The 72,089-nt window shown below is 32.4% G+C and overlaps 3 protein-coding genes across 4 annotated transcripts in view; 1 reads left to right on the top strand and 2 right to left on the bottom strand.

The window, feature by feature from the left end:
* LOC134694970 (opioid growth factor receptor-like) overlaps positions 1–22,238 on the top strand; it is a 34,836-nt gene extending 12,598 nt beyond the window's left edge. The window contains exons 3-8 of one of the 2 annotated variants that reach the window (XM_063556096.1): positions 6,877–7,030; positions 12,232–12,362; positions 14,175–14,222; positions 18,291–18,455; positions 18,807–18,911; positions 20,252–22,238. In XM_063556096.1, the coding sequence (XP_063412166.1) occupies positions 6,877–7,030; positions 12,232–12,362; positions 14,175–14,222; positions 18,291–18,455; positions 18,807–18,911; positions 20,252–20,481 (833 nt within the window). In that variant the 3' untranslated portion in view covers positions 20,482–22,238. The remainder of the gene's footprint in view (positions 1–6,876; positions 7,031–12,231; positions 12,363–14,174; positions 14,223–18,290; positions 18,456–18,806; positions 18,912–20,251) is intronic. The other variant, XM_063556097.1, reaches the window with a different exon arrangement.
* A 3,721-nt stretch (positions 22,239–25,959) lies between these two features.
* LOC134694971 (uncharacterized) lies at positions 25,960–33,126 on the bottom strand. The gene is made up of 3 exons (XM_063556098.1): positions 32,972–33,126; positions 32,145–32,288; positions 25,960–26,151 (listed from the first exon to the last, which is right to left on the bottom strand). The coding sequence occupies exons 1-3, from the start codon at positions 33,036–33,038 to the stop codon at positions 25,985–25,987; spliced, it is 378 nt and encodes a 125-aa protein (XP_063412168.1). The 5' UTR covers positions 33,039–33,126; the 3' UTR covers positions 25,960–25,984.
* A 12,123-nt stretch (positions 33,127–45,249) lies between these two features.
* Positions 45,250–48,580, bottom strand: LOC134694766 (uncharacterized). The gene is made up of 3 exons (XM_063555819.1): positions 48,427–48,580; positions 46,273–46,419; positions 45,250–45,470 (listed from the first exon to the last, which is right to left on the bottom strand). Exons 1-3 carry the CDS (start codon positions 48,497–48,499, stop codon positions 45,265–45,267), a joined length of 426 nt encoding a protein of 141 aa, XP_063411889.1. The 5' UTR covers positions 48,500–48,580; the 3' UTR covers positions 45,250–45,264.
* Between the last annotated feature and the right edge of the window lie 23,509 nt (positions 48,581–72,089).

Below are 72,089 nucleotides of genomic sequence, written 5' to 3'. Positions count from 1 at the left end.
TTATGATGTATCCTCAATGCTGAGAGTATTATTAAAGTATAGATCATTATGATGTATCCTCAATGCTGAGAGTATTATTATAGTATAGATCTATGATGATGTACCCTCAATGTTGAGAGTATTATTATAGTATAGATCTATGATGAGGTACCCTCAATGCTGAGAGTATTATTATAGTATAGATCTATGATGATGTACCCTCAATGCTGAGAGTATTATTATAGTATAGATCTATGATGATGTACCCTAAATGCTGAGACTATTATTATAGTATAGATCATTATGATGTACCCTCAATGCTGAGAGTATTATTATAGTATAGATCTATGATGATGTACCCTAAATGCTGAGAGTATTATTATAGTATAGATCTATGATGATGTACCCTCAATGCTGAGAGTATTATTATAGTATAGATCTATGATGATGTATCCTCAATGTTGAGAGTATTATTATAGTATAGATCATTATGATGTACACTCAATGCTGAGAGTATTATTATAGTATAGATCTATGATGATGTACCCTCAATGCTGAGAGTTTTATTATAGTATAGATCATAATGATGTACCCTCATTGCTGAGAGTATTATTATAGTATAGATCTATGATGATGTACCCTCAATGCTGAGAGTATTATTATAGTATAGATCTATGAGGATGTACCCTCAATGCTGAAAGTATTATTATAGTATAGATCTATGATGATGTATCCTCAATGCTGAGAGTATTATTATAGTATAGATCTATGATGATGTACCCTCAATGCTGAGAGTATTATTATAGTATAGATCTATGATGATGTATCCTCAATGCTGAGAGTATTATTATAGTATAGATCTATGATGATGTATCCTCAATGCTGAGAGTATTATTATAGTATAGATCTATGATGATGTACCCTCAATGCTGAGAGTATTATTATAGTATAGATCTATGATGATGTATCCTCAATGCTGAGAGTATTATTATAGTATAGATCTATGATGATGTATCCTCAATGCTGAGAGTATTATTATAGTATAGATCTATGATGATGTATCCTCAATGCTGAGAGTATTATTATAGTATAGATCTATGATGATGTACCCTCAATGCTGAGAGTATTATTATAGTATAGATCTATGATGATGTATCCTCAATGCTGAGAGTATTATTATAGTATAGATCTATGATGATGTACCCTCAATGCTGAGAGTATTATTATAGTATAGATCATAATGATGTACCCTCATTGCTGAGAGTATTATTATAGTATAGATCTATGATGATGTACCCTCAATGCTGAGAGTATTATTATAGTATAGATCTATGATGATGTACCCTCAATGCTGAGAGTATTATTATAGTATAGATCTATGATGATGTACCCTCAATGCTGAGAGTTTTATTATAGTATAGATCATAATGATGTACCCTCATTGCTGAGAGTATTATTATAGTATAGATCTATGATGATGTACCCTCAATGCTGAGAGTATTATTATAGTATAGATCTATGAGGATGTACCCTCAATGCTGAAAGTATTATTATAGTATAGATCTATGATGATGTATCCTCAATGCTGAGAGTATTATTATAGTATAGATCTATGATGATGTACCCTCAATGCTGAGAGTATTATTATAGTATAGATCTATGATGATGTATCCTCAATGCTGAGAGTATTATTATAGTATAGATCTATGATGATGTATCCTCAATGCTGAGAGTATTATTATAGTATAGATCTATGATGATGTACCCTCAATGCTGAGAGTATTATTATAGTATAGATCTATGATGATGTATCCTCAATGCTGAGAGTATTATTATAGTATAGATCTATGATGATGTATCCTCAATGCTGAGAGTATTATTATAGTATAGATCTATGATGATGTATCCTCAATGCTGAGAGTATTATTATAGTATAGATCTATGATGATGTACCCTCAATGCTGAGAGTATTATTATAGTATAGATCTATGATGATGTATCCTCAATGCTGAGAGTATTATTATAGTATAGATCTATGATGATGTACCCTCAATGCTGAGAGTATTATTATAGTATAGATCATAATGATGTACCCTCATTGCTGAGAGTATTATTATAGTATAGATCTATGATGATGTACCCTCAATGCTGAGAGTATTATTATAGTATAGATCTATGATGATGTACCCTCAATGCTGAGAGTATTATTATAGTATAGATCTATGATGATGTACCCTCAATGCTGAGAGTATTATTATAGTAAAGATCATTATGATGTATCCTCAATGTCGAGAGTATTATTATAGTATAGATCTATGATGATGTACCCTCAATGTTGAGAGTATTATTATAGTATAGATCATAATGATGTACCCTCAATGCATAGAGTATTATTATAGTAAAGATCATTATGATGTATCCTCAATGCCGAGAGTATTATTATAGTATAGATCTATGATGATGTACCCTCAATGCTGAGAGTATTATTATAGTATAGATCATAATGATGTACCCTCAATGCTGAGAGTATTATTATAGTATAGATCTATGATGATGTACCCTCAATGTTGAGAGTATTATTATAGTATAGATCTATGATGATGTATCCTCAATGCTGAGAGTATTATTATAGTATAGATCTATGATGATGTACCCTCAATGCTGAGAGTATTATTATAGTATATATCATAATGATGTACCCTCATTGCTGAGAGTATTATTATAGTATAGATCTATGATGATGTATCCTCAATGCTGAGAGTATTATTATAGTATAGATCTATGATGATGTACCCTCAATGCTGAGAGTATTATTATAGTATAGATCTATGATGATGTACCCTCAATGCTGAGAGTATTATTATAGTATAGATCTATGATGATGTACCCTCAATGCTGAGAGTATTATTATAGTATAGATCATTATGATGTATCCTCAATGCTGAGAGTATTATTATAGTATAGATCTATGATGATGTACCCTCAATGCTGAGAGTATTATTATAGTATAGATCTATGATGATGTACCCTCATTGCTGAGAGTATTATTATAGTATAGATCATTATGATGTACCCTCAATGCTGAGAGTATTATTATAGTATAGATCTATGATGATGTACCCTCAATGCTGAGAGTATTATTATAGTATAGATCTAGGATGATGTACCCTCAATGCTGAGAGTATTATTATAGTATAGATCTAGGATGATGTACCCTCAATGCTGAGAGTATTATTATAGTATAGATCTATGATGATGTACCCTCAATGCTGAGAGTATTATTATAGTATAGATCATAATGATGTACCCTCATTGCTGAGAGTATTATTATAGTATAGATCTATGATGATGTACCCTCAATGCTGAGAGTATTATTATAGTATAGATCTATGATGATGTACCCTCAATGCTGAGAGTATTATTATAGTATAGATCTATGATGATGTACCCTCAATGCTGAGAGTATTATTATAGTATAGATCTATGATGATGTACCCTCAATGCTGAGAGTATTATTATAGTATAGATCTATGATGATGTACCCTCAATGCTGAGAGTATTATTATAGTATAGATCTATGATGATGTACCCTCAATGCTGAGAGTATTATTATAGTATAGATCATTATGATGTATCCTCAATGCTGAGAGTATTATTATAGTATAGATCTATGATGATGTACCCTCAATGCTGAGAGTATTATTATAGTATAGATCTATGATGATGTATCCTCAATGCTGAGAGTATTATTATAGTATAGATCTATGATGTATCCTCAATGCTGAGAGTATTATTATAGTATAGATCATTATGATGTATCCTCAATGCTGAGAGTATTATTATAGTATAGATCTATGATGATGTATCCTCAATGCTGAGAGTATTATTATAGTATAGATCTATGATGATGTATCCTCAATGCTGAGAGTATTATTATAGTATAGATCTATGATGATGTACCCTCAATGCTGAGAGTATTATTATAGTATAGATCATTATGATGTATCCTCAATGCTGAGAGTATTATTATAGTATAGATCTATGATGATGTATCCTCAATGCTGAGAGTATTATTATAGTATAGATCTATGATGATGTACCCTCAATGCTGAGAGTATTATTATAGTATAGATCATGATGATGTACCCTCAATGCTGAGAGTATTATTATAGTATAGATCTATGATGATGTACCCTCAATGCTGAGAGGATTTAGAAAATTTTGACTCCTAAAAAAAGCTTATTTTGTGATTGGTGTCATTCCAACACATTTTATAGTTATTGTACAGAACTTGAGACTAATATTTCAACACATCTAGTTATTGTATAGAACTTGAGACTAATATTTCAACACATCTAGTTATTGTACAGAGCTTGAGACTAATATTTCAACACATCTAGTTATTGTACAGAACTTGAGACTAATATTTCAACACATCTAGTTATTGTACAGAATTTGAGACTTATATTTCAACAAATTTGAGACTTATATTTCAACACATCTAGTTATTGTACAGAACTTGAGACTAATATTTCAACACATCTAGTTATTGTACAGAACTTGAGGATAATATTTCAACACATCTAGTTATTGTACAGAACTTGAGACTTATATTTCAACACATCTAGTTAATGTACAGAACTTGAGACTAATATTTCGACACATCTAGTTGTTGTACAGAACTTGAGACTAATATTCCGACACATCTAGTTGTTGTACAGAACTTGAGACTAATATTTCAGCACATCTAGTTGTTGTACAGAACATGAGACTAATATTTCAGCACATCTAGTTGTTGTACAGAACTAGAGACTAATATTTCAACACATCTAGTTGTTGTACAGAACTTGAGACTAATATTTCAGCACATCTAGTTGTTGTACAGAACTTGAGACTAATATTTCAGCACATCTAGTTGTTGTACAGAACTTGAGACTAATATTTCAGCACATCTACTATGATCTAGTTGTTGTACAGAACTTGAGACTAATATTTCAGCACATCTAGTTGTTGTACAGAACTGGAGACTAATATTTCAGCAAAACTATCATTTGTGTCCTCAGACACATTATTTTATTGTTTAAAAATTATAGCTAACAGAGTTGGCAAAGTATAACTACAAAATGTAGGATTTTCTTGGGTTGGGCAATATCAAGAATTTAATATAACAGTACCAATTTGATTTCTGGGGGTATTGCCCAGTCCATGAGAAGTTGATGATATTTGGTATGAAGTATGTATTACCATGGCCAGTATGATCACAAAGACTATTAAGCCTTTTACAATCAACTCTGCGAAACAAGTAGTGTCTATAGTGATATATTTATTTATGTTATATGTAAAAACAAATTTTTATTCTATCTTGTACGGGAAAGGTTTCAGATAAGCTAGGCCTAATTTTTATCCCCTTTGCTTAAACATAATTATTTTAAGCAATAGAATCTATGAAATGAAGATGTTTAGTATAGTTTGCATAGTATTGCCATTTCAATGTTAAGATTCGCATTTCATTATCTAAACTATATACATCTACAGAATAAGCATATATCTGTGTCTACAGTTCATTAGACTTATTTTAGGGATAAAGAATTCAATTTCTTTCTTTTCTATAATAATTCAATATCAGTAGATTAAAAGGTTTGCAATACTGAGTTTATTTCTCAGCTTATATTGAACCAATCCAAAGTTTAAAAATTTGAAGTGTATTTGTAAATTTTAGAATTTAAATCCTTTTCAATCATACATGTATTGGTTAAATAAACACTGTAGGAGGAAATATCACCTTTGTTTGTAGAGATAAAGGCTAATTATTATAATACAAACAAATTGTGTTATAAACTGAATTATTACTTATCATTTAGTGATGTTCATATTAGTATGTGTCAGTTATTTATGTTAACTTCCCTTAAGCAGTGAACTTTTTAAAAGTAATATGAATTATTATTTCCTCTAAATATTAGTTACAGATTTGTATATAAAAAAAATCCTAATTGAATTCTTTTGACTGAGTGTTAACAGTTCATACAGAATTACAATTTAATAAAATCCATAAATCTTACTCTAATAAACTGTTGACTGCCTTATGTTATTTTGATTGTATAATGCAAAATCAAAGTCAATGAATCACGACTGAAGGTGCAGGACCAAAAATTATCTCCATGAGACTTGCAAATTCCAATACAACTGCATACAAAAAATTATTGACTAAACATTTGAGGTTTATCTTAGAATGATCCTATTCAAATTTTAACATGTAAAAATGCAAAACCCTCTAGGTCAATAAATGAGGATAGGGGGGTGGGAGCAAATAATCTCCTTGGAAATGAGATGTGCCAATGCTACATCTATAGAACTTCATACCAAATATAATTGACCTACCAATTACATGTATATGATGATGATCTACAAAAATAAAATTTTATAGTATCTTCTATTTAGAACAAGTACTAGGCCACGTCCACTTGTATTTTTGTCCATCTGATGAGTTAAGCCTTTTTTAACTGATTTTTATAGTTCGTTTTCATGTTGTACTGTCATACTACTGTCCCAGGTTAGGGGGAGAGTTGGGATCCGGCTAACATGTTTAATCCCGCCACATTATGTATGTATGTGCCTTTCCCAAGTCAGTGGTTGTTGTTTGTTTATGTGTTACATATTTGTTTTTCGTTCATTTTTTGTACATAAATAAGGCCATTAGTTTTCTCGTTTGAATTGTTTTACATTGTCATTTACATCGGGCCTTTTATAGCTGACTATGCGGTATGGGCATTGCTCATTGTTGAAGGCCCTACTGTGACCTATAGTTGTAAATTGCTGTGTCATTTTGGTCTTTTGTGGAGAGTTGTCTCATTGGCAATCATACCACATCTTTTTTTTAATATTTATTTGTTATTTCAGATCCTGAGGTTTGTTACAATGATGTGTATGAAGGTAATACTACCCAGCGTTACTACGGTAGATTTGTCTGTCCTGCATACGGAGATCCTGATGACTTTGCTTATTGCTGTGGAGATATTGGGATACAGACCTGTTGTAAATTCTTTGACACAAGGTTTGTGAATGAGCTTTTTGCTGTGGAGATATTGGGGTACAGATCTATTGTAAATTCTTTGACACAAGGTTTGTGATTTAGCTTATTGCTGTGGAGATATTGGGGTACAGATCTATTGTAAATTCTTTGACACAAGGTTTGTGATTGAGCTTATTGCTGTGGAGATATTGGGGTACAGATCTATTGTAAATTCTTTGACACAAGGTTTGTGATTTAGCTTATTGATGTGGAGATATTGGGGTACAGATCTATTGTAAATTCTTTGACACAAGGTTTGTGATTTAGCTTATTGCTGTGAAGATATTGGGGTACAGATCTATTGTAAATTCTTTGACACAAGGTTAATGATTTAGCTTATTGCTGTGGAGATATTGGGGTACAGATCTATTGTAAATTCTTTGACACAAGGTTTGTGATTTAGCTTATTGCTGTGGAGATATTGGGGTACAGATCTATTGTAAATTCTTTGACACAAGGTTTGTGATTTAGCTTATTGCTGTGGAGATATTGGGGTACAGATCTATTGTAAATTCTTTGACACAAGGTTTGTGATTTAGCTTATTGCTGTGGAGATATTGGGGTACAGATCTATTGTAAATTCTTTGACACAAGGTTTGTGATTTAGCTTATTGCTGTGGAGATATTGGGGTACAGATCTATTGTAAATTCTTTGACACAAGGTTTGTGATTTAGCTTATTGCTGTGGAGATATTGGGGTACAGATCTATTGTAAATTCTTTGACACAAGGTTTGTGATTTAGCTTATTGCTGTGGAGATATTGTGGTAAAGATCGATTGTAAATTCTTTGACACAAGGTTTGTGATTTAGCTTATTGCTGTGGAGATATTGGGGTACAGATCTATTGTAAATTCTTTGACGCAAGGTTTGTGATTTAGCTTATTGCTGTGGAGATATTGGGGTACAGATCGATTGTAAATTCTTTGACACAAGGTTTGTGATTTAGCTTATTGCTGTGGAAATATTGGGGTACAGATCTATTGTAAATTCTTTGACACAAGGTTTGTGATTTAGCTTATTGCTGTGGAGATATTGGGGTACAGATCTATTGTAAATTCTTTGACACAAGGTTTATGATTTAGCTTATTGCTGTGGAGATATTGGGGTACAGATCTATTGTAAATTCTTTGACACAAGGTTTGTGTTTAGCTTATTGCTGTGGAGATATTGGGGTACAGACCTATTGTAAATTCTTTGACACAAGGTTTGTGATTTAGCTTATTGCTGTGGAGAAATTGGGGTACAGACCTGTTGTAAATTCTTTGACACAAGGTTTGTGATTTAGCTTATTGCTGTGGAGATATTGGGGTACAGACCTATTGTAAATTCTTTGACACAAGGTTTGTGATTTAGCTTATTGCTGTGGAGATATTGGGGTACAGATCTATTGTAAATTCTTTGACACAAGGTTTGTGATTTAGATTATTGCTGTGGAGATATTGGGGTACAGATCTATTGTAAATTCTTTGACACAAGGTTTGTGATTTAGCTTATTGCTGTGGAGATATTGGGGTACAGATCTATTGTAAATTCTTTGTCACAAGGTTTGTGATTTAGCTTATTGCTGTGGAGATATTGGGGTACAGACCTATTGTAAATTCTTTGACACAAGGTTTGTGATTTAGCTTATTGCTGTTTAGATATTGGGGTACAGATCTATTGTAAATTCTTTGACACAAGGTTTGTGATTTAGCTTATTGCTGTGGAGATATTGGGGTACAGATCTATTGTAAATTCTTTGACACAAGGTTTGTGATTTAGCTTATTGCTGTGGAGATATTGGGGTACAGATCTATTGTAAATTCTTTGACACAAGGTATGTGATTTAGCTTATTGCTGTGGAGATATTGGGGTACAGACCTGTTGTAAATTCTTTGACACAAGGTTTGTGATTTAGCTTATTGCTGTGGAGATATTGGGGTACAGATCTATTGTGAATTCTTTGACACAAGGTTTGTGATTAAGCTTATTGCTGTGGAGATATTGGGGTACAGATCTATTGTAAATTCTTTGACACAAGGTTTGTGATTTAGCTTATTGCTGTGGAGATATTGGGGTACAGATCTATTGTAAATTCTTTGACACAAGGTTTGTGATTTAGCTTATTGCTGTGAAGATATTGGGGTACAGACCTATTGTAAATTCTTTGACACAAGGTTTGTGATTTAGCTTATTGCTGTGGAGATATTGGGGTACAGACCTATTGTAAATTCTTTGACACAAGGTTTGTGATTTAGCTTATTGCTGTGGAGATATTGGGGTACAGACCTATTGTAAATTCTTTGACACAAGGTTTGTGATTTAGCTTATTGCTGTGGAGATATTGGGGTACAGATCTATTGTAAATTCTTTGACACAAGGTTTGTGATTTAGCTTATTGCTGTGGAGATATTGGGGTACAGATCTATTGTAAATTCTTTGACACAAGGTTTGTGATTTAGCTTATTGCTGTGGAGATATTGGGGTACAGACCTATTGTAAATTCTTTGATACAAGGTTTGTGATTTAGCTTATTGCTGTGGAGATATTGGGGTACAGATCTATTGTAAAGTCTTTGACACAAGGTTTGCTATTTAGCTTATTGCTGTGGATATTATTAGTTACATAACGTACTAGTGACCCCATATATATCGTATTAGGTCACTAGCACACTGTGTTACAAATTTATCTTGACTATCTTGACATTTGGTATTTAGGTCTTTCAAAGTGATCAACATCTAGTCTTCAATGTTAAGAACCTACTTCATTGATCTATATGAATATATAAAAATAAATGCCAACAACAACAACTTGTTAGCTTTTGATACATTTCAGGAACTTTTTCAATCGTTCATTATTAATTTCTTTGTCTGTTGAAACCTTTAAGATTTATTCAAAAAGTGAGACATAGGTCGGCGTCAGCAATGTATTAGTTTGTGATTAGGTCTAGTTTATGGTGAACCACTAGTGGTAAGTCAAAGATACTTGGTATGCAGTTTTATAAGTATTGGCACATCTCATTACCATGGAGATTATTTGGCCCCACCCCCTCACTATGAGAAACCACTAGTGGTAAGTTAATAATGATAATTGGTATGCAGTTGTATAAGCATTGGCATATCTCATTTCCATGAAAATTATTTGGCCCCACCCCCTCAGTCATGGTCTATTGACTTTGAAACATCTACTTCCTGTTGTTAGGCACCTCAACAGTGACGGGCTGTAACATGTGTGCATGTTTGGGATATGTCACACAACTACTTCCTTTCTTTTGGTTTTGATATTTGCCAATTTAAAGATCGTAAGTATATATATATTAGACCTACATACTTAAAAGACTGTCACTAGTCTACTCATTGGTGTAATTACCAGGGTGAATGAGTTGTCTAATTGAAGTTATAGGTGCACACTGTATTAAGTTACTAATTGTAATATTATTTATGTACAGGACAGCTGGTGTAGTCATTGGTGTATTATTATAATTATGTTGTCCATTTGTAGTAGTCCACAAGGAGCTGGCAGGACAGCTGGTGTAGTCATTGGTGTATTATTATAATTATGTTGTCCATTTGTAGTAGTCCACAAGGAGCTGGCAGGACAGCTGGTGTAGTCATTGGTGTATTATTATAATTATGTTGTCCATTTGTAGTAGTCCACAAGGAGCTGGCAGGACAGCTGGTGTAGTTATTGGTGTATTATTATAATTATGTAGTCCATTTGTAGTAGTCCACAAGGAGCTGGCAGGACAGCTGGTGTAGTCATTGGTGTATTATTATAATTATGTTGTACATTTGTAGTAGTCCACAAGGAGCTGGCAGGACAGCTGGTGTAGTCATTGGTGTATTATTATAATTATGTTGTCTATTTGTAGTAGTCCACAAGGAGCTGGCAGGACAGCTGGTGTAGTCATTGGTGTATCATTATAATTATGTTGTCTATTTGTAGTAGTCCACAAGGAGCTGGCAGGACAGCTGGTGTAGTCATTGGTGTATTATTATAATTATGTTGTCTATTTGTAGTAGTCCACAAGGAGCTGGCAGGACAGCTGGTGTAGTCATTGGTGTATCATTATAATTATGTTGTCCATTTGTAGTAGTCCACAAGGAGCTGGCAGGACGGCTGGTGTAGTCATTGGTGTATCATTATAATTATGTTGTCTATTTGTAGTAGTCCACAAGGAGCTGGCAGGACGGCCGGTGTAGTCATTGGTGTATCATTATAATTGTATTGTCCATTTGTAGTAGTCCACAAGGAGCTGGCAGGACGGCTGGTGTAGTCATTGGTGTATCATTATAATTAGGTTGTCCATTTGTAGTAGTCCACAAGGAGCTGGCAGGACAGCTGGTGTAGTCATTGGTGTATTATTATAATTATGTTTTCCATTTGTAGTAGTCCACAAGGAGCTGGCAGGACAGCTGGTGTAGTCATTAGTGTATTATTATAATTATGTTGTCTATTTGTAGTAGTCCACAAGGAGCTGGCAGGACAGCTGGTGTAGTCATTGGTGTATCATTATAATTATGTTGTCCATTTGTAGTAGTCCACAAGGAGCTGGCAGGACGGCTGGTGTAGTCATTGTTGTATCATTATAATTATGTTGTCTATTTGTAGTAGTCCACAAGGAGCTGGCAGGACAGCCGGTGTAGTCATTGGTGTATCATTATAATTGTATTGTCCATTTGTAGTAGTCCACAAGGAGCTGGCAGGACGGCTGGTGTAGTCATTGGTGTATCATTATAATTATGTTGTCTATTTGTAGTAGTCCACAAGGAGCTGGCAGGACGGCTGGTGTAGTCATTGGTGTATCATTATAATTATGTTGTCTATTTGTAGTAGTCCACAAGGAGCTGGCAGGACGGCCGGTGTAGTCATTGGTGTATCATTATAATTGTATTGTCCATTTGTAGTAGTCCACAAGGAGCTGGCAGGATGGCCGGTGTAGTCATTGGTGTATCATTATAATTATGTTGTCCATTTGTAGTAGTCCACAAGGAGCTGGCAGGACGGCTGGTGTAGTCATTGGTGTATCATTATAATTGTATTGTCTATTTGTAGTAGTCCACAAGGAGCTGGCAGGACGGCCGGTGTAGTCATTGGTGTATCATTATGATTATGTTGTCTATTTGTAGTAGTCCACAAGGAGCTGGCAGGACGGCCGGTGTAGTCATTGGTGTATCATTATAATTATGTTGTCTATTTGTAGTAGTCCACAAGGAGCTGGCAGGACGGCCGGTGTAGTCATTGGTGTATTGATTGCAGTAGGTATTGTTGGTGTTCTGGCATACTGCTGTTTCAAGAGAAGGAAGTCTTCCCAGGGAGCAATACTCTCTACAAGTAAGTATTTCTTTATACACAGGCACTATATACCTTAATTTGAGATTAATGGTAAAGTATGCATGGCATATATATAAGTTATCCAACACAATTTTAGGTTTGAATTGTGTTTTCAATTTAGACTTTATAAACCTTCGGCAGCAGCCTAAACTATAGATGTATTTGTATTAAGCTTTATATTTTAGAAGTAGAATACTTGATTGCTTCATACCTTTTATGCAAATGCCTTATATTACAAAATTTCCTTCTGCCATTTGTCCATTGTCCATGACCTGATTTTCATCGGTCTGCACTTTTGAGGGTCGTAGGATACCTATATTTGATATATAGAGCATTGCACAGTCTATATGTATGTCAGACAGGATTTACCTGACATCAACCTTTTCTTTTATGGTCAGTGAAAACAGGTTTGCTGCTTGAAGATCATTAAGCGATATGAAGTACACTCTTCAAAACAATAAATATTATCAAAGTTTGTAAAACAATCTTTTAGTTAACCTCATGTTATCATTAAACAATAGCATTTAAAACACCTTTATCCATTGCTGCTGATTGAGTTCAAGCTGAATTGAAGAATGATTTAATAGAAGGTGTTCATTGCTGTCTAGCAGGTTTCATCTAACCTTGACCTCATTTTTACGGTTCTTTGAACAATGTTAATTTGTGCAATTTAGTTTGTTTCTAAGGTACTGTAAAAGAAATTATTGTGAGGTTTTATAATAGGAGTAATTGAACTTGATGAGTATTTGGATAAGAACTCACATTCTGATATCTGATGCATATATCTGTAGCTTTAACCAGAAATTGAAATTTTTAATCTTGCATGTCTAGTCTTCACAAAGGGAAATGATAAATGCACACAGGCCTACGAGACATATAAAGTTTGTTTAAAATTCCTGTAGTAGAAATCAGATGACCTTAAGTGCATGATATTTGTAACAAACTAAAATGCTTGTGTAAAGGAGTGTTGTTTCAACTGTATATTACTTAGATCATCATTTTATTTGTATTTGTATCAGACATTTAAATGCACCTTTAATGCATTTGTAATTATGTTTTTAGTAATGACATATATTTTGTAAAGAATGTGTGTTTTGTCCTGTAGGGCATGTTGTGTCAAGGCCAGATCTTTGTTAAATTTGTTTACAACTTCTCTAGACTAGGTGAACATAATGTATAACCACTTGGAATTCAATGTTTGTCATCGTCCCCTGAAACTAAGCCAAATTAAACTGAACTTGGTAACAATTTTAACTGGGTTATTTATTTTAAAAAAATGTGTATGATTACCATACCAACATGGATAAATAAGACCATAGGGCTTATTTTTTTACAGATAACTATTTTTTTTTTTTTTTTTCAAGTTTATAAATTTGACATTTATGAGAACACATTTATGAAAACAACAAAAGTAAAAAGTAAAAAAAAATGGAACAAGAAGTTAAAAGTTTTAAATAAAAATTTTACACAACCTTGAAGACATAAGTATAAAAAATGATGAATGATGATCTAAGTAAAAAACTTTGCAAATGTTGCTTTAAATATTACTAAATATTTCAGAAATTAATGCGAGGTTTTTATTATTGCGTAAAATGCGACTGAGTTGTAAACACAATAATTTAAACTCACATTTTGAAATAGGTAAGATGAATTTAACAGAATTTATCTCTAAATCGTAAAAATTAAAATCGCATTTAAGTCTAAAATGACAAAATCGCAATAATAAATGAACGCAATTATTTCTGAATTTACAGTATATTATTCTATAATTGTCCAGCATGTGCATATTTATATATAATGTACTTGTTTTAGGAACTCCAAAAAAGCAGGAATATGCACTACATGGCATCAGTGCAACAGGTAAAACAGTCCCAATCATACTGGTGTCTTAATTTTTGTCGAGCCTTCGACTTAAGTCGAAAAAGCGAGACATAGCGATCCTACATTCCGTCGGCGTCGTTGTCGGCGGCGGCGTCCACAAATATTCACTCTGTGGTTAAAGTTTTTGAAATTTTAATAACTTTCTTAAACTATCCTTGAATTGTCCAAAACTTGGACAGAAGCTTGTTTATGTTCATAAGATAGTATCCAGAAGTAAATTTTGTAAAAATAAAATTCCATCTTTTCCGTATTTTACTTATAAATGGACTTAGTTTTTTCTGCCAGGAAACATTACATTCACTCTGTGGTTAAAGTTTTTAAAATTTTAATAACTTTCTTAAACTATCCTGGAAATGTACAAAACTTGGCCAGAAGCTTGTTTATGATCAGGAGATAGTATCCAGAAGTAAATTTTGGAAAAAATTAAATTCCATCTTTTCCGTATTTTACTTATAAATGGACTTAGTTTTTTCTGCCAGGAAACATAACATTCACTCTGTGGTTGAAGTTTTTAAAATTTTATTAACTTTTTTAAACTAGCCTGGAATTGTAAAAAACTTGGCCAGAAGCTTGTTTATGATCAGAAGATAGTATCTAGAAGTAAATTTTGTAAAAATAAAATTCCATTTTTCCCATATTTTACTTATAAATGGACTTAGTTTTTCTTCCAGTTAACATTACATACAGTCTGCAGTTAAAGTATTTAAAACATTTTTAAGATTCTTAAACTAACTGGATTTTTACCAAACTTGGACAGAAGCTTCTGACAATCAAAAGATAGTATCGAGAGGAATAATTTTATTGATTTTTTTCATCATTTTTGATGAGTATGTGATAAACAGCAAAAGTAGGCGAGACACTGGGTTCCGCGGAACCCTTACAAATTTTTAAATAAATTATCCATTTTAAGTTTTATAACCTTTTCATCATCATCAAGCTTTCATGTTGCTAAATGGGTTGTCCTTATCATTTAATCCATCATTACCGTCTGCTTTTGAGTTCAGTGCCATAATCACTAGCTGCTTTTGAGTTCAGTTTCATCATCACAGTCGGCTTTTGAGTTAAGTTTCATAATATACTGTGGATTCATTTATTTTTGTGGTTACCAATTTTCGTGGATAAAGGAAAATGTGTGTGTTTGTGGATATTAAATTTCGTGTTTTTTCTAAGGTCTGTATACAAGCCTATAGAAAATTTGTTCTTTGTTGAACATTTAATTTCGTGGTTTACCTGTACCAACCAAAGCCAGGAAAATTTGTATCTAACGAATCTTCTATACTATTAAACGAGAAGACCTCATTTTGGGTGTCGCTTCTCTTCTTTCCACAATAAATCAATCGTCATGCCTCTGTGTCCTATATGTAACATGCATAGTTGCATTTGTCATCCATTCTTATGATTATTCAGATTGAGTTATTTTGGGAGAAAAACAACAAAAAAGGAGTCCGGATATGATTTCATCATCGGACTGACTTTTAGTCATATATAAGACATCCAGGTTGAAAGGTGAACAAATACAACCAATCGAATATGATAGATAACAAAAATGAAAAATAAATAAGCCAATCAGAGCGTTCTCCATATCATGGTGTTTAGATCGCAAGAAGCACAAATATTAATATAAACTTCCTTATAGAGGACAATTATTTTTCGCGTTTATTTACATGTTAACTACGATTATACTACTTTCATATATAGAGACTCTCTGTATTCTGTCTACTGTTTTCTTTGAAATGTTTACTATTTAAGGGGTCATACCAGTTGTATATATATGTTAAAATAAGTAAATTATTTGACACGAGTACCACCAATCGTATGATGGATTACAAACATGGAGGAAAAAAATAAGCCATTCAGAGCGTTCTCCATATCATGATGTTTAGATTGCAAGAATCACAACTATTATACCTCCTTAGGGAGGACAATTATTTTTTGCGTTTCATATCATGGTGTTTAGATCGCAAGAACCACAACTATCATATCTCCTTAGAGAAGACAATTATTTTTTGCGTTTATCTACATGTAAACTACGATTATACTACTTTAATTTATAGAGACTCTTTGTATTCTGTCAGGGACTTTCTATGTTAGTATGTTAGTATAGAAAGTCGGCCCTTATTCTGTCTACTGTTTTCTTTGAAATGTTTACTTAAGGGGTCATACCACTTGCATATTTATTAAAATAAGTAAAACATGCTCAACTTACTCTAAAACTACCTCGACAAAAACTTTAACCTGAAGCGGGACAGGCACGGACGAACGGTATTACAGACCAGTGGCGGATCCAGAAATTTTCTTAAGCGGGGGCCCACTGAGTCTGACCTTAGAGGGGGCCACTCTAGTCACGCCTAAATGATTCCCTATATAAGCAACCAAATTTTCCTGCCCCCCCCCCCCCTAAATCCGCCTTTGCAGACTAGAAAACATAATGCCCATAAATGGGGCATTAACACTTTTTGTTGAAAGGAAAAATAGGGATTTGGCAAAATTGAAAGTAAGGTAAAGATAAGAAGTAGGCAGGACCTTTTTCAGGGCGTCGGGATCAGGTGTTTTTAAGCTAAGAACTTGGGGAATGATCATTACGGGATCCGGGGATATATTTTTCGATTTCGGGATATGTATTTCTTTAAATTCTGCATCTAGGGATTTCATGGTTTTAATACCGTTATTTCGGGATCAGGACCCCTCCGACCACTCCCAAATTAGCTTTTATTTCACTATACATTGTATTTGCATATATATATAAGTTAATTGCTTTGGAAAAGTGCTAAAACAAATTATGCAATAACAATAAAAGCACTTTTTAGGGAAGCAGTTTTATGATTTTACTATACATTTAGTAGCTTATACAATATACCTTTTAAAATCATTTGTACTGATATTTATGGCTTCAGAAACAATTACTAGTAAAAGTGTTTCTTTTTTAAATGTATTATTTTGCTAAATATTTTCTTGGCGATATTTACTTTTGGATGTAACACTGGTTTTAATATTTGCAGGAACTAGTATTTATGGAAATTTCATACCTTGTTTACATATGTCTTAAAGCTTATGATCAGAAGTTCCTGTTCTTGTAACCTCCTTTGCAACCCCTTGGTGATGATGATATCAGATATATCATGGGACTTTTTACTTCCAATCCTCATCCACTCTCTTTTCCAACTTAATTGTATTCCACGTCCTGTATATTACTGGACTTTTTTTTGGAAATTATGTATCAGGGATTTGTGAGATTTAGATATTTATATCAAGTTGGACCTTGTGTTATTCCAATTTTGTTAACTATTTTTTGGATCAAGTGAATGGTGAAGAAAAAAATTAGGAGATAACTGTATTGTATTTTAAGCTTGGCCTTTGTAAAACGTCGCTTTTACTGTCGCAAATTGAGCTTACCTAGCAACGCGGAGCGGAGATAGGTAAACAGATATTTGTGACAGTAAAATCAAGTTTTACAAAGGCCAAGCTTAAAATACAATACAGTTATCTCCATTCTAATGCCACATATTAACATAAATTTCATTTAATACATATTTTGGCTTGAAAATGCCATAAATGAAAAAGTCTGCGAAACTGTTGCATCGTCTTTAGCATTTAAACAATGTGACGTCATATGTATACTCTGGTTGTCAAACATGAATACTAAGCGTATTTCTACCTTTCGTACGCTTCAGAATAGTTTCAATATAGACAAAAGAAGATTTTGAGGCTCAGAATGCGACTATCTTGTTTATTTTTTGAGTAATTACATACCCAAAAAATATCGGAATTAAAAATGGGGGCTTTCTTAGTTACGGACTGGTAGAACGTGGAATCTAACCCTTCAAAATATTTGTCAACGTCCAATGAAAATTGTCGTTACAAACTTATTGCATTAGAATGATAGTTTATATGTTTGTAAGCATGAAAATATGAACTATAATCTATTTCTTATAGATATTACAATTTTGTGCCACAAGGGTATTTAGTACTAACAAACAATCAATTAATCATAATTGTCAGTATATACAAATTTCCAGTTATTATAAGATAAACTTTTATATTTTCCAGATGAGTCAGCCAAGCCCCTACAACCAATGCCAGATTATTCATCTCCTCCAATGCCGACTACTATGCCATATGGAGTTCAACCATCAGCCAATGGTGGTCCACCACCTCATCCACCAAGTTATGGAGATGCCATGAACAACCCCTATCCGGCTGAACCTTGTTCTGGTATTTACTTAATAATTAATATCTTATGAGGAACAGTAAATAACAACTTTAATGGACTAAACATTTTGTTCAGATTACAATTATTTTATGCCCTGATGTACAGATTGCAATATAGATGAGAAACAAAAGGTTAATTTATAAAGACAGGTTCAGTATAGGGAGGTTATAATTGGTTCATTATAGGCATGTTAACAAAAGTATCACTATAGATAGGTTAACAAAGTGTTCAGTATAGACAGGATTACAAGAAATACATTATAGACTTGTTAAAACAGGTTCAGTAAAGATGAGTTTCATTGTTGAAATATCATTTAAAGATGTATGTGCTAATTTAGACTTTTGTCATTATAGATCCATGGTACAAACCCCCCATGCCAACTGATGATGTGAACACTGGAGGTAACGTGCCGTATGGTATTAACCCAGAACCTGCTCCAGGATATGGACCAGACAGCAGTAAGTCTTAACTCTGATGATATAGTCTGATGATATAAACAGAACCTTCATAAGGATTTTAACCTCCAGAAAGCAGTGCTTAACTATGGGAGCTAATATAGAAATTCATCCAGATGGGTCAATGTTAGCAATTGTTTCTCCATAGGCGGTAATGGTAACAGTTTCTTCTGTTGCAGCCCATATCATTAACTTGGATATGGATGATGGCTCGTTTTGAAGCCAAGACATTTTCACATATGTGGTTAAATTTTCGGGGTACAAAGTGAGATTACTTTTTCCGTAAATTAGCAAACCCTGAGTATCTTTTCGTTATGTGGCTCCTTATGGGAAAAAATCCTTTTTTTAACACAACAAGTTCTTTGAAAATTTAATACTGAACACATTTAATAGCATCATAGTCTTTACACAATTATTCTATGTACTGTAACTCGAATAATTCAAGCCCTTTCTGTGTCTTATTTTCTCCCACATGAGGGCTTGACCTCCTTATGATCATTGGCCGCATCGCCTGCACTCTGTGAATGAGAGCAAATAGACGGCGATCAGGATAAGAGACATATTTACACTTGTGCAACTGTCTTGTAATTGTCTTACCAAACATGTGTGTTCAATTAACACAAATCCCATAATAATTAATTAACATCAATTAACATCAGTTAACAACATTTAACATTAATTAAGATCCGGAACCCCTCCCTCTTTAGCTGCCAACTTAAATCTAAATTCCCACATTGCATAGCGGTGTGAATTTTCAGGTTGAAGTCTTTATCGAAGAAGATGTTCAGGCATTTACGTAGCCTTCCTAGATCAGCGGAATATAGCGACTGAATTATTCGGGTTATATGTACCCCTTCTTTCTAAATCAACACAAATAGTTAAGCTCAGTCACTAGTTTATCATAAAAATGTATCAAATATCAGTACACAAAGAGTTTTTATTTACAAACAACTTTTGAGTTCCTCATTTCAAGGCGCATTAGGGATATTGTCCCAGATATGGATATCTGTGATGCAGTTTATAAACTTTACTTGGGAAGTAACTAAGAGTCTCCAGCAGAAAATAAATATTCAAGCAGGGAGGAAATTAAAAAATCATCTGTTGATAGTTATATTGAACATATTTACTGATTCAAAGGGTTTGTTGAGCCTGAGCTAATAAATTTTTTAAGTTAAAATTAATTCCCTCTCTTTGACTTACTATTGTTTGACTATAGATATTACAGAGTTTTAGATCCCAGTATACTTTGTTTGTGCTATTGTTGAAATGAAATTTTAATGTTTAAAAGTAACATGCTGAACTTGATAATGTTATATTGTTAACTAAGTTGTTTTGATTTGCAGACATGCCCTACAGCTATCCACCAGCACCTGAAGGAGAGACACCATACCCAGGTCCAACAGGTGGCGCTGCACCTTATCCATCTCCTACTCCAGCAGGGGGCTTTGTAGCACCCTATCCATCAGCACCAGCCGATGCAGCCTATCCATCAGCACCAGCCGATGCAGCCTATCCACCGCCAGCAGGAGCAGCCTATCCACCGCCAGCAGGAGGAAATAATTATCCACAGTAATAACCGTAGGCTGTTTAGATAGTGCTGAATGTTTAAAAAAGCTTTTTGTGTAAATTTAAAAGCTTCACATTGAAGTATTTAGCTAATGCCTTATGTATATTGAAATCACTTGGCAAAGTCCTTATTTTGCATGCTTTTATCATGAAAGGTTCTTTTATATTACTGGTAATCATATAGTTTTGTGACTGATATTTTCCTTATTTTATGAGTACAATGTAATAGAAAAAGACTAAAAGATTTATGATGCTTAGTAAAGAATTCAAACTACCTTTAATGAAAAGAGTAAGGGTTGGAGTTATTACCTCCACTTAATTGTTGACTATACATTTTTATTTAAAAAATTAAATAATCATAAGCTGTCTTGAAATGCAAATCCTATTTGTGTGATGCTTAGAAAGAGATAGAAATGTTGGTTTTCCACCATTTCTGTCTGGTTTGGTTATTTTTTGTAGAAATGATTTGTATATCCACAACAAGGTATGATTATTCTCTCATGATAATACAAAGCTTTATTATTTGAAAAATAAGATTTTTTAATTTATTGATATAAAGTTTTAAATTATAGATATGGTCTATATATTCTATGACCCTGACCTCATTTTATTACATGATAAATGCTTAAAGAGAACACATTGTAAATGTCACAAATAAACTTCAAATAAACTTCAAACAGTCACAAATAACATACAGTATGCGTGATGTTCTTTTTATGCATAAAGAGGTTCATTGTTTTTTTCAAAATCATGTTGATTTTAAGGGTATGTTGAGTATGACTAACACATTATATAAGTCAGATACTGTTGTCAAAGTTTTCTACCTAAAATATACTTAATTTTATGTTGTGTCTCGAGATACAGTTGTGCCATAAAATGATGCGCAAACATATTGGTCATTTAACAGTATGTGATTAATGAGAAAAATCTTATATTTATTTCGTTATTTTCTTAGTTATTGAATAAAAAATGGATCCCACATTAACGCAAACCCACATCCATTATTTGTACTTAATATATCATTATGCAATGCGCAAAGTTTTCTGTTTAGTACATGTATAGTTATTAGTGTAGTATCTAGTTATTTATAACTATTCCATTTTTCATACACAGAATATTTTATTCTTAAAATTGTTTTTTTTAAGGTTTTTGGAGAATTGTTATTGTTTTTACATGTTTTTATCAGGTAGCATTGGCCTCCTGTATTTTGTTTCAATGGTTGTTTCAACAAGGAGATGTTTATTTTCATTGGTTGGTTCACTTTTTAAATAAAAATGTGTGTCTATTTGCTTGCTAAAGGATCAACTCATATGTCAGCTTTTTCAAAAAATAATGTGAAAATATAATTGGTTGGTTGTTCGAGGAAAAACTTGGAATTATTGAGTTTTAGAATTCTAAATAAATGGAGTTTATGTATAATTTTCTATTTCCAAAATATTCAATTTTTTTACAAAATTAAAAATTAAATTATTAGGAATGAGTAATTATATACTCTACAGAACAGGCCTTATTTGGGCCATACATAAGTGTTTAACTTTATTGTGCAATTAAAGTGAAATGTGTTTGTGTTTTGCATGTTATTTTATCTGAGTATAAAGTAAACAGCTATCAATAAATGAATCTGAATACCATAGATATTGTTGTATTTATGTTATATATATATAAATATTTACTTATTGTCCATTCTCTAAAATTGGTTTGAAATGAATAGAGTTGAAATATGATGTTACCTTTTAAAATTGCAGTTGTTAAAATTAAACAAAACCATGAAAAATGTGGCATTATTGTATGTTGTTCACTTTTATGATACTATTTTAAGAGTAACAAAGTAATGCATTTAATACATATCCACAATATATCTTTTTTTAAGTTTCTATGATTTGTTACTAGACATGCTGTGCAGATAAAAGTCTACCACTGTTGTATACTACTGCATTTTTTTAAAAATCTACTGTAAAAATTCTTAATAGTCACTTTCCTTTCACAACAATATCTTAAATTTTATGTATGAATAAGTGAAGAAATAACATGCATTGTATGTTTTATAACTTTAAAAGTGATGTATTGGGAAGTATACCATTAATTGTTATTTGTACTAGGCATATGATATATATATATAAACTTATCGATATAACTAAGAACACCTTATACCAGGAAACTGCTGTAAAATTCATATTAAACGTTGAAAACACCTTTATATAGTAAGAGACCTAGCTCAGACATGACGTGAAACAATCAATTATAACATTGTAGTGCTATCTGTGAAACTATTGAAACTATTTGGAAATAATGTGAAATTCACTGAAACAAATTGGACAGTATTCGAAACACGTTGAATGGTTTTTGAATGTTTATGTGATGCACCTTGAAGTCACTGCTGAGTTAGAATTGTTTTCTTAGCATGATCAGTTGAGGGCTGTTCCAGAAAATACTATGTCCCCCCCCCCCCAGGGAAGGCAACTTTTTTTAATATTATGTGGGTGGTTGTATTTGAAATACCATAATGCAAAGGAAGTGTTGTTCTAATTTATTTTTATTTCTGTGGGTGGTGGGGGTTAAAAAAAAGTGCCGTCCCTGGGGGGGACATAGTATTTTCTGGAACAGTCCTGAGAGACTAGGGGGCATTTTCCCAATATTTACTTAACCCTTTCAAGACCCCCTTTTATGTGAAATTTATGTTATTGGGAAAATATTTGTTTTTGTTAATTGCATATTTACAAAGCTTCTGTTATTGTGATTTTGTGTATTTTTTTTCTGGTAAAAAGTGTATTTTTTTAACAAATTTTAATTATATTTATATACATGTATTATTAAATTTATATTAAGCTTTTAAAGTATATACTGCATTTGATAGCAAAGCATGTTGAAATATTCAGATATATTTTATTCTTTTTTTTTATACTTTTTTTCCATTAGAAGAAATTTTTGTTTAACCATTTGCCATGACATGATTCTATCACTTGAAATTATATTGGCACATTAGATAAGAGAATGAAGTGTATTTTAGGCTAGAAAAACTCAGTAACCTAGACTCCAGTGCCTATTAAATGTCAACATTGATGTTTTTTGTATGGCATTTTTTTTAATTTTGAAGAATTCTGGAAGGAGAAAGTTGTATTTCTCTTTTATTATTTTTTTTTATAATGTTTTACATCTCATTAGATTCTCAATAAATGTTTAATTCAGATTTCTTTAATTCAGCTACGAAATGGTATTTATACTATAAACATTGATATTACTGGAAATTTAGTATCGAAATAAGTATTAGATAGGCAAATAAATATATAGGAAGTGTCAACCTTTCTTATTCAAAGCAAAATTACTGATGTTGACCTGTCTTTAGAAATGTTCAATAACATAAACTGAAAACCTCAAAACATGCATTCAATGGGCAAAATTGATAGGCATTGACTATATTTCGTTCAAAATTTATATTTGATATTACTAGAACAGTGATAAAAAGTGTAAATATTGATAGAAAATAGATCAGCTGATTAAATATCACAATAGAGCAGCTCTATTGTCTTTCAATCAACTTATGAACAAAAACTCAAGTTTTTATCAAGGAAAGAAGGGTGTATTAATTTTCTGACTTAAAATACAAAACAAAACCTTAGCAAAGCAGCATTGTGTGTTATAATCATTGACTTTATATGGCCATGCTGTAATTCAAGACTGACCAATGTTTAGACTGTATTTCAATTGAATTAGTTCTTATAACCTTTAGTGACCTATAGTTGCTAACTCTACCTCATTTGGTCTTTTGTGTAAAGTTGTCTCATTGGCAATCATATCACATTCTTTAATTTATTTTCTTACCAAAGCTATGATAGACATGAGATAGTTTCTTTGGTATCAATCAACAAATTACAAAAGAGAAAGAAAATCTTCTTCATAGTCATGTTACATTTTATATTTGTGATTTTGTAGTCAGATGAAAGAGCAGTGAAGTGTTTATACTGATTTTAGTTATTGGATGTTTTGAACTTTTTTGTAGACAAAGTTACCATTTTTAAGATAATATATTGAATCAGATTGTATTTTTTTTAGAATTGAATGTTGTGCAATTTTACAATTAGAAATTAATGATATTGTTACTGTTTATATTTATCCCTCTGTTGTATGTTAATCATTCTGTATAAACTATTCATTTGTATTTTGAATTGTTCTTTTAATTTTACAATAAATATTTATCCTTATTTCAATCAGTTTTTTGGTTCCTTTAAAAGTTGTATCACTTTTTGCTATGCAAGTGCCTCACCATACACTTTGGGTTGAGGATATCATTGGAAGTTATATGGAGAATTGAAATTGACTTATCTTTCTTTATTGTTCTGATTTAAGGAAAGTTTTTTTGTTGGCAATTATACCACATTTCCTTATTTCAATTAATGAGACCAAGCTAGTTCCTATGGAATCGTAGCTTTTATGTTCCATATGTTATTTTAGACAATTTGCAGACTACCAGTTGTCAATAAATACTATAAAGATTATAAGATCTCAGATCAGCAGCTAGGTCTCAATAAGATATGATAGATACAAATGAGCTGTGTCTGTTAGAATTATTTTCCTTAATTGAACGTTTAAAAGGTTATGTGGGATATTGGTGAATGATGCATTAACCCAAAGACATCTTGGAGTCAATGTATGTTATGGCCTTCGACAATTACTTTTAATAGGAAGGGTCAATATCCCATTCATTCATTTCATACAAGGGCCATTTTCAAAAATCTTCCTATCTATACTAAAATATTATGACAAAATTGTGCTGTTATGGTGGACCTCTATCCGATTTTAAATGCATAAAAATTGCAATTCTGGCAAATGTTGTAGCTTTTGCTTGAATAATGAGACTATAATTAACCAAAAATTCTGTAGGAAGTGAATAACTTTTGGATTTTGCCCTAGTGAGTGAAAAAGGTAAAATGAGTATTAGCTGCCTAACGCCATTGTGCAGTCGTTATACCCTGTTCTTCCATAATTATATATCGTTAAAGAGCATATGAATAAAAGTGACTGCAATAAATGTACATGTTCCACCACATCAGCATTACTGTACAAAGCTTTCTCACTATTCGCTTAAATTGTATGTAGGATAAATACTCATACAAAAGAGAAACATTCAGTCCTAATAAATACATGGTGCTATAACCAGGAGATGATAGATAGATGGAATTTTTTCATGTGCTTTATCTTATTATTCCCCATTGTTAAGTAGTCTGTTATGGAGTGCATGTGTAGTCTTGGATACTGTGTTGTATTGGGACATGACTAATCACTACTAGGCACTTTGTCTTGGTTATCAATAAAAGTTATTCTTATAACTGTATGTATAATGTTGCTATATATGTTTGTTCACCCTTCCATCAACATAAATCTCAACAAAAATCACAGAGTGACAAAATGTTTTAAATAATATTTCAATACCAAAGCTGTATAAACATGATGGAATTATACATGTAAAATCAATCAGACATATAATATATAGGTCTCTGAATAAAATTTTTATTCTATCTTAAAATAAAAAATAACATTGTATTAATAATAACTGTTGCTATAGTTACAGTCATGTTAGATGATTTGTTACAAAGATCTGTTTGACAGAAGCATTGTTCCTCTTGTGGTGATACTGTATTACAGCCATCGACAGTGGCTCCAGAACATTCTCTTGAATACACTGAAATATATAAAGTGTTGATAATTATATAAGATGGAGGAAATACAAACTTACTATAAGACGTGTCACGGTACTTGTCTATCCCAAATTCATGTGTTTGGTTTGATGTTATATTTGTTATTCTGATAGGATTTTGTCTAACTCTTAGTCCGTTTCTGTGTGTGTTACATTTTAATGTTGTGTCGTTGTTCTCCTCTTATTTTTAATGCGTTTCCCTCGGTTTTGGTTTGTTACCCCGATTTTGTTTTTTGTTCATGGATTGATGAGTTATACTACTGTTGTCTTTATTTGTAGCCATTAAAGATCTGCTACTTCATATCGATGATACGGAAATTCACAATCTTTCACTAGTAAGTGTCAGTTATTTACGTGGACTTATACAATGATCTGCCCTGAATATGCATTGTCCTACACTTATGTCTAAATTCAAAATGCTAAATAAAGACAATAGTAGTATACCGATGTTCAAAACTCATAAATCGATAGAAAAAAACAAATCCGGGTCATAAACCAAAACCGAGGGAAACGCTTAAAATACAAGAGAATAACGACACAACATTTAAATGTTACACACACAGAAAAGAACTAAGCATTAGACAAAATCCGATGAGAATAACAAATGTAACATCAAAACTAAATACATGAATTTGGGATAGAAGAGTTCCGTGACACATTTTATAATAATGTGAATTCACACTCAAATATAAGAGGAAACAAATGACACAAAAGAAACACAACGTTAAAATGTAACACACACAGAAACGAACTATAATATAGCAATGACCATATGTCCGACTTGGTTGGTTGAACTTGGTTTTGCAAACCTCCCTCTTTTATGGCCATGTTAAATATAACATTTAAATGACAACAGTTACACAACATGACCTGATGACACTATGCAGTGGGATTTCAAGTGACACCAGAACAATAGAAAAGTCACTCTTCTTATGAAAGAGATAGAAAAGGTCTAAAAACAGGAGAGACAATTTACGCATAAAACCCAATATGCATAGGGATGAATATCTCTTAAAACACAAAACCATTATATAACTTTTATACAACCACTATAAATAAAGTATATGTTAAAGCTAAGTTTGTTACTATATGATTTTTTAATTGCCAAACATGCTGTTAATTGAACAACCTACTGTTCAACATAGGGGTGTGTAAAAAACTGCCACATTTGACTGCATATTTTTCTTTTTTTTTTGAAAAAATATATATCAAACCTTTATAATGTAGCTCTCTGGGTATCCAATTTTTAACGTGTTCCGAAATGTAGTTTCGTCACAAGAATTTTTCAAAGTTGTGTCATTTTGTCCATATGAATGTCGGTAAATTCGTATGATCGAGCACACCGACAAGTATATCGTTGGGACAACTCGATATAATGTAATCAATATACGATTACCTAATGTGAAGTTTATCAAAATCATAACATAATTGATCAACACATTATGTTTGAACAACATAAGATTTTAAAGGTGCATATCATTTACATTCAAATTTTTTTATTGGATTTTTTTTTACTACAATGTAACCTCGAGGTTCAACGTTGATAGTAAAAAAAAATCCCAGAAAATTTTGAATGATATTGTAAATGACATCAACCTTCAAATTCTTATAATATCGGAATAGAAAATATGTAATCCGAATTAACCATGCACGTGTGTTACAGAAGATTATGAACTTTTATGATGAACAGGGGGTAAGGGTTTTTCTTAAACAATATTATTATCCCAAATTTAATGAATTTTGTTTGGCAATATTTTAATATAAACACTACATATAGCAAAGTATATATTAAATCTCAATGTATTATCATTAGGAAAAATGTTTGACTCGGTAAAACAAAATCTCCCCCTCCCCCTGTATTGCATGTAAAGGTTGAAACCTAAAGAATTCGCACTAACTGCCTAAAAGGGGTCCGCTCCAGTCTTGACTCATTAATTTTGTTTGTCATAAACAAAATATTGTCTCACACTGAAAGGGGCAGCCGGGCAACCTTTACAGCCCAGCTTGTCAAAACAACTAAGATTTACAAAACATTACAAACAAAAACCATCAGTTGGACAATCTTACTGGAATCTGATTATCTCTACTGATAAATAATGCAACTCTTATGACACATTTAAGTTTTGGAATGATTTTTTTCACAAAGAATGTTTCTCATTGGTATACATTTATATGCTCTTGTCTTTTCGGAGTTTATATGGGAAATTAAAAATTGCTGCTTGAAAGACACTAGCTTCACATTCCTATGCATATGATTGTCATATGTACGAGAATCATTCCATAAAATATCTGTTTGATATCCTTTCAATGCATGACACTGTCTAGTGGTTTTTCTGCTACAATTACAAGGAAAACCTGGCTAAACTTGTGCTAAATCAAACACTTGAAAGCATCGCTATTGATGTTAAGCAATTATTTAAAGGGCCTTCCAGAAGTGTTGGGTTTTATGACAGTCTTCCTTCCATACAGACCGTCGCTACAAAATAATTTGAACATTCAATTAGATGATTATAATATTATTTGGCAATCCAAAGAGAACCTGAAAATATCAGACCACAATTAACAGACCCCCTCCCCCCCAAAAAAAAAAGCCAATTTTACTTTACAATGAAATTGAAAAAGTAGTTAGTTGCATGTCAAATCATCTTTTGGCTATCGACAACAAATAAATAAAATCTAAATTTCGTAGCATTTAACCCCCCCCTTTTTTTTACTGAATTTGTTCAAGGTATGATGGTTTTACCCATTTTCAAATTTCAGTATGTCATGTTGTATATCTTTTATACATTAGATGAATTTCTAGCAAGTTTTTACGATATTCTTTATCATTTGACAAAATACTATGCATCTGAATAAAATTGTTTACTATTTGAAAAAGCCCGCCTTCTTTTACTTTAATTTACTTCCCTTTATTTCACATAGCAACAAAAAATAAAAACTGCCACATTTGACTGCATATCAATTTTTTTCCCAAAAAAAAATATATGTCAAGCAGCATAATTAACTTAACAAATTGGGAGAAAATCAAGATGTTCCGACTATAGGTTAGTATTAAAAAAAATAATGAAAGGATGGCAAGATTACAGGTTTGAGCCCTGCATGACGACACTTAAAATCGAAAATTCACTTATTTACCTATCATATGAAAATATGATGATGTGATAAACTTAACAATTAATAATTTACCTGGTGCATTATCATATTCACATTACGTTGACACGTCTTAGTTCGTCTGTGTTAGCTCATTTCAAGCTCGTAAACAATGTACAACATTTTCCGCTGATCTTTACCGATTACCTCTAGTCATAAGAGCGCACTGTTTACAGGGGAGGTAATATTTTGTCACCGGTTCATGCACTGTATGTCTAACAGAGAAGTACAGCTACACTCTATAAGTCAAACTCGCCTTTCTTCTAGACATGACCTGATAACACTATGTCTAACAGAGAAGTACAGCTACACGCTATACGTCAAACTCGCCTATCTTCGAGACACGACCTGATACCACTATGTCTAACAGAAAAGTTCAGCTACACTCTATATGTCAAACTCGCCTTTCTTCGAGACATGGCCTGATACCACTTTGTCTAACAGAGAAGTACAGCTACACTCTTTACGTCAAACTCGCCTTTCTTCGAGACATGGCCTGATAACACTATGTCTAACAGAGAAGTAAAGCTACACTCTATACGTCAAACTCTCCTTTCTTCGAGACATGGCCTGATACCACTTTGTCTAACAGAGAAGTACAGCTACACTCTATACGTCAAACTCGCCTTTCTTCGAGACATGGCCTGATAACACTATGTCTAACAGAGAAGTAAAGCTACACTCTATACGTCAAACTCTCCTTTCTTCGAGACATGGCCTGATACCACTTTGTCTAACAGAGAAGTACAGCTACACTCTATACGCAAATAGTTTTGTATTCATAGTACAGGGTATAGGTACCACAATACAAAATCAGTGTTCTTATTGACCATGTGCTAATTTCAATATGTAGTTTATTTACAACTTTGTTTTACTTTCTATTTAAATTGATTGATTCACGTAAGAATTACAGCGAAACTACATGAGGACTTTGCTACACGTAGCATCAGACATAAAGCAACTAAACCTCCAATCCACCATCTATAAAAAGATCAGGTTGATCTGTTTGTGTATTACTCACAGAGTTACATTACGTTTAGTTATTTTATTCAACTGAGGCATTTGTTAAACTGATCTGTGATTACAAATCTGTCATACTAGTTTTGGATTCTTGATATCTCATTGAGACATCTGTTACACTTGTCTGTGATTACTAACCTGTTATGTAAGTTTGGTTCTTGTTATTTTATTGAGGCATCTGTTACACCTGTCTGTGATTACTTACCTGTTATGTAAGTTTGGTTCTTGTTATCTGATTGATTCATATATTACACTGATATGTGATTACTAGCCTGTTATATTAGGTTGAATTGTTATCTTATTGAGTCATCTGTTACACTGATATGTGATTACTTACCTGTTATTTCAGATTGAATTGTTATCTTCTTGAGGCATCTGCTACACTAATTTGTGATTACTAATAAAATTAACGGTACCAATTTTCTTGTACCAGATGCGCATTTCGACAATACATTTCTCTTCAGTGATGCTCGTGACCAAAATATTTGAAATCCAAAGCTTGTATAAAAGATGAAGAGCTATAATCCAAAAGGTCCAAAAAGTATAGCCAAATCCTTGAAAGCAATCAAAGCTTTGCATGAGGGAGATACATCCCTTTATTCATAATAATTTCTAATAATTTGTAACAGCAAATTTTAATAACACAAAAAATCAGTGTTATATAAGATTGAATTGTTATCTTATTGAGGCATCTGTTACACTGATATGTAATTACTAACCTATTATATTAGATTAAATTGTTATCTTATTGAGGCATCTGTTACACAAATACTTGATTACTAACCTGTTATGTAAGTTTGGTTCTTGTTATCTGATTGATGCATATGTTACACTGATATGTGATTACTAACCTGTTATATTAGGTTGCTAACCTGTTATATTAGGTTGAATCGTTATCTTTTTGAGGCATCTGTTACACTGATATGTGATTACTAACCTATTACATGTATATTGCATTGAATTGTTATCTTGATGAGGCATCTGTTACACATATATGTGATTACTAGCCTGTTATATTAGATTGAATTGATATCTTATTATATCTTATTGAGGCATCTGTTACACAGATACGTGATTACTAGCCTGTTATATTAGATTGAATTGTTATCTTATTGAGGCATCTGTTACACTGATACGTGATTACTAACCTGTTATATTAGGTTGAATTGTTATCTTGATGAGGCATCTGTTACACATATATGTGATTACTAGCCTGTTATATTAGATTGAATTGATATCTTATTATATCTTATTGAGGCATCTGTTACACAGATACGTGATTACTAGCCTGTTATATTAGATTGAATTGTTATCTTATTGAGGCATCTGTTACACTGATATGTGATTACTAACCTGTTATATTAGTTTGAATTGTTATGTTATTGAGGCATCTGTTACACTGATATGTGATTACTAACCTGTTATATTAGTTTGAATTGTTATGTTATTGAGGCATCTGTTACACTGATATGTGATTACTAACCTATTATATTAGTTTTAATTGTTATTTTATTGAGGCATCTGTTACACTGATATGTGATTACTAACCTATTATATTAGTTTGAATTGTTATCTTATTGAGGCATCTGTTACACTGATATGTGATTACTAACCTGTTATATTAGATTGAATTGTTATCTTATTGGGTCATCTGTTACACTGATATGTGATTACTTACCTGTTATATTAGTTTGAATTGTTATCTTGATGAGGCATCTGTTACACTGATATGTGATTACTAACCTATCATATTAGATTGAATTGTTATCTTATTGAGTCATCTGTTACACAGATACGTGATTACTAACCTGTTATATTAGGTTGAATTGTTATCCTTTTCAAGCATCTTTTACACTGGTCGTTCGTGATATAATTTGTGTCCGACGATTTAAGTTTGAAGTCCTTTCCACAGGAAGATGTAAATTGAGAAGTACATTCGTAGCATCTGATACCTACATAAAATTATTATATACTAGTATAAGTTTATGATCAAATTGGTCAAGAACAATATGCGATTAGATATTCTATTCTTTATGCTGATTAAGTAAGTAAGTAACAGTTGTATAACCCTGGTATGAAAAACATTCATGAAGAATTTCATTCTCCTTTGGAAATTTAAACTGAGTGCTTTTCTGATGGGATAAATTCATCTGGACCCATCGCGAATGCTCTAAATTGAAAAAAAAAACCAGAACATAAATCTTTAAATTTACATCATGAATATGAAATATAACGGAATTAGTTTGAAATAGCGTTGTACGTCCGGAAGACTTATCCGATGAATTCTGAATAAAACAAGAATTCAACTTTATTAATGACTAATATAGGACAATGCTGTTGATTAAGAAATATTCCATTCAAGGATTCATTTCAGGACCTTTTGTTTTCCAAATAATTAATATTACCAATAATTGATGAATTCCAGGTCGACGGGTTCAAACAAAAAGATTTTGAGGGCTGTGTATCTTATAATCAGCATGACTTTTTAGATGACAATACCAATTCTAAATTAAGGCTTACGCATAGTTATATACTTAAAATCAGTCACAGACCCGCGATATCATGGGTGTGTTCTAGTAACATAATAAAGTTGAACCCGTGCAGGTATTTCTAATTATTTTTAGCTTCAACTTACTTTCAATTTCAACCACAGTTGTTAAGAATAAGAAACAGTAAATGCATAACATAGAAATAATATCCATTGTAATATGTATGCAACATACAAACTAGATGTTTATCAATATTGATGTTAAGGAAACGGATATGTGAACTTATAACTTGTGAATCAATCGTCTATGCTTGTATTTCCGTATTTACAGGATGGTTATAGTATCTTAAGTACAGGATTAAATATTGTAAGGTCTTTCCTCTACGCGATGAACAGATGAAAGACCTTATAGTTTTTCTTACTTCAATTTCTTTTAAAATTTTGTTACATGCTCTCCACCTATTCTCTTGGAGTTATCAAGACCAAATATGGGACATCGACAAAATGTGTTCTACTTGCCGACTTGTTTCTTTATTAATATGAGGCTGACTTCATGCATAACTTCTTATGGAGAAAGATAAACAGTTAGCAGTATCCTTCAACTCTACTTTCCGCTATATAGATGTTGTTCTTTCACTAAATAATTCAAAATTTGGTGACTATGTGAAACGCATCCATCCCATCGAACTAGAGATAAAGGATACTACAGATACAGTTAAGCATGTCCCATATCTAAACTTACATATATAAATTGGCATTGAGGGTCGGTTGAAAACAAAACTTTTCAAATTACAAAAAGAACCATTCAATTTTTATTATTAAATTTTGATATTAAAAGCAGGAAATGATGACATAAGTCACTCATTCTCAAGTTACGGTGGCTAAGGCATATGCTTAAATACATTGTAATAAAGGTTACAAAAATACATTAAAACCTTTCATACATTATACCTAAATAAACCTGTTAACCAAAACTGCAATTCTTTTCTACTCACAAACATGGATAAAAAAATTACCAGTTCTTAGTTTTGAAGCCTTTTATGTCCAATTTTTGACAAAATATTTACGTGATCTGCAACTGACTGTTTTAAACATATTAAATAAAGCTAATGCTCATCAATATACTTCAAAATATTGAGTTATCTAAATAGACCAACAGTTTTGACTTTCAAATTCACTTCTGGTTACCATGGTCCGAAATTCATATGACCGAATCAGCCTAATCAAAACTGGGTCCGTTTTTAAACTGTAGCTGTTCCTTTTACTCTATAAAATCACTTTCTTTGATTTTTTTTTTCTGTTCAATGCATTGTTAGTAAACAACTTATGGCTGATACCTTTTTTTGAATAATTGCAATGAAATATGATAAAGGTTTCCCCAAAGAAATGTTTACATGGTAGATATTTTAAACTTTTCATAGACCTGTGTAAATGTAACGTAAATATCAATAATCTGACTTATAAAACTTTAAACCGAAATTCTGACTTTAAACATTGAAAGTGTTTTATATTGAATGTACAACGAATTTATCAACTCAGACATTTGTCTACCATCAAATAAGAGACAAAAATTTCAAATTTTTAATTGGTAACGTAAATATCAAAATGCAACATTTTAAACGATTCAACAAATATGTTTCATTTATTTGTGTTCATTTCATGAGCTTCAAAGTTGTTCTCAATTCTAGTTCTGTCCTCTGGGCTTATTTTCCAAAAGCGTTTACTCTTGCCCGAAGGCTCTAGATGATCAAGCTTATAGAAGACGTCTGATTTTTTGCACCATATCGTGTCAGGTGAAGTTGGCCACCTAAACATAGCTTTCGCTCTTTCGAGAAAGGTAACCTGTACATCTTCGTCGTCCATATCTAAAATGTTCCCAATGTACCACTGACCTTCATAAACACATGCAATAAAGTCATCCACTGACACTTCTACTATTATTATTTCATGAAAATCTTCATTTTGGATCTCATTACTTTCTTGCAATTCGTTTTGATTGACTGTTTCTTTTGTGTGACTGGTATCATTTGAGTGACCAACATATGTCTGTCGACTCCATGATTCACAAAATTTCCCCTTCAAGCATATGCCACAATAGCATGAAGTTTCTCTCGTGCAAAGTTCGGCCGTCTGTAAGTCATAGGCTACAGCATGAAACTTCATTGTTCCTTTAATTGGCCTCAGCTTTATTTTATTCAGTTGGTCGAGCTTCTTTTTGCATTCTTCTTTTTTTACAAACAAAAAATTTACTTCTTTCATGTTTGAAGTTGTTGACCAATCGAAAAATTCTTTTGGATCTTGAATAACAACTGCTCCTCTCTTCACTGCTTCGTCAGCCATTCTTTTAATTGTTCCACCAAGACCGTCGCAAGGTCCCTTGCCATGCCCAGCCTCAAAATAATTCCAACGGGCCTGAATTCCATAAACTGATGAATGATTTGCTATGAGGTCAAAAATGGTTTTATTGCGGTATTGGCTCGATGGACTATCCGTCCAGTAGTGAACAAACTCGACATTTGGACAGATTTCCTTCAAGACTGGAACTAAAGAATCAAGAAATGTGCACACTGTACTGGTACAATGAGAAAGTTCATCAGAAATTATTGCGATGCTTTTGTGTTCTAATTTTGATTGGCCTCGGAAATATACAACTACTGGGTGTATGGTGACTGGGGTCTGGTTCCAATAGGCACTCTGTACCTCTGCAAGGGACTTACACGAATAGTTCTCTGCAAAGTCCATTTGGACTAAAACTTCTTTCTCTTTAAGGCTATCTTTAAGTGTGGTTTGATTTCTCTATATTGACACCGTACTCTGTCAACGTGACTTGCAAACTGATTCATTTCAACTTTCATCATCTCTATAAATTCATTTTTCTCTACTGTATTTTCTATAATCTTCATTTTCTTTTTATCTTCCAAAACGACTTGTTTCCATACTCGATAAGCCACTCGATTTTCTAGCAGCTGGTCCATAGAACGCTCTATTTCAAGACTTTGACCAATTAAGTGTTCTGGATTTTCTCTTACGAAAATGTTGTATTTCTTAAGTGTCTGACACTTGAGGGCCATATTCTGATGTTTTATACATAGACAGGATGTTCGGGATATGAACTTTGCTGTTAAGATATGGCGTGGACGTAAACGACAAAAGGTTGCCAACGAAATTTTCACTTGAGGGTTTTCTGCAGAAAATTTCTTATGTAGATCAGCAAGATAATTTGTTAGAATAATTGTTTGCTTCTTTTCTCCTTTCGAAATCTTAATTGCATCCCCTTTTCCTGGTTGCATGCGACTATTATCTTCTCTGCTCATGAAATCTTCGACATCTAGAGCAAGCTGTTTGACTGCACAAATACGTCTGTCTGGTCTAACCCGCTTTGTGGAAACTTTTGTCAAAGTCTTTCTACATATACCAGTTCCTTTACTTATAGCAAGATTGAGTCTGTATTTCTTAGACAACTTTCCAGAAACTAGTCTAGCTATGGACTGTCTCTCATACATGGACGAAGTTGACGCTCTTGCTTCTGAAATTTCGTGTAACACCACATTCTTCAACATTAACTTTCGCTTTACCCTCTCCCTTCTTTTGGGTGTCAAATTTAATTCTCTCAGTTCTAATTCAGTTTTGCTGTTAGGTGTACAAGGTTCCGATGGCCTTCTAGTTCCGGTATTAATCTTAGTGCTGAGCCTTTTCAGTTGTCTGGACTTTGCTTTTAATTTTTTCAGAAGCTTTTCCTTTTCTACTTTCAAACGCTTCATTGCACCATGGGCTCTAGCTAAAGCTCTTGTATTTTTCTTTTTTCCTCCTTTCCTCCTTCCAACAAGTGGCAACTTTACCACCAATGGACTACCTATACTTTCATAACCACTGCTTTCTGTAACAGATTCATTCAAAACCAACGCTGCTGCATTTCTTTTGCGTCTATGTGTTTGGTTGTGGACCTTTGCTCTTGCGTTTCTTTTTTTTCTTTCCTTAGTTGGCAATTCAGCTGCTGGAACATAGTATTTAATCACCCTGGCTGATTCTTTCTTTAAATAATTCTTTCCATCTTTCAATTTCTTTCTTTCTCTGTACTCTTTTTGGATTTGACTTCATGACTTGGCCATGTATACCTGAAAAAGGAGTACATGCTGCATCAAATTGAACTATAATGTTCTAGTTTTATGTTAATTTAGTGAAATCAAAATATGAACAATATTAGCAAACACTTTGTTTTGAACGAAGATATGAATAATAAGAAGGTCTAGTTAGGTAAACATAATGTATGTTATAATTATGTAATAAAAAATTTACCTTTAAGCAATAATAAAATTTTGATATTTACGTTACAATTAGACCCAAAAGCAGATTAGGTGTAGTAATTGGTAAACTTGTATGTAATGTTTTTTGTTCATTTTGTTATCTTGATATAGCATATTATAAATGTTGAGATGCATTTTTAGCACGTTTTATTGATTTGACTGCTTAACTAATGGTGAAATTCCACGACAATTCTAGCATTACTACGCATCTTTTTAATGAAGCTACAGTAGAAAAACATTCATTTCTATTAAGTTTAACTACTGAAACTAGCATCATATATCTATAAACCAACTTTAAAATCACAATGACAACTTGTTTTTTATTGTATTCACTTTATAATTCAGTTATAATTTGTAAAATATTTACGTTACCCAATCGTAACGTAAATACTTTCCTCATTCAATTCCAGTTTCTAATCTTCCATTTATATCGAAGGTCCTTGAGAAGGTTGTAGAATGTCGACTAGAGAACCATCTTCAATCGAACGATCTTTTTGATAGTGTTCAATCTGCTTACCGAGCTTACCATTCCACCGAGACGGCATTGCTACGGGTTCATCACGACGTAGCTGTTGCACTTGATAACAACTGTTGTGTAGTTTTATTAATGCTAGACCTGTCGGCAGCGTTCGATGTCCTCGACCATTCCATTTTACGACAGCGACTTGAATACTCATTCGGAATATCTGGAGCCGCGCTAAATTGGTTGTTATCATATCTTACTGATAGAACTCAACGTATCGCAATCGGCTCTGTTCAGTCGGACGATGTTCATCTCAAGTATGGTGTTCCTCAAGGATCCGTTCTCGGACCGAAACTTTACTGCATCTTTTCGAAACCCATAGGTGAAATATGTAAACGTCATAATATGTGTTACCACTGCTATGCGGATGATACTCAAGTTTATCTCGTTATTAAACCCCTTGACAATTGGAACAATATATCTGCTCGACTTGAAACCTGTATGGCGGACATAAGCTCTTGGATGTGTTCAAATAAGCTAAAATTGAATGAAGATAAAACTGAGCTGATAATTTTCTCACCGAAACACCGATTAAAAGAGTTTTCAGACTGCCATCTTACTTTTGGTAAAAACATCGTTAGCAATTCAGCATGCGTCAAGAACCTTGGTGTTTACTTTGACAAAACATTGGCGATGGACAAACAGATTAGTGCAACCTCAAAATCTTGTTTCTATCAGATCAGAAATATCGGTCGGATTCGTCCATTCATTACAGAGAATGCAGCAAAGACACTTGTTTGCTCTTTAGTAACGTCTCGATTGGACTATGGAAATGCGTTATTATATGGACTTCCCGCAAATGCAATCCAACGATTACAGCGTGTCCAAAACACTGCCGCAAAATTAATAACAAGAAAGAAGAAAAACGAACACGTAAGTCCAATTTTAAAATCTCTTCATTGGCTGCCGGTAGCATATCGATGCAAATACAAAGTGTTGCTTTATGTGTTTAAAGCTCTGAAACAAGAAGCACCCGTGTACCTTCAAGATCTAGTTATCATTTACAAGCCAACAAGAACTCTTCGGTCAGAAAACAACATGATTTTAGTCAAACCAATAGTAAGAACAAAAACATACGGAGAGAGACGGTTTGATAGAGCGGCCGCCGTTTTATGGAATGACTTGCCGAAAGAATTGCGAAACACTGAATCTGTGAATGCTTTCAAGAAAAACATAAAAACTTATTTATTCAGACAGGCTTTTCCACATAATTAATACTCGGACAGTTGTAGACTTTTATTTGATCTCAGATTATATTTTTATGTATCATATTAACTTTTTATTGCATTTTTATTACCTTTACATTTTTTAATTTATTTATTTTTTAAGATATTTCTCATACCTACGTATTTTTCCTTTTTATTTCCTTTACTCTTTTTATTTTTAGACATAAAGCTATTTGTCTTTTTTTTTTTTTAAACTGAAGCACTCCTGTTGATTTGCTTTTAATACTTTTTTTTTCAAAATTAGCTTTCATTTTTTTTAAATCGTTTTTGATGAATAAGTTTTAATTTTCATATATTTAGTCGTATATTTTTATTTTTTATGGTTTCTATTTGTATTTGATTTTTAAATATGTTTATATGTACTTGTTTCATTGTTTTTTATGCATTGTAAAGCGCTTAGAGTAAATGTTTATTTAGATAAGCGCTATATAAGCACTGTAAATAATAATAATAATAACTTGTGTAAATGATCAGTACAAAAAGTGTATTTGAAAATGACAAGAACTAAGCATGGAACACAATTAAACTTCTACTTCATCAGTTTATATCAAAACGTAAGAAAAAATAAATATCAAACATTGTCATAGTTACCTTGCTCTTCTATTTGCTTTTATCTCTCTACTGTCATGTATGGATATGTATGAAAGGCCGTTCATGTCAAAAACCCGATAAATTAACGCGTTAACATTTAACGCGATAAAATCACATTTAACGCGATAAATGTAGTTTAAACGCGTTAAAATTATTTTTAACGCGTTAATTGATAATTTAACGCGTTAGGCAATACACTACAAAAAATGACAGAAAAACTTTCTACTTCCGCTTTAACTAAGCTTTAAGACGTCCGGTTTTACTCGAAACCTAATAAATGAAATGGCCGGATGTGTCATATCTTCGTCAATTAACGCGATAATGTTGAGATTAGCAGAACATTACGTAAAAGCTTCTTCAACGCGTTAAATGCAATTTTAACGCATTAAAAGCAACTTAAACGCGTTTAAAGCAATTTTAACGCGTTAATAGCATCTTTAACGCGTTAAATGCAACTTTAACGCGTTAAATGCAACTTTAACGCGTTATAAGCAACTTTAACGTGTTAAAAGCAACTTTAACGCGTTAGATGTTAATGTTATGCGTTAAAAGCAAGTTTAACGCGTTAAAAGCAACTTTAATGCGTAAAATGCAGTTTTTACGCGTTAAATGTTATTTTAACGCGTTAAATGCATCTTTAACGCGTAAAATGCAGCTTTAACGCGTTAGATGTAACTGTAACGTGTTAAAGCAACTTTCACTCTTTTAATGCAACTTCAACGCGTCAAAAGCAACTTTAACGCGTTGAAAGCAACTTTAACGCGTTAAAAGCAACTTTAACGCGTTAAAAGCAACTTTAACGCGTTAATAGCATCTTTAACGCGTTAAATGCAACTAACGCGTTAAATGCAGCTTTAACGCGTTAAATGCAGCTTTAACGCGTTAAATGCAGCTTTAACGCGTTAAATGTAACTGTAACGCGTTAAAGCAACTTTCACTCGTTTAATGCAACTTTACTTTACTTCGTCTTTTTGCATCATGTGATGTCTGTATCTAACATTATGGTTTACCATAAACTGGTAGTTTGACGTATACTTACATAAGTCTCTACAGGTGAATTTTGTAAAATAAATTTTAAAACAAGAGGCCTTTAATAACGTACATCGAGCATCTAGTAAACCCTGCCCAATAATGTAACGAATCTGTGCCAAAAGAAAGAGGATGATCATTTGATATCCATTGGGGAAGGAGGATGTCATTCTTTGTTTTTACTACTTACTAAGTCGGGTTTTTATTTTCGCCGCGAAATCATTCATTTTCGACATTTTGAACTCTGAATACTGCGTTGTTTTGTAATATGGCATGTACGGAGAACAGATTATTTACACCCCCCCCCCCCCTCTCTCTCTCTAAAATGGGCGCTATTATCAATGCCCTACCTGTAAAGCTGAAAGACACTGTCTCTCCGAATTTTGTTCAAGGTTATGATTTTCTTTCTGATATTGTTTGACTCTAACCCCATTGTCTTATTTTTTATTTACATTGAGTCATAGATCACATTTATTCGGTCAGTGTTTTATCATTAGTTTTTTTAATACTAGTATGTCATTTGATTGAGTAAAACCATTTCAGTTGATATTTCAAAGTGTGTCTTTCTCTGTTGTGATTTTACATTATTGTTTCAAGTTTGATAGGTGTTAGTGTCTATCTATACGTTTAAATCCACTGCATTTGTTTGCACCTGTCCTAAGTCGGGTACCTGGTACCGTATCTAAATGTCGTTTTTTGATGTGCTTCATAAGTGTTTCAATTTGTTTTTATAGATTATACCGTTGGCTTTCCTGTTTTTACACTAGTCTTTTTTATAGGCCCTTTGTACCATGCTGTTCAGTGTGAGCCAAGACTAAACAAACTTTGCGCACGATGTTCCTACGTTACACCGCCACGACGTCAAAGAGAGTTTTCTGATACGTTTGACGTACATTTATTCAATTTGCAAGTTTCATTTGCTTTTTTTATGTAGTTGGTTGATTCTAAATCTGTCTCTATTAATTTTGTGATGTCTATTTACCATGAATTTATTTACCCCAAGTTGTGGAAATCGATTAAATAATTTTTACCCTTAATTCACATTTAAAATGTTGTACTGTCGTAAGTAATGAACTTGATGGAAGGAAAAATGGGACAGAAGTATACGGTTTTCTATAAATGCATTACGACAAAATTTTAATCGCAGGCTTCTAAAATTGCATGGATGCATATCATCTGTCATTGTAAATTTTTCATATCTCGATTCAACCCTAATACGAATATATCCGACACTCTGCAAGTAAATAAAAACATATTTACCCTTGATTAATTTGAATTGAATTGTATTAAAAATTTACTTGACACATAATCATTGAATGAAATTATTATAACCCGATCTTGAAAATTATTTTCCCAGTCATTTGAAGTTTCTTGCTTTTAAAATGTACTAATCTTCTCCTGAATCGTCCGTATAATACTGGGATGCATTAATTCAATGAAACTGTTTTTGTCGCCGTTTCCGATAAGTCTTTCAGTTACCTCCGTTTCATGCACAAGATGCACCGTGGGTTTTTTTTTTACAACCAGTAACTTTTTTTTTTAAATTTTAAGTATTGGGAACAAATTTTGCACATGTAAGTAACGTCGAAAAAAAGCGTTTGTTTGGATTTTTCGACGTTTGGACAAAATGGCTACCGTTTTGTAATGTTTCGTAGCATTTTACTTATTTAAGACCCAAACATGCAGTAAATAAAAAAGAATCTAGACTTTATGTACTTTCGTGTATCTAACTTTTGTTTTGGTAAATTATAAATTAATTATTGAAATATCTGGTAAAAAAACCGCATTAATTGCTTGGACAAATGAAATATCAACTTGGACAAAATGGCGCTACCGCTTGAAAAACGACTGTGTAGAGATGGTTTTATAGAATCTACAATTTTTAAACTCACGAACAATGAGGCAAATGTTTGTTCTTTCGGTAGATGTTATAATTATCTCACATCTTTTAGGCATTTTTAGCTATGTCTACTTATAAAACTACCTTTCAGCCGTTAAGTCAACAAAAAACGTCTTTGGACATTTTTCTTATTCCAGCTTAATATGCAGCCACCAAATCAAACGAAATTCGACAAAATAACGGCTTTAATTTACCCGACAACTGACACACTTCGTTGCTTCCGCCAAGTTTCGGGAAGATCAGAGAATTAGAAATAGGATCACTATACATAAGAGATAAAACAGTTGTTTAAAAATGTAACGTTGGACATCCGTTTTTTTCACAAAGTTTTGTTGTATTAATCCTCAAATATACTAAATATTACTAAGCATATGACCAAGAGCTATAAGAAAATAAAGGAAAACATATACATACTGAATTAGTTTTTATAATGGTTAGTGTTTGTTAACATTTTATTTATATTTTTTGCGGAGGAAATTTCGAAGATTCTGTTTTATAACATAGGGGTTGTAGGAACAGCGTGCATGCCGTTACAGTGAAGGCTGTAATTCATTCCCGAGTGTGCTAAAATGTTATCGTCTTCATTGGTGTCATCTTCTTGTGTTTGTGGTGGTATGTTTTAATTTGCAGCACTTGTTTTTGGTTGTATGTTGTTCAAGATACCTGTTACAAATAGGACATTAGAACTTGTATGGTTTTTAGTTAACAAACCGAGTTTCCTATTTTGAAATCTGGTTTGTTAAGGAGAATGGTTAAATCGTGAGAGGAAGACGAAATGTAATATCTTCATTATCCTCCTCGTCTGAAATGTCCTGGGGTTGAAGTCATAAAACTTTGCTCAGTGCTCGGAGCACAAAAATCGTGCTCAAAACATGAAATCCAGCATTTTCATTTGTTGATTTACGAGTACGAGTACACAAACTGACTCGCAAGGCCAGACCTCACGGTCATTAAACTTTTGAGCATGATTTTTGTACTCAGACTCGAAAATCAAATGGCTGGATTTCATGTTTCGAGCATGATTTATGTGCTTGGAGCACTGAGCAAAGTTTTATGCCTTCACAACACGCTACTCCAAAAAATTTGAACAGATCATAGTATTCGTTAGCAACATTATTCCATAACTCCAACCAACGATGTTTTATCGCGTTAAATGAAGTTTTTTAACGCGTTAAATGAAGTTTTAACGCGTTAAATGATGTTTTAACGCGTTAAAATAATGTATCGTAGCAACGTTTTTGTGTTGAATTTAACGCGTTAATGTGATTTATTTTGACACATGTGGCCAGTGCGACGGATATTTTATCGCGATAAACGTCAGTTTTCACCTACGGGATAAATCCTAAACTTGATAATTGCAAAGTTTAACGCGTTAAATATATTGATTTCTTTTCGCGTTAAAGTCTTGTTTTAACGCGTTAAAACTGTATTTATCGCGTTAAATGTGATTTTATCGCGTTAAATTTTAACGCGTTACTTTATCGGGTTTTTGACATGATCGGCCTCTCATAGATATGTAACGCCATAAAATCTTGTAAACAACGTGTTAAACAATGACGTCATAGACGCTGTTTTTGAAAAGTGCTAAAATGATGATCAGTACCTGGGTCCGTTCCAAAGGTATATTTTGTATCGTTAATATCGGTAACGTAAATATTTTTGGCTGGATAGTCATTCGTTGTTAATACTTACTGTTTATGTAGAAGACAGTACAGATGTAAAAATTGTACATATACTTCCACCTTTCTAATAACTAAGAGCTGTTGACATTTGGGATGTGTGTTATTATTGTGTCGTGCAACACGTAAATATCTCCTGTTTTTATAACCATGATCCTTGGCATGGAAAAAAATGCAAAATCAAAGTGAACTGAACAATTTTGTTATATTTGATATTTGTCAGCTTAAACAATATGTCTAAGGAATAAAACAAATAAGTTTTGTTTACTATAACTACATTTAATGCAGTGCTAACTTCGTTTAAGAAACACAATATTCAAATAGTTTGGTCTTGGTGACACATGAAATTTAGAGTTCGTTTCAATGTAATTTTTAAAATGTGTTATATGTATGCATTATACAAGTATCAGTTGAAAAGTATGATCATTCTTCAAATAACTGCAGAGTTTTTTTTGTGCACAAATAACTCAAATAACACGAGACTGAGATTTTAATAATTTGATACCTTGCCGTGGACAGTAACGTAAATACTGTTTTTGACGTTCATAAAGCTGAATTTTGTTTAAATTGTGAGAGTTACATGTGGAAAACAATTATTTCTCTCTCCGCACCGGTATTCCCTATCCAACTATATATAGAAATATACAAATCTCTGGTTGAATATGTCTTTTACACTGCGGTACATAGAATTGCGACCCTAAATTGAGAATGAGTGAAGTAGAAGGTTCATATGCTTTATCTTATAATTTCTTCCCATTAATAAATGAATTGACACGGAGATCATCTTGGATACAGTGTTGCCTTGAGATGTGGAATATCACTATAAAGGACTATTTCATTGTTGTCTGCTAATCAAAATGAAATCCCTAAAACAAGTATGTAATTTTGCAGCATTTGTGTGTATACCAAAACATCAACTAATCTCAACACAACGCATCATACGACAAAATTACCTATAATATAAAGATAAATACCAAATATAGGCAGTAGTATACTATGTATACCGCTGTTTGAAAGTCATTAAACGATTGAGAGAAATCAAATCCGGGTTACAAACTAAAACCGAGGAAAACACAAAAACTTAAACAGCGAAACAACAAAAACACTGAAGTGAACAAAAAAACCAACAAGAAAATGATACAATTAACCAGAGACATATATGTTTGAATGACTATGTGATATTGTATTTTATTTCAAAGTAAAAAGTAACAATGTATTTATAATAACTGTCGCTATAGCAGCAGTCATGGAAGACGATTTGTTATAAAGATCAGCAGGTGCCGTCAAGGGAGACCATCTGTTGCAAAGATCTGTTTGGCAGAAGCATTGTTCCTCTTGTGGTGATGTTGTAATACAGCCATCAACAGTTGCTGTAGAACACTCTCTTGAATACTCTATAATATGATTTTTGTAATTAAAATGATAGGAGAATACAATCTTTAGAGCAATATTTGTATGTCTACTATTTCATATTGTTGTTATAGCAAGATATTGCAGTCGTTCACTCCCACCATACAACACCTTTTGAAATATTATCGTATATTTGCCACTAAATGTTATATTTGACAGTAAAATAAATTAGCGATGCATAGAGAAGCTAGGTAAGCGGATATTTGCGACAGTAAAATCAAGTTTTAAGACGACCAAACTTAAGATACAATACAGTTATCTCCATTATAATGGAGCTTATTCAAATAAATATCATTTAACAAATATGTTGGCGTTATATGACATAAATGAAAAAGTCCGCAAAATGTTGCATTGTCTTTAGCAACTAAACGATGTGACGTCATTTGTATTATACTCACGATGTCAAACATAAAACTGTAGACGTATGTATATCTTTCGTACGCTTCAAAAAGGTTTCAACGTTGGCAAATAGAATGTTGAGGCTCAAAATGTGACTTTCATGTTTATTTGTGAGAAATTACATACCAAAAATAAAATGATTTCAAAATGATGGCTTTGTTAATTACGGACTGATAGAACTTGGAATTTAACCCTGGGAAATATTTGTCAACGTCCAATGGAAACTATCGTTGCAAACTAATTGCATTAGAATATGCCTTATATTTGATACCACATAATGTCTGATGGCGCCGTTCAGCTACTTGTCCTTTTTACTTACCTGCTTTATTATTGTAGATTCTTTTCATTTTACTGAAACGTTTGTTACAGTGATTTGTGATTACTAACCTGTTACATTACGTTCATTTCTTGTTATCCTATAGAGACATCTGTCACACTGGTCTATGATATAATTGGTATCCGACGATTTAAGTTTGAAGTCTTGCCCACAGGAAGATGGATTGATTTGAGAGCTACATTCGTAACATCTGATACCTACATTATATAAACAGTATATTGTCAAAGTTGACAAAATTATAACGAAAATTGTACCTGATTGAGGTATGAGGAGATGGAACATAGCTGATCCATTGAGAACACTTGGATAATGGTAGTAACACAAACAAAATAAATTGAGGAACAAATCATAAACTTACAAATCATTTTCAAATCATTTCATATGCTATTCAAAGTTACATATCATAACGAAATCACACCATCCTAGCTAACAAAGTTAACCTATCTCTTTCAAATCATTTCATACGATATTCTAAGTAAAAAGATCATAAAGAAATCACACAAAAACAGAAACAAATTACTTACACATCATACAATAGAAAGAAAACACAGAGAAATCAGTTTTAGGGAATTGGGAAATTCTGATTTGGTTCTGATTTGTTTAATGAATTGCAAGCAAAATGGTACTAACAAATCGCAGAATCACGATTTGAAAGAGATTTCAATACGATTTTAAAGCAATTTGTACATTTATTTTTCTGTTTTGGAAGTCAATTTTGTTTTCGTCGGATTTTCTAATGTCTTTAGGCTGTTTATTGTTTGCACCCAATTATAAAAAAAACTAGCTCTTTTAAGATATGCTTAATCGTTGGCTCAATCGAAGGTATATTACAAGTATCTGCGTATCTCTTTTTTTAAATCTGGTTACGTGATATGTTTTTAATATTATAATATCAGTTAAAAAATACCATGATAAAGTTCATCGCCTCTTACAATTTGCGTTGAAATATAATGCCTTCATTTGTAAAATTTTTCTCGCACAATCACTGATGTATGAGTTTGCGATCCGTGTGAAAGGCCTAATGGTGACTTTGAAATAAAGAACACACCACAACAAAAGTGCTGCTAGCCTTGCAATCAGTTTTTTTGCTTTGATTATGTGTGAGTTAAAGTGGCAATATCAACTAGCCAATCAACAAATCAACAAATCAAAATGTGTGTTTTTTTTTGTTGTTCTATCATTAATGAAAGTAAGTCATAAATCAAATGAGATTTTGAGTCAAATCGGTGAAGATAAATTTAAAAGCTAATAGCACCTTTAATACACCATATCCCTTGTCTCGTTCATTCGTGAAAATTGGAAATACTTGTTATAAACCGAAAATCTTCTGCATCTAATGCAAAGTCTATCTAGTAGCTTATTGTCGAGAGTCATTTGCTATAATTTGTATTTTGACTTTGTATAATAAGTGCATGTACAAATTACAATTTGCACAAAATTTGACTTAAATTCACTTATAACTTGTAAAATAATTTCTAGTATGGATTCTGTTATAAAAGAAAAGCGTTAAAACAAACTATAGATTTTGTATTCAATAGACTACACAATAAACCTTTTTTTTTTTTTTACAAAATACAAAAATACTGTATCAATTGTTTAAACAAAAGAGTGAAATATGGCATGGGGAATTTGCACAGCATCTTTATGAAAAATCCATTTTACAGATGATAACGGATATGTTCCTAATATCGTATCGATTATCGACTTAGACTTATTACCGTTGGTTTGTAACAACATGAGCAACATGATGTCTGGTAAGCTGTTGACCATGGCGTTGTTTTATAGTAGCCATCAACCGTTGGTTTACTATCAACAAGGATTTGTAGTGAGTCTCACCTCCAGGTTTTTTGGTGGGCCTAATCTTGCTCATTATTTTGTTTTTTATGTTGTGTTCTGGATGTTGTTGTTGCCTGCTGGTCTTTTTTCGATTGTCGGTTCATTTTTTATTTGTTTTTTACCTACATCCCTTTTGATATCTTTCGCCTGCCCTTTTGTTTTACTATTGTCCTTGACTTGTTGAAGATAAAAGCTTAAATTCGACGACATGGACACGTGCTTTCAAGTGCTATGACAAAGCCGTATGTTGTATGGATGCAATCCAATGAAATTATATGCCTATAACCTCCAATAACATCCGTATTGTAAAACATGATTAATTTTATCCCGAATGGATATATAAAAATATATTTATAAATTCAACTTACTTTGAACTCCAACAATAGTTCTTGAAAGTAAAAAGCAGTAAATACATAAAACAGAAAAAATATCCATTCTCATATATAGACAAGATATAATTTTGATAGAAGATGGGTTGTTTCCCCAATCTTTTCACATGGAACAATTAAGGGAAACGGATGTGAACTTATGACATTTTATTTCCGTATAATTCCCAGAAGGTTTATAATGGCGTCGCATATCTGAGTACGTGATCAAAATCGTTTTCTCATTGTCTTAAGTGGAAATAAACTTTTTTTCAAAATAACTTATATGTTGTGTTTGTTTCAAAATTAGATATTGATTGATTGTCGGTTGTTTATAATTAACACCCAGTGACAAGTATTTCATGCACGTTCCTGCTGAGACAAAATAAATTACCAATTGCATATACAGTAGGTATGTTTTGTAATAAGGTTCCTCGGGATGAAGGAATACAAATTTAGACTGTCAATTGGAAACGAGGGGGATTTTGAAAAGGGCCAGTTTATCCTTTCAACAGACCACCTGAGGATCCAAATACGAATTGTTGCAATGATTCTTGTAGAGACCGTGCTACACTATCTCTAAACAAGACATCCGATGTACCGTTCACGTTCAAAGTCAATTTTCCGATGAATTAAAGTTAATTAAATGTCCTGCCTTTCAGTGCAAAAATATTTGAAAAGCATTGTGTCCCCGGAAATTTATCGGACATGTTCCAAATTAATTCCCAGGTCTTATTATTAAACTATAAAGAATTTTAAAAAAAGGTAGTCAAATTTGACACACATTTCCTTGGTACAATTTCATACCTCTGGTATCCATTATACAATAATCAGATTTGTATTAAACATATATATATATTCAAATGTATGTTGAAGGATTTCCTTTCCTCGGTCTATAAATCAGAGACATGCGATGTATAGTATATGTCACTAATCTCTGATCTTTAAAGACATTGAACTTAAATAATTTGTTTGCATCCTGTTTTCGGTATATATCTATCAGATTTATTGATGTCCATAACTGTAAATAAAGGCAACAGTAGTATACCGCTGTTCAAAACTCATAACTCCATGGATAAAAAACGAAATCGGGGTAACAAACTAAAACCGAAGGAAACGCATTAAATATAAGAGGAGAACAACGACATAACACTTAAATGTACACATAGAAACGGACCGAGCATCAGACGACCTGACAGACGACCTGACAGGACAAACATAATTATCTTACCGTTTTCTTACTAACAGAAATTACTGTAACAAACAAAAGATTTTTATTTCTATTCTAAGACCCGTACAGGCTAGTCGTTTGAACTAGGTTTCGGTAACTTCGAGTACCCTGAGAGCTGTACATTTGTTTGTTGAGTTTTTTGCTTTGAGCTTTGTATAGATTTTTAATAAGTTATGCCCTTTTCTACTGATTTTATGCTTAAAATGCGGTATTATTACAAATGTCCCCAAAATTTCAAATATAATAAGGTGGATATATACAAGTTTAAGCAACTATATGATTGAATATGAACACTTTGTTTTATTTTGTTTCACCACTGACCTAGGTGTCAGACTTTGTTGGATTCCCTATTGTTCCCCCTTTTTAAAATTGAGATTTCTGATTGTCCCAGATGAAACGTAGATAAACAAGGTAACTGCTGTTTGTTTTGCTAAATAAACAAGAGCTAATTATTTCACATTGAAAATTAATTTTATAAAAGTATAAAATATTAAGTTTATAGAAGTATATAATATTATTGTATTATACGAAATTGTTGAAGGAGAAATGTTTCCACTAGTACCTTTTGCAATTTTACTAGGGAAGTCCGAGGACATTTTTACATCATTCTATGTGCTATTGAAGAGTGCTTACACCCAATGTTAGATTCACCTGAACCAAAAACTTTCTGTATTGATAACAAAGCTGTTGTTACCAGATTTGTCTTTCAAATGATCACTATCAGAGATTGTTTTGCCAATATTCGAGGCTATTGTCTTTGCCATAAAGAGCAGCCAACAAGACTCGCCACCAACTATATAAAGAAGAACCAAACTTCAATAAAAGATAAGAAGATGTGATATGATTGCCAATGAGACAACTCTCCTCCCGAAACCAAATGTAACAGAAATTAACAATTATAGGTCACCATACAGCCTTCAATAATGAGCAAAGCCCATACCGCATTGTAAACTTTAATAGGCACTAATATGAAAAATGTAATACAATACTAACGAGAAAAACTATCGACCTTATGCATGTACCAAATAATAAACGAAAAACAAATATTTTACACCGCAACAAACTACAACCACTCAATAACTGTCAGGCACCTGAGTCAGGTCTGGCAAATACAGAACGTAGAAGAGTTAAACTTATTTGAAGGCCACCCAACCCTCCCAGTAAACCGACACAGTGTTAAAACAGTACAACATTAGAATTAACTATAAAACTCAAATGAAAAGGGCATATCTCATCAGACGCCGGGGTACACACAGTAATGCATGTAAGTACTAACCAAATATTATGGAACGCCATGACTGCCTTCTGTTAATGATCAGTATTATACGCAGTGCTCACTACATTATATGCAGTGCTCACAACATTATATGCAGTGCTCACAACATTATATGCAGTGCTCACAACATTATATGAAGTGGTCACATTATACGCAGTGGTCCAGAAATTATCATACCTGCCAACTGTCTCTATTTGTGGGGGATTTCCCCCATGGAGGCTCCCAAATTGAAATATTGAAAGAGCAATTTTGTCCACAATTTTAAACAAAACAGTAAATTTACATTTACTCTAGGCTTAAAAAAAGCAAGAAGAAGCCAAAAAAACAACCTTAAAATGTATTTGAAGGCCCCCTTGAAGGTTTTTTAGGACTATGGCAGCCATCTTGCATGCAAAACCCCCATGGGCATTTTCAAAAGTTGGCAGCTATGAATTATATGCAGTGGTCACATCATCATATGAAGTGCTCACGACATTATATAAAGTGCTCACAACATTATATGAAGTGCTCACACCATTATACGTTTTTTGTTGATGATCGGTGATGGCAGAGACATATAATACAACATATAATACAAGAGATTGGCAACTCGGCGAAATCCCGTGATTTCACTCGGCCAGATTTAAATCTCGCGAGATTTCTGTGGTTAATAGAGTCTTTATCAAAGTATTAAAGGTACTCGAAGAAATGGTGAAGTTGAAGCTTGAATTAACTGTTTCAGTGCTAAATTTAACATAATTAATTGAATAATTTTAGTTCATACGTAATTATGTATTTCAAAGTCATTTTAATTTTGAGTATTTGTATTATTGAAAAAGAGACATTATTTGATATTGTATTAAAAATACGACATTAAATAATTAAAAAGTAATAAATTTTATGTCTTGTATCAGAGTTAATTTTATTTGATTGTTTCATAATGGGTTTCTATTAAATATACACCTGTCTCGGCGACATTATGTCACAGTGTGACATGTATATTCGGCTTGAATTATCCGATGGTCAGGTAAATCACAACCTGTTAAAATGAGTTTTATTTGACACCTGGTACACACGAAGTAGTTACACCACAGGTGTACACACTGCTGCCGAAAATATTATTTACAAATTATAAAATTAAATAATGTGTAGAAAAAAAAACTTAATTTGTTTGATAAATATCGTTTATCATGATCGACTTTGTCTTATATTTATAATTTGTATAGATCATTAAAAAATGATAACTTTCTGGGTTCATTATTAATTTGGCTTGTATTGGTTTTTTATGATTGTCTGTAAATTGTTTTCTAATTGTGTTTTTCGAAATATTATGAGCTTGCATTCAGTTGTTTTTATGATTGTCGGTAAATTTATGGTTTCTCCTTTTCACGGATTGTGTATTTAGTTAGGACTTACATTTAATGATCATTTAATAGAAAATTGCAATATAAATCTCACTTTTGACCTCAAATATAAAGGGATTAATCATATTGTAAGCGTAATGTACATGTTTCCCTTCTTTTTTTTTACTTTTAGACTAGTTAAAATCTCCTTTTAATTTTGAAACAGACATGGACATGTGTGAATAGTTAAACAACATTTTGACTTGATTGTTAGTTAAAACCCTTTTTTTTTTAACTTTATACAAACTGCACGAAAATGTGTTTTTCTTTGTTGTTGATCAGGCTGGTTTTCTTGATGCTTGCTTAACGTCCAGTGGCAAATATTTCATTTTTGTTGTTGTTGATCAGGTTGATTTAATTGATGGTTGCTTAACGTCCAGTGGCAAATATTTCATTTTTTTTTTACATATTGATGTGCGAGTGTATGACATTCATTTTTTTCTGTACAGCATATGCAATATAATGTCTAACTCCCCACAAGAAACCAAATGATACAGACATCAACATTTTAAGGTGACCAAAAGGCTCTTTGCATAAAATTCATATAGCACTGTTAACTATACAAGGTCTATTTAAGAAAAAGGTTTAACACATCAAACAAGAAATCTCACTGTCTAATTTATGTACAAAATAATAAGAAAACAAATCCAAATATGATATATACAGCAACACACCAGTGAATTACAGGCTCCTTACTTTGGGAAAGCACATACATGATAAAGGCATGATAATAGATGTAACCATAATCACAAGCCGTACAATTTTATGTTCTTGTTTGTTGTTTTTCCCCACAGTAATCATATTAATAAAACCTATAAACCAATTAATGAGGTGTGGCGTTTGAATAAATCAATTTACATCTGTAAAAAAATACCTACATACATCCCAGTATTCTGAAATGAAGAGACCCAGTCAGACTGAGAATCAGACCATGTACATGTATTTATGTATACAATATATCTAGAATATCACTACACATTATTCCATCCTTTTTCAATAACTAAACCAAAATGTGAGAGAACAAAAACAATTCCAGGTATAAATAATATATATTTTATTATCAATCATGTATCAGCGATGGTAACTTGTAATAAATTGCATACAGTGAAAGGGAGATGGCAAGATTCTTCATCTTTATTGTGTGTCTCATTCACTGCAAATATCTCAATTTCTTGTGCAATCAGTTGCTTTGAGCCTTTTACTGGTGCTAGAAAAAGAAACAGCATGACAATCAAATTTAAGCGTTCATATTTTTGTCATTCTCTTTCCATCTTCAGTGTGGATTGAAACTGGAACAGATGTCTCCTTCATACTGGTACCAACAGCTGTTCATGGTCGAGGATTACTCTCTTTTTAACTCCATTTGTTAATTTCTACATCTTTTCCTCTTTGGCATTCTAAATTAAAAAAAAAAAAGATAAGAGTTGAATAGACTATTTGTCTTACTTGTAAACTTTACTTCCTACATGTATGTCATACAACATTCTGCCGTTTTTTTTATTATGCTAAATCAGAGACATATATTGTATTATATGTCTCTGGCTAAATCTATTGTAAATTTCATTTTGTCATGTATAGACCTTTCAAGCTTGCTTTAGGTACACATTTTTGATATTTTTGTCAATTGTTTAATAAACGTGGTACCGTGAACATACAATGTAAGTTGCTGACATCCATGTTAACTTTATTTAGTCTCTGCTTCTACATATTTTGTAGGTATTATGAGGGTCTAGAAGGGGTTTACAAAAGCATAACGGACTGAAAGTCACAGGACATAAAGTCACAAATTTAGTAGAACATAAAGTCACAAGACAAAAAAATCCCAAATAATCTTTTGATAATTGTTTGTATATATAAGAGAAATATCTTTAAAACATATATTCATATTAAAGTTACGAAATGTGTTATTATATTTGAAAAATGAAGATTTATCAAATTTTGATAATACAAAAGAAAGACTTATTGGCACCATGAAGCCATTTAAGTGCCAAACCAGTTTGACATTTTGTTTTTTGTAACAATTATTTGATCATATTTGATATGTTGTGATAATTTTTTTATACAAAGTTGGTTTGTATACAATTGTTCAAGAATAGAAACAAGTGTTTTTTGTTCAAGGAAATAATCAGAAAAAATGAATTGTGACTTTTTGTCTTGTGACTTCCTGGCACTGTCCTTCATTCATACAAAAGAGTATCGGAATAACTGCATATTTGAAATCAGAGAAGTAAGGACAAGAGGAAACATCTTATCAAAATATCAAGATTGTAGAATGATGGGGTGCTAGAATAAATAAAGAATAGAGAATGATGGGGAAATTTTACAAAGAAAAGAGAAATAAATTGGGAATGTCTATATGTCCATGGTAATACAAATATATGCCCCGCTGATCTTATTTTAACAAGAAAACATTTGGAATAAATACAGGCTCATTAAAATGCATATTTATTCTATAATTTGTAAGCTTTATGAAAAAAGGTAAGTCCCGCATAGCCGGGTTTGGGTATCAAAATAAATCACATTTGATTGGTATTTTATGAAAACACTATTTAATCAAAGTATACGAAAAAAGTATCATTTTAACAAGATAACAATCGGGAGAAGAATAACACTACAAAATTGCATATATAATCGTAAATTTCTAAGTTTTATGAAAAAAGGTAGTTCTCGCATTACTGGATTTGGGTATCAATGTGAAAAAAATAAATCACGTTTGATTGTATTTTATGAAAACACTATTTGATCAAAATATACGAAAATAGTATCATTTTAACGGGATAACAATCGGGAGTAGAATAACTCTATACAATTGCATATAAAATCGTAAATTTCTAAGTTTTATGAAAAAAATGGTGGCCCACACCGGTTCTACAGCAATAAAAAGGGGAAGCTGAATGGACCGAATTTAAATTTGTCTGCATTGAATTATTATCATCATTTCAGCACAATAATGTATAAACAAATTGGTAGAACTAGTTAGATATATCTTTTGAATATACTTACATGCTTCAGCTGTGAAAACTATCGACATAAACGAGAAAATTAATCTTTAAGCGTATCGTCTCTCTTAACAACAATGGCGGAATTTTCTCATCTTCATCCCAGGTAACAACATAATCCCAATCACGTCCCGTCTCACGAGATTTCATTTATCGTTACTTGGATTGTGCTAGAGTTGCGAATCTCTTGTATTATATGTCTCTGCTGTATGTCTCTGGTGATGGTGATGATGATGTTTGATGAATGGTAAGATGATTCATAATCGGTGAACTTCGGTTTTTTTTAGCGGAAATTACCGAAAACAGTCATAATTGATTGTGCCCCGCAAACAAATTGAAACAGTTGTTAAAGTCATGTTATCAAGGCAATTTGATTAATACTATACCAGAAAAATTTAACGCCTGCTATTGTCTGCAATTGGACAGATATAATTTTATCAATTTATTGGAACTAAGAGGTGAATGAATGAACTAACTAGTTATGTTTCTTCTTAAGAAATACGCATGGCATAATGTAAGTTGAATAATGAACATTTTAGTTAATGAAATATCGAACTTCAAAGAAAACTTGTATGATATATGCCTCGAGTTCATTTTCTACTGAAGAACTTTAGCAAGGTGCAACTTTATAGTCAGTACTCAGTTTTAAAAAGCATAATTACCTTTTAAATAAAATAGTCAGCTTTTCTATAACAACTAAGTGCCGGCTTACGCTAGCTTATATACGTCATGATAGAGTCATTTTTGGCATAGATTTTCAAAATTTGGCATTTTTACATGAATAAGTATCTAACAGATTTGGAAAATGCAGTTTAAAGCATTTCATTGTAGGTGTTTAACATATAGGTGAGTTAACTCATCAGATGGATACAAATATAAATACATCTTACAAAAACAGAGTGAACGTGGCTGGGTACTTGTATATCCCAACAACAAAAAGACACTAAGTACTGATCTGAGAGTACTCGCAGTTACTGACAGCTTGTTCAAATAACTAATAAAATCAAAGTACTGAAGTACTGAACATCAGAGGACCTCAAGTTGTGTTGAATTATTGATAAATGACAGGTGTTTATATTATACTTGCCGGACAGATATGTTCACCTTACAATATAGTACAAATAATATAATTTGCTATGCTATATATATATATCATATCTGAGATACTGACTTGGACTAGGATACTTAACTTTGTGAATTATCAATGATTATGTGGTTAAATGAGAACTGTTAGATTGGCATTATGACCATATAGTTGCACACATACAAAAATAGTTAGCATATAACTTATAATAGAGAATCAACATAGCAAACAATTCTTCGAGTAGCTATATAGTCACTCACCAATTCTCACTGAACTATGATAAAGAGGTTTAAGACAATCATATTAAAACAGCTGCAGACAAATTGTAATATTGGAGCTTAAGATACCACATGAATAACAAACTCATAAACCGAAAATAAACTTACAATTCCATGACTAAAACTAAAAAAGACATGCAGACAAATAAAAGTACACTAAAAACAACATAGAAAACTAAAGACTGAGCAACAAGAACCCCACCAAAACTTGGGGGTGAGGTCATGTGCTCTGGATGGGTAATTATAAGCAGATCCTGCTCTACAAATGACATTTATTAACAATGTTTGTTCATGTACAAAAAATGTAGTATCCATGGCCAGGTCTTCTACTTTCTGGAACATTTAGCTTTTGGATCAATCACTAATGGAGTGGATGTTTACACAGCAATATTACTATCCCTTATTCTAGATTTTTGTTGCAGTCAACAACAACTTTTTTAATGTTCATAAATAGCTTCACTGAGTTATCTTGGTTTTATTGCAACACAGTCAATCATTTATCCATTATATTTAAAAAAAATAATAAGAATCTGCAGCTATACATGTACATTGTAGGTTCTGTTTTCTAATTATTAAATGATTAATTGTAAATATTACAATGTATAATTATATGTAGATAGACATCGCTAATTTTGGTTTTTATGTTAATTGAATTTCACAACATCAGTTTTTTTACTTTGTTCTGGATTTTATACTTTGAATACCACTGGTTTAAGCAATGAGAAAATTTTGCACCGCACATATAGAACACAACTACCATATGAATGTGTTGGTCCTTAGTAAGAAGCATGTAAAACAGGGCTTGTAAACTAATTTTTTGGTGCATATTTTAATTTTCCATTTGAACATTGATGTGGCCATTAGTTTTCTTGTATGTATTGTTTAACATTTGTCATTTCATGGCTATTTCTTACTGATGTATGTACATGTACAATTTTTTTCTGATTGTAAAAGTTTTGTATGGTAAGCTTTATTTCTTTTTTGTCATTTTGTATAGGGCTGGTGTCTGATTACCAGATTACCAATCATACCACCCTTTTCATTTCTTTTTTTTTATGAATTATGACAACGGTTTGGAGTTAATTTTCATTTATGTATGTACTGTACATGTAACAATATAAAACAGTATAATATACATGTATAATCTCATTCCATCATTAATATTGGTCATTGTTGGTATAAATTTATCTTTAAGTTTAACAATGTACTGTGAAAGAGCTGTCTTCTAACAGATACTTACATGTAGTATATAGTATGGTTATTAGTGTGAAACCACTGATTCAAAGGACAAGTTTCACTTCTTGTCCAAAATGGCCTAAAATATAAAATTTAACATAAAGCTCCAAAAAGTTCACAATCTGGTTTCTCAAATGGGTATATTTCTAATGTCTTAACGCTCAATAAATCAGTTCTTTTCAAAAAAGTACATTTAATGATCCAAATTTTGTCAAAATATGATGATTTTTGGCAATTTCCAGACCCCAAAGCTTTAAGCCCTTATAAGAATAAAGATTTGGCCACCTCCTACCATCCAAAATGTTTTGTGACCAAAAGAATTCAAATCTGATATATAATTCATCAATATAAAAACTTTTTGGATCTTGGATGGCAGCCAAGTTTAATTATGCCAACAACAATTAAAGTTTTACCATAGTTATCTGTGGTATACATTTGTAATTTTCACAATTATTCAATAGTTTTGTTGTGTATGATTTACAAAAAGGAAAAATAGAAATGGCAAGACCTGAAGAAGGCCGCCTAATTTTTTAAAGTGACATATGAACAACAGAGTCAGTGTGGGGCCACTAAGCTAAACTGCCCGCTTTGCACCAGCCAATATAAATGAATGCCTAGGGTGGGAATCGAACCCACATACACCAACTCTGTTGTCCCTATATTTTTAAATGAACAAAAAATTGTCAAAAACAAATTTAAAAAAAGTATATATTGGTTAAAATTTAATAATTACATTGGTTGCAATACATTACATTGATCATGTTGATTTCCCAGTTGAATAAAAACCAATAATTTCACATGTGAAGTAAACGTGGCTATTTCACTCTCTGACGTCATACAACAAAAGGCGCCGTCAAGATGTCGGTATCGTCGGATCAAAACAAATTGTGAATGCGTAGGAAAATAATCTAGTTCCTTACATTTTCTGCATTAATTTCATAAAAAAACAATGTAATAAAAAGTATATCAAATCGCCATATTTGAATATCAACAAAATGATACATGAAAATATCTATAGGTTGATTTTCTGTGATTCAGATGGCTACTCAGATTGTAGTCTCATAGGCTCCAATGTACCCCTACATGAATAGACAGCTTAAGAGTGTTTAAAATTGCTAAGACAGACTTTTGGGGGGAGGAAGGAGCTGGAGGCATGCCCTTTTCAAGGAGCTCCATGTATGGTAAATGCGTAGTCCTTTTTTTATATAGTTTTACCCAACATGTTGACTTGCTAGACCCCTCCCCCTTTAAAACTCCTGGATTCTCATCCAATTTGATAGAAATCTAAAATGTTTTAAAGCTAGGTTGTTTAAGTAACAACTAACAAAACCTTTGAATAGACTTATAAAGAAGGGATATATAGTAACGATACTGTTATCAGGTCATTAAAGATTGCATATTTTGGCGTTAATATTGATTCACTTTTAGGGTCTTTGCATCGGAAAAAACAGTTGTTGGCTTGACACTGGTTATGTTCTTCTCTATATGTTATGATGGTATGCTGGCATGTCAGTTAACTGCTAGTAGTCTGTTGTTATTTATTTATTATTGTCATTTTGTTAATTTTCTATGGTTAGGGGACAACCATTTGATATTCTGGGGGGGGCAGGAGGATTTGTTTTTGATCGGTTATTTATTTTTGTAAACTGAGAGGACAGATTATTCATTTTCTGCACTATTGAAGCAAGATTTTTCATTATTAACATGTTAAAGCAAGGGACTGATCATTCATTTTTTACCACTATATTTATGATATTCGAAAAACATACAATTTTTTGAATATTTGTTAATTATGAATAATTAGATATAGGACACTCCATCCAAATAACCATTTAAAAAAGGCAAACCATTAATACATGTACAAATGTATAGTCAAGTCATTGTGTACCATTTAATCAGAATACTAGTAGCATGAGTAGATCATTATCCCCTTCAGAAATTGTAAGATTCAAGATTTCATTCATAACCTCAGACACATTCTTGTGTACAAGAGGGCAATATATATACAAATATTTTAAGATAATACATAGCGAGACAGGACAAACAAAACACAAATACATAGTAATAAATGTATTATAAGAGACAATTGGTATAATTAGATTAAGTATTTTATAATTTTCTGAACGAAAAGAATCATTTATATTCCCAAGCAATATACACGTATTGCATACATAATGTATAGTTTTAAAGTTAATTTAGTTGGTTTTACCTAGCCTCTTTCAAAAGTATTGTCAAACATATTTTGCTGAGCGGAGCGAGGCAAAAATTTTTTTTGAAGGGTTTTGGAACCGCTGAAGGCCCAATAAGCTATAGACCTGCTGAGTTATTTATTTTCAATACATTGCAAGTCAGGTAATTTATTTTCAAACTACCAAAGAACAAACCATTTATTTTTGTGATTATCAAGGCTGAGTTATTTATTTTCAAAAGCCTCTGCCTCTGGCCTTTGTTAGTCTTGTATTATTTTTATTTTGGTTTCTTGTGTACAATTTGGAAATTAGTATGGCTTTAATTTTCACTGAACTAATATATATAAATTTGTTTAGGGGCCAGCTGAAGGACACCTCCGGTTGCAGGAATTTCTCGCTACTTTGAAGACCTGTTGGTGACCTTCTGCTGTTGTTTTTTTTTCTTTGGTCGGGTTGTTGTCTTTTTGCCACATTCCCCATTTCCATTCTCAATTTTAACATTTTGATAAAATAAAATAATACACTAACCCTTTGCAGCAATGTTCAACTTTTAATCTGGGTTCCTACAACATCGTACTCAGGAAGGCGTCCCAGAAAAATAAATAAAATAGCATTGCCAGAGTCATAATTATTTGGACTAGTGCCTGTGGAGAAAACAGACAACAGATTTGACCGTCCGTATTTATTACCCCATTTAGGGGTTGCACTAATGACAGGATGATTGCCCGGATAGTGACAGGACGGTTGACCGGACCACATATAAATAGTCATAACTTTTTTGTTATCCTATAGATTTGTTTAATATTTGTAAACCTGAAAGATATTAACCTATGTTTTATGAAAATAAAATAAAAAGAGCAAAAATAATTATTTTGGAGCAAAAAAAGTTGACCGGACGGTATTCACACTCGCCAATACACGCTATATATATATTCAACTGGTCGACGACAAATGTTAATATCTCTTCTGTTTTACAATATTTGTCCATGAAACTCAGGAATCTGTGAGATTTATAAATATATTATACGAAAATATAAACTTGATTGCAAAAAAAACGGGGTTTTCTCAAAAAAAAGTTGACCGGACGGTATTCACCCTCGCCGATATACGCTATATATATATTGAAATGGTCGACGACAAGTGTTAATATCTCTTTTGTTTTACAATATTTGTCCATGAAACTCAGGAACCTGTGAGATTGAATAATATATTACACGAAAATATAAACTTTAAAGTAAAAAAGGAAAAAAATCTGCAAAAAAAGTTGACCGGACGGTATTCACTATTGACGATGTACGCGTTGATTATATTGAACTGAGCGACAAAAAAATGTAAATATTTTTTTTTATAAACAATATTTTTTCATAAAACTGAGATATTTGCGAGATAAATAAATATATGATATGAAAATATAAACTTTATGATAAAAAAAATATTTTTCTTCCAAAAAAAGTTGACCGGACGGAAATAACATTCGCCGATTTATGCCTTAATAATATTAAATTGATTGACACAAGTGTTAATATTTTTTTTTTTACCATATCTGTCCCTGAAACTTATGAACATTGGAGATGAATAAATATGTGATACGAAAAATTAAACTATATATTTAAATAATGAAAAAAAAAATTAAAAAAAATTGACCGAACGGATTTTACATTCAATTGATTTATGCCTTAAATATATTGAACTGATCGACACAAGCCTTAATATCTCTTCTTTGGTTATATAATTTTAATAGCAATATTTTATGAAAAAATAACCTTTATAGCAAGGATTTGTATAGTTGGAAATCCTTCTTTATAGTTAATAGTTTAAATTACTATCGAATAAATGAAATTGTTTCAATTTGTTCAAATGGTAAAAATTTGCGGCAACAAATTGTTAACCGACCCCTTCTGTCTGCCAGAATAATTCTGCCCCCTGCTCACCAACGGGGAGGTGGAAGTGGGAATTTCGAGCAGGATATACCTTTTATTTCAAAATTACATTGTTATTACAAAAAAGCAAATGTGGTTCATTCACAAAGCAAATACAGGAAACAAAACTTCTTTTGGATTTGTACAGTTGGGCATCCCTTTTATGAAAAGCTACCAAACTTTTCTGACCAAGACTTGGTAGCTTCGTCAAAAACAGGTGAAAATCCAGTTGGCTGAAATCCAGATTGTCGTGAAATAATTGTGCAACAGACATTGATAATCTCTGACTGAGCATAACCAATCATTATTTTCTATAGTTTTCTTATGGTCTGAATTGAGACCATTAATCCATGCAATCGGTAAAGGCTTTAGTTTTACTTTCTTTATTGGAGGTGGACTATCAGTTACAAGCACAGGCACTTGTCTCAGAATTTTTTTTCCTATATACCTTATTATAACACGTGTTATAATAAGGTATATAGGGAAAAAAAATTCTGAGACAAGTGCCTGTGGTTACAAGTATCTGATGATCTTGACTATCAACATTATCAGCAAACCTCAATCTCTTAGTAGATTTTGGTGTTGACATAGTCTTCTGTTTTGATGGAGTATTTAACTTGGCTGGTACATATACCTTTTCATCTCGCTCATAATGCACAAGTATTAAGTTTTTGTTACTTTTCAAACTATATGCAGTTTTCTAAAACTGTAAAGATACTAATTACCAACTGATTATAAGGTATAATACTAGTTTAGAGATATTCGTATTTGCTGGCTTTATAACTTTAATTCATAAACATAGCAAGAATCAGAGATTACGACAATATATAAGAATTACTTACAAGTTCATTAACAAAATCCGCTTTTTTTCTAGTCAAGGGACATAATTATTCAAATATACTAATGCAAGTAACTAAGTCGGAGAAGGAGCGAAAATCCGAAACGGTACCTTAAAAACAGAAAATAGTTCCACGTGTGTGTCCTAAGTGATCAATCTACTTGTTATTTACGAAGAAAGAAATTTAACTTCAACCAGATGCTCCGCAGGGCGTAGCTTTATACGACCGCAGAGGTTGAACCCTGAACGGTTGGGGCAAGTATGGTCACAACATTCAAGCTGGATTCAGCTCTAAATTTGGATTGTGATTAAATAGTTGACACAGCATAGGTTTCTGACACAGAATGAATGTGTTCTAATGAACTTAAAATTTTTGTTTTCTCTTAGAGCAATTCACTATGCTGTTGAATATTAATCCTCTCAAAAAAAAATTATGTCAAAATTTTTCATTTCAAATGAGAAAATTTAACCCAATTTTTTAATCACATCCCCCTTTCCCTCATTCCAAATTAATCTCAATAAATTTCTAATGGAGTTTGCAACAATAACTACTCATTTAAATACATCATAAAATATTAAGATGTAAAAAAAACTGCTTGTTATCACTGAATGGTATAGATTATTTTAATTTATCAGTTGGTAGTAAAAAGTGAATATACATTGAATATAACAAAGATTTGAGTTGATTCTGGACAAAGAAAGATAACTCCAATTAAAAAATAATATTGCTATTTCACAATATTGGGCAATTCGATATTTCTTGCTTACTATTCTGGACAAAGAAAGATAACTCTAATTAAAAAAAAATATTGCTATTTCACAATATTGTGCAATTAGATATTTCTTGCCATTGTGCAATACTGTGCAATTGAAAAGACTTGCTATTGCACAATACTTAATATAATATTTTAGACCCCGATTTGGACCAACTTGAAAACTGGGCCAATAATCAAGAATCTAAATACATTTTTTGATTCAGCATATCAAAGAACCCAACCGAATAATTTTTTGTCAAAATCAAACTAAGTTTAATTTTGGACCCTTTGGACCTTAATGTAGACCAATTTGAAAATGGGACCAAAAATTAAGAATCTACATACACAGTTAGATTCCACATATCAAGGTCCCAATTATTCAATTCTTGATGAAATCAAACAAAGTTTAATTTTGGACCCTTTGGGCCCCTTTTTCCTAAACTGTTAGGACCAAAACTCCCAAAATCAATACCAACCTTCCTTTTATGGTCATAAACCTTGTGTTTAAATTTCATAGATTTCTATTTACTTATACTAAAGTTATGGTGCGAAAACCAAGAAAAATGCTTATTTGGGTCCCTTTTTGGTCCCTAATTCCTAAACTGTTGGGACCTAAACTCCCAAAATCAATACCAACCTTCTTTTTGTGGTCATAAACATTGTGTTTAAATTTCATTGATTTCTATTAACTTAAACTAAAGTTATTGTGCGAAAACCAAGAATAATGCTTATTTGGGCCCTTTTCTGGCCCCTAATTCCTAAACTGTTGAAACCAAAACTCCCATTATCAATCCCAACCTTTCTTTTGTGGTCATAAACCTTGTGTCAAAATTTCATAGATTTCTATTAACTTAAACTATAGTTATAGCGCGAAAACCAAGAAAATGCTTATTTGGGCCCTTTTTGGCCCCTAATTCCTAAAATGTTGGGACCAAAACTCCCAAAATCAATACCAACCTTCCTTTTGTGGTCATAAACCTTGTGTTAAAATTTCATAGATTTCTATTAACTTTTACTTAAGTTAGAGTGCGAAAACTAAAAGTATTCGGACGACGACGACGACGACGACGTGATAGCAATATACGACGAATTTTTTTTCAAAATTTGCGGTCGTATAAAAATTGTTGAGATCTTTAAAAAAAAATCACAAATTGTTGCATTAAAGAATACAAAGAAAATAACCTTATCTTCAAGGGCCTTGAAGGTGCTTGTTACTCCTACCCAATCTGCTCAGTGGTATTTTCAAAATGGCTACGGGGGACACGGCCTGAAAAAATATTTTAATATTGTGTCAGATTAAATATTCCGATAAACGGTTTAAAGATATTACTCTAAATCAGAGACATGTAATACAATATGTCTCTGTCTAGTTCAAATAATTGAAATATAATTACCTTTCTGTGTGAAATTGCGTGAATTGATTTTCTCTCGTTTATCTTCAAGCTCGATCTTGCTCACTTGATGAATATGCATTCGTGGTAATCATCCGCAACAACAATTTTTCGGTACATCATTGATATTGAAGATCGTTTGATTAATATACGAATATTTCTAAAGACAAAACATTTTCATATTATTAATTTGCATTTAAAAAAATCAAAAAAATCTGAGTATCCATTGAAAACATGAATTCAAAAGAAGCGACAAGGAATTTTATTCTGCACTATAATGTCCGCGGATTCGGTTAATTTCCCAACACTAATTATATATGCATTTCTTTGATCTTTGAAGATCTTTGAAAAGTAGGCGATGGCAATACACCCGAGGCCCCTCAGGGGCCTCTGATGTAAAAATCATGCATCATTATTCTAAGTTTTGTATTTAGGTAAAGATTGAAACAAACTGTGTGTAAAAAAGAATGATTTACTATTATTTAATAGTAACGATTGTCCATGAAAAAAGAGTCATCTTGACCTAAATTAATTCTGGTTACGATATATTAAAAGATACAAACTCTAACCAACTACAAGTCATAGAATCATATCTTTTAGATCGCACTTCTTTGATGAAAATGGACCTTTAAAAAAGATTCAAATTTGTGTTAAGGTCCAGACGATAATAACAACACATAAAAGAGGAATGCTTTTTGTTACTGAGCACTTCTTTGATTTTATTGAAGGTCCACACAAAATGTTTGTTACAGAAGTACAAAAATAAACTATACTCGTTAATTATTATGTCATTTATAATTATATCAATGGAGAACTACTAGTCAAGTATAGTTTTACTATGAATTCTTCTCGTTGTTGTTAATGGCGTTCTAATTCTTATCACAAACAAGCTTGTCTATAGTCTGGGGATTTCTGTTGTTTTTGCTAACATTTTTTTTCCATATCCCATGTTAGGATCAATGTAAGAGGTTGAAAATATTTTTCGTTAACTTGAAAGTTGCTTTTGACGATGGATCTAAAAAAAACCATCTTGATTGTTTCTGTGGGGATTCTTTCTCCTGTATATGGATCACTCACGGGGTAAAAATTGGAAAATTGTCGAAACTAATTTGACTTTTATGTATAGCATAGTCCGAATTATATACTAAAAAGGATTAAAATTCACAAACTAGTTTATTTGCACTAACTATTGATGTGCCATGCCCTTTTAAAATAAGATTGAACCAGATGCTCCGCAGGGCGTAGCTTTATACGACCGCAGAGGTTGAACCCTGAACGGTTGGGGGCAAGTATGGACACAACATTCAAGCTGGATTCCGCTCTAAATTTGGATTGTGATTAAATAGTTGACACAGCATAGGTTTCTGACACAGAATGAATGTATTCAAATGAACTTAAAATTTTTGTTTTCTCTTAGAGCAATTCACTATGCTGTTGAATATTAATCCTCTCAAAAAAATGTTTGAAGAAATTTTCTTTTTATTTATGAAATTTCAAATGAGAAAAATTGAACCCAATTTTTTAATCACATCCCCCTTTCCCTTATTCCAAAACTAATTTCAATTAAAATATTCTAATGGAGTTTGCAACAATTACTACTCATTTAAATACATCATAAAATATTAAGATGTAAAAAAACTGCTTGTTATCACTGAATGGTAAAGATTATTTAAATTTATCAGTTGGTAGTAAAAAGTGAATATAAATTGTATATTGTATATAACAAAGATTTAAGTTGATTCTGGACAAAGAAAGATAACTCCAATTAAAAAAAATTCTTGCAGATATTTCTTGCTTACTATACTCTTAATTAAAAAAAAAATGCTATTTCACAATATTGTGAAATTAGATATTTCTTGCCATTGCACAATACTGTGCAATTGAAAAGACTTGCTATTGCACAATACTTAATATAATAATTTTAGATCCTAATTTGGACCAACTTGAAAACTGGGCCCATAATCAAAAATCTAAGTACATGTTTAGATTCAGCATATCAAAGAGGCCCAAGAATTTAATTTTTGTTAAAATAAAACTTAGTTTAATTTTGGACCCTTTGCACTTTAATTTAGACCAATTTTAAAACTGGACCAGAAATTAAGAATCTACATACACAGTTAGATTTGGCATATCAAAGAACCCCAATCATTCAATTTTTGATGAAATCAAACAATGTTTAATTTTGGACCCCGATTTGGGCCAACTTGAAAACTGGGCAAATAATCAAAAATCTAAGTACATTTTTAGATTCAGCATATCAAAGAACCCAAAGGTTTCAATTTTTGTTAAAATCAAACTAAGTTTAATTTTGGACCCTTTGGACCTTAATGTAGACCAATTTGAAAACGGGACCAAAAATTAAGAATCTACATACACAGTTAGATTCGGCATATTAAAGAACCCCAATTATTCAATTTTGATGAAATCAAACAAAATTTAATATTGGACCCTTTTGGGCCCCTTTTTCCTTAACTGTTGGGACCAAAACTCCCAAAATCAATACCAACCTTCCTTTAATAGTCATAAACCTTGTGTTTAAATTTCATAGATTTCTAGTTACTTTTACTAACGCTATGGTGCGTAAACCAAGAAAAATGCTTATTTGGGTCCCTTTTTGGCCCCTAATTCCTAAACTGTTGGGACCGAAACTCCCAAAATCAATACCAACCTTCCTTTTGTGGTCATAAACATTGTGTTTAAATTTCATTGATTTCTATTTACTTCAACTAAAGTTATTGTGTGATAACCAAGAATAATGCTTATTTGGGCCCTTTTTTGGCCCCTAATTCCTAAACTGTTGAAACCAAAACTCCCAAAATCAATCCCAACCTTTCTTTTGTGGTCATAAACCTTGTGTCAAAATTTCATAGATTTCTATTAACTTAAACTAAAGTTATAGTGCGAAAACCAAAAAAATGCTTATTTGGGCCCTTTTTGGCCCCTAATTCCTAAAATGTTGGGACCAAAACTCCCAAAATCAATACCAGCCTTCCTTTTATGGTCATAAACCTTGTGTTAAAATTTCATAGATTTCTATTCCCTTTTACTAAAGTTAGAGTGCGAAAACTAAAAGTATTCGGACGACGACGACGACGACGACGACGACGACGCCAACGTGATAGCAATATACGACGAAAATTTTTTCAAAATTTGCGGTCGTATAAAAATGAATTGATATACAACAACCTTATCTTAAAAGATTTTTTGGGGGCACTCAACGACCCCACATAACGAGTTTTGGGTGGACGTCAATTTGAATTTGACCTCAAACTGAAGGTCTTGAATTACCGGTCATCTTGGCAATTTATAGTAGGTTGGTATATTTTTAAGAATTTGAGAGGAACGTTTAATACACAGTATGTATGCATGAAACTCTTATCGTTTTCTTTAAATATGTAAGCTTGAAATTGCAGCGTATTTTTTATTGCACTTGGTGACCTTTGACCTTGTGTGGAAATTGAAGGTGACATGAACTTAAGATTATTGGTGTACGTCCCAAGTCTCTACGAATTCTGGTTCTCGAAATACATTTTTTCAAAAATTGTGTCTATTTTTTTCAAGGGAAATAACTCCTTATAAGGGTTAACAACAAAACGATTTATAAATACGTTAACTTTTCTACATTGGCTAGAGGTATAGGGGGATGGTTGATATCTCACAAATATGTTTAACCCCGCCGCATTTTTGCGCCTGTCCTAATATAAGTCAGGAGCATCTGGCCTTTGGTAGTCTTGTATTTTAATTTTAGTTTCTTGTGTACAATTTGGAAATTTGTATGGCGTTCATTATCACTGAACTAGTATATATAATTGTTTAGGGGCCAGCTAAAGGACGCCTCCGGGTGCGGGAATTTTTCGCTACATTGAAGACCTGTTGGTGACCTTCTGCTGTTTTTTTTTACGGTCGGGTTGTTGTCTCTTTCACGCATTCCCCATTTCCATTCTCAATTTTATTATTAACATTGCCATCTGTGCTTGTACACGTTGCCGTTTTCAAATCGATTCTAACTCTTAATACTCTTTAAGAAAAATGCATTTAGGAAAGAAATTGCTTCAAGGGGATATGACTCTCATAGGGGATGATGAAACCCTATGAGCCTCATATGAGGGGGAGGACAGGACTAAGGGAGACAGGGAGAAACGGGGTAGGAGAAAGGAGAAAGGGGGTAAGAGAAAGGAGAGGAAGGCTGGGAGAAAGGAGAAAAAGTTGGAGAAAGGAGAAAAAATAAAATATCTCTCCTTTTAAGAAATGATCTAATATTTCAAGAAAAAATATCAAAACATTATGATTCAATCGAATTTCAATTTAAAAGTGATACCGATAGCTTAAATGATCAATCTAGTATGAATTAGACGTTCCATTAGATTAAATCCTGATTTTAACTCAACGTTTGATTACGTTTTGACTTCGTTATTGACAATTTTACGTTGAACGTTATCATTTCCGGTTTTCTATAATGGAAACAATTAGTGCTGGGGTCCATATATTTGGACGAATGCAAGGAAATGCCTTGGTTAATCATTTCATTTATCTGGAAATATCCAATGCAACGCCATGTCTAAAAAAAGAAACAGACAAACAATAGTACACAAAACACAACGCAGAAATACACGGAAAATGAAGTGATAGCAGGTGCTCCGGAAGAGTAAGATACCCTGTTCTATATGTGCATGGTACCCATTTATATTAGTAAAAGCCTAGCAAGTCTAACAAGGGAATAAATCAAAAGGATCTAGCATCATGATCTGAAGAGCATTGACAATTGGCAAGAATATTTTGCAAGATTTCTTTTAATGACAAATTGAATTCCACTTCAATTATTATATGGAAAATACAATGTTTTGACTTCAAACTATTCAAATATAGTAAAAAAAAATAATACAGAAAACGTGTAAGAAAGAATACATTGTATGTACACTAGCCGTATTTTGAAACACATTCAAATAAACAAAATAAAGGACAATTATGAGCTATGCCATGAGCGCATAGTATGCTCGTTCCCAACTGGAGGTTAACTGAATTTGACATATTCCCCGTTTCCATTCTTATTCAATGAAAAACTGCTTTTAGGGACTGTAATCTAATTCTGATCAAAATATTAATCATAGGGGTAAGACCTATTTCTACAACCAAAAAAAATTGCAAAAGTGTATTTTTGTTTGAATAAAGTACGCTAACAGAATTTTATTTTGATCAAATTAAATTAGAGCGATTAAAAAATGCCAGTGTGAACTGGGTCGAACTCGAAAATGAGTTGTCATCAAAGAGTAAACGGACCTTGGGACCTTATAACAACTCTGTAATTAAATTTTGAAGCAATTACAGTAAGGCATCTAAAGATATAGCTTAACATGTGAACAGCCATTCCTTTTCTCAAAGAAAAATGACATATAAGTCGAAACAAAACATGACTTCATAAAAAAGCATTCAAACATTGAGACCATTATAATAAACACGTTTGTAAAGTTTGAAGTTATTCGACTAAGCTGTTCTCAAGTTGTGGTGCGATACAAACGGACAGACAAACAATTGTTTGCCATGATATGCACGTCTTAAAAAAAGAAGGACGTATGTTCAAAAACAGTTCTAAAATTATTTATCTATTACATTACATATACACTTGTGAGTGTCAGAGAAGAGAATCTGTTGGTTGATCTTGAAGTAGTCAAATTGCGGTATAAAGTTCCGATATGGATAAGGCACCTGTCATTAGTCAGGAACCTATTGTTTAGTGGTTGTCGCTTGTTGGTATGTTTCATAGATGTCTATCGTTTCTCGTTTTGTAAATAGATTAGACAGTTGGTTTTCCTGTTTGAATTGTGTAACACTGGTTATTTTGGGGCCCTTTATAGCTTACTGCTCGGTATGAGCTAATGCTCCGTGCTGAAGGCCCTACTTTCAGCTATAATTATTAACTTTTTATATATTGTGACTTGGATGGAGAGATACCACATTTTCTTTAATATTTAGATTTCATTTATGTATGATCACTCTTGTTTTGGTGTAACTGCCGGTTTTTTGTAAAAAAAACCCAAACATTTCTTCAATGAAATGAGGGGTAATGATCAATAATGGTTTAGTGACTTTTTTATTTCCAATGAACGATACAGAAAAGCAGGTGACAATAAAGCGATATATATATATATATGTGCATGGTCATTCGCCTGAACGTCCGTATCAGGTGCACCATAACTTGAGAATCTCTTAGTTGAATTACTTCAAACTGTACAGAGTTGGTCATGTCGGGGTCAATTATAGCTTGCTGTTCGGTGTGAGACAAGGCTCCGTGTTGAAGGCGTTGCTTTGACATGTAATTTCTAACTTTAAATACTTTGTAACTTGGATGGAGAGTTGTCTTTTTTGCACTTAAAACAGACTCATACCATATCTTTTTATTTGTATGGGACAAAATCGCACTTAAATAATATTATATCGCAGGGCAATGTGCAAACGGGGTGACATCCGCTTTTCTTCGCATTGGCAAGTCTAGTTCTTTTTACTTTGGTTCATCTATGTGTTTCGAAGTAAAAGGCGACCGCCATTTTCTTGATCTAGTATACAATAATGGCAAGGGGACTGGTCAAGACCGACTCTGGGTGCTGGATTTCTCGCTTGTCGAAGACCCATTGATTGCTTTGAGTTGTTTGACATTTTGGTCGGTTTATTGTCTCTTTGACATATTCTGCGTTTCCATTCTTTATTCTATATGATAAAATTTGAAGAAGCGCTGAACATTGTACTAATTCTCAGTCGTTTACAAGCATTTAATTAAACTAAACTATAAAATGATAAAATATTCTTAGTTTAAAAGATGGAAAGCTATAAACTTTGAGATTGTTTTGATATCTCTTTCTATCACAGTCGAATATTCTGTTGCTTTATTTTTTCAATTAACAAATTTATCTCAAACAGATACTGCTTCAGTTTATAAAGAAAAAATGCACTAGCAACTTAAATCAGAAGAAACTATTGTTTTGTCATGCGACAGAACCAGACGAGGGCGTACAATTAATAAACCAAGACATTTACAAGATTTTTATTGAAAACAATTAGCGTCGTTTTCCTTACATGAGAAATGTTTGCCGCCT

This window comes from Mytilus trossulus, chromosome 13 (assembly GCF_036588685.1).
Source record: "Mytilus trossulus isolate FHL-02 chromosome 13, PNRI_Mtr1.1.1.hap1, whole genome shotgun sequence".
NCBI classification, from domain to species: domain Eukaryota; kingdom Metazoa; phylum Mollusca; class Bivalvia; order Mytilida; family Mytilidae; genus Mytilus; species Mytilus trossulus.
This window is presented reverse-complemented; position numbering and strand designations above follow the sequence as displayed.

Excerpts from the sequence above, each read along its gene's own strand:
- LOC134694971 (XM_063556098.1), bottom strand. The coding sequence starts at position 33,038 with ATGGATATTATTTCTATGTTATGCATTTACTGTTTCTTATTCTTAACA. Across the intron at positions 32,289-32,971 it reads AACTGTGGTTGAAATTGAAA|GTATCAGATGCTACGAATGT; the intron begins GTAAGTTGAAGC and ends AATTTTATGTAG. Across the intron at positions 26,152-32,144 it reads AATTCAACCTAATATAACAG|TGTATTCAAGAGAATGTTCT; the intron begins GTTAGTAATCAC and ends TATATATTTCAG.
- LOC134694766 (XM_063555819.1), bottom strand. The coding sequence starts at position 48,499 with ATGAGAATGGATATTTTTTCTGTTTTATGTATTTACTGCTTTTTACTT. Across the intron at positions 46,420-48,426 it reads AACTATTGTTGGAGTTCAAA|GTATCAGATGTTACGAATGT; the intron begins GTAAGTTGAATT and ends TATATAATGTAG. Across the intron at positions 45,471-46,272 it reads AAATGAACGTAATGTAACAG|AGTATTCAAGAGAGTGTTCT; the intron begins GTTAGTAATCAC and ends ATCATATTATAG.